The 72,089-nt window shown below is 36.9% G+C and overlaps 5 protein-coding genes across 5 annotated transcripts; 2 read left to right on the plus strand and 3 right to left on the minus strand.

Moving 5' to 3' along the window:
• The first annotated feature begins 352 nt into the window (after positions 1-352).
• LOC123241093 (putative olfactory receptor 52P1) lies at positions 353-7,003 on the plus strand. Its single transcript, XM_044668798.1, has 2 exons — positions 353-419; positions 6,000-7,003. Exon 2 carries the CDS (start codon positions 6,047-6,049, stop codon positions 7,001-7,003), a length of 957 nt encoding a protein of 318 aa, XP_044524733.1. The 5' UTR covers positions 353-419; positions 6,000-6,046.
• Positions 7,004-20,562: 13,559 nt separating this feature from the next.
• On the plus strand, positions 20,563-23,474 carry LOC123238646 (olfactory receptor 56A4-like). Its single transcript, XM_044665852.1, has 2 exons — positions 20,563-20,817; positions 22,779-23,474. Exons 1-2 carry the CDS (start codon positions 20,569-20,571, stop codon positions 23,472-23,474), a joined length of 945 nt encoding a protein of 314 aa, XP_044521787.1. The 5' UTR covers positions 20,563-20,568.
• Positions 23,475-30,970: 7,496 nt separating this feature from the next.
• Positions 30,971-31,918, minus strand: LOC123238647 (olfactory receptor 56A3). Its single transcript, XM_044665853.1, has one exon. It carries the CDS (start codon positions 31,916-31,918, stop codon positions 30,971-30,973), a length of 948 nt encoding a protein of 315 aa, XP_044521788.1.
• Positions 31,919-52,084: 20,166 nt separating this feature from the next.
• LOC123238648 (olfactory receptor 56A3-like) lies at positions 52,085-53,032 on the minus strand. The gene has a single exon (XM_044665854.1). The coding sequence runs from the start codon at positions 53,030-53,032 to the stop codon at positions 52,085-52,087; it is 948 nt and encodes a 315-aa protein (XP_044521789.1).
• Positions 53,033-68,989: 15,957 nt separating this feature from the next.
• Positions 68,990-69,934, minus strand: LOC123238650 (olfactory receptor 56A3-like). The gene has a single exon (XM_044665855.1). The coding sequence runs from the start codon at positions 69,932-69,934 to the stop codon at positions 68,990-68,992; it is 945 nt and encodes a 314-aa protein (XP_044521790.1).
• Between the last annotated feature and the right edge of the window lie 2,155 nt (positions 69,935-72,089).

The raw sequence follows: 72,089 nt of genomic DNA on the forward strand, positions 1-72,089 counted from the left end.
GGCTCTCTATTCTTGAAGAATTTTCAGAAAGATACACAGTGGTTTCTTTTGTAAGAGCCAGAGGAGTAGAAGAGCCATCCTTTCTTGAGGTAGAAGACTTGATTAAATGAATGAAGGGGAAAGGACTATTCCTGTCTGATATATTAGTATTGAAGAAAGAGAAACCTCTCTGGTATATCTAGTCCTAGAATACCTGGCCACTTCTCTCCATTCTTTTCTTTTCAGTACAAGACTGGTACATTCCAACAGAAGTCCAGGGATCAGGATGATGGCATGGTCCCCAGAGAATTCAGAACCTGCCTGCTCCCCTGGAAACATTAACCTTGAGGGAATAAGCTTCATCATAAAGAAACTTTTTCAGCCACTCTAGCTCAGAGAGGACTGCTTTGTTGACTCAAGAATCAGCCACTGTTAATTTGGTGAGTAACTGTTCAGGAGAAGACATCTAACTTGTCAGGGCTTATGTGTTCCTAGATGAGAATACAATGGAACCAACAGGAGAAAAAACCACAATAGTAAGGGTGTGTATCTAGTGATCAGCATGGAGAAAAAAAAAGTAAGCATATAAGTAAGTATATCAGAGTCAAGGATTGGAATGGAACAGAATGGCTGGGGTTTTAAATCTTGGAAAGAATATTAGAAATCATCCAATATCCCCTTTTTTCAGGTGATAAAGTTGAGGCTTAGAAAAGTGTCTTGACCAGCCTTATATAGTAAATTAGGAGATGCCTTGCAATAGAACTCAAGTTTCTAGATTCCAGTTTAGAGCTTTTTCTTTTGATTCAAGTTTTTTTTTCTCAAGTGAGCCTAGAGCAAGGCTCTGAGTTCAGGAGATTAGATTCTGGACAGAGTATAAGCTGATTCAGAGGTTTGGACTCAAGAAGTTAGCAGTTACTGAGAAGAATGTGAATACTGAAGCTTATCCTTGGTCCTGGGAGTGTGCCCTTTCAAGAATGACAGACTCCAGTGGAAACCCTTCAAAGACAGAGATTTATTTAGGTTAGATGGTTGGGAGGCAGTGTGCAGGACCAACTCCTTCCCTGAACAAAGAAATTTCAGGATTTTTATATGTTAAAGGAATGGGGTCTAAGTGGCTTGGAAGGGAAGGATGGGGAGGAAGATGAACAATGAGAACAAACAAGTGGGGAAATCAAGGGAGAATAAGTAAGAGAATAGATATCTTTGGGTCTGCAGCCTTGAACATAATACATCGTTTATGACATCCTGATCACAGAGGTGAGTTTGGGGGCATAGTACAAGTACACATCGTTTAAGGCATCCTGATCATGTTTCCCATCTTGAGAAAATAGGGGATGTTTGGGATCATAAGTGATGTTGGAGATGTAAGGATCATAAAAGTGGATAAATTATCTGAAGGAAATGAATGTGTTTGAGGTTGTAAACATGAGGTATCCCCTCATGCTCAGACCCTTTTCTTAAGGCTAGTGTAAATACAACCAAAGTTTAGAGGTGGAGGATCCTATGTTTGTTCAGCTGTGTAATAGGTGAATTTGGAGAAAGGTGATTGGTTAAGGGGATTTTGGAAAGGATGTTGTCAGGGACTTGCTAGGTAAATAATATGAGTTGCAGGTAGGATGGAATAGTGAGATTCAGGATATAATATGAGGCTGAAGTCAGGGAGTATAACACTGAAGGTAACAAAGATCTTCAGGGAGAGGAGGAATTAATCTAAACAGGCAAAGAGCAGCAGGGCTTATAGACTAGGATTTAGACTAAAGACAAACTGAGGGAAATAGACTGAATTGAAATTAACTACAGGCTTTAGTTAATTTCACAGGAAGGGACTTGTTTTGAAGTTACACCTTCCTTCAAGCTGGATACCCAGGCTTCCCTTCAAGCCTGAGTATGTTGGTTCTATTCCTCTTCTTCCCTTTTCTTACTAATTAACTGACAAAGTAACTAACAGATCTGTTTAAACACAAAAGGGGTTTGTTGTCTTCTCTGGTTAAATTGTCAAGGAAAAGTGGATTAAGGAAGCCCTAATAGTTGTTTAAAGAAACCTCAGGTGGGGTAAGGGAGGCAGAGATGGGGTTTGAGCAAGGTCCTGCCTTAACTCAGCTCTCAAGGTGATCTTGAAATCAAAAGGGGAATATAATGATAACTACCTAACCTCTCTAGATAAAGTACTGCCAAAGTATAGCTAAACCCTCACAGATTTGAAACTACTCTCTGATTCACTCTCCTTATTCACTCCTCACAGACATTTAGTTAAGGGAAGGAAGGTAGGAAAATGAGGTAGGGTATGGAGATTCAAGAGTTTATCTAAATTAACAAGTCTCAAATAAATTCTCTAAAGATAGGCTAAATTTTCCATCTTCAGAAAGGAGAAGAAGCAGCTGGGCTGGCCCTGACTCTCTCTCCACGAGGTCCCAGGTCCAACTGAAACTTTCTTCCAAGATTCTAAACTCCTAACTGATTTCAGAACTCAGCCAAAGCTTGTAAAAACTGTTCTCACCCCCTCTCTCTGTACTACAGCTGCGAGTCCTGGAAGAGGAATTCCTCATGTAATCTCTGACATGTGGTGTTTCTAGGAATTTGGGGAGTACTGGGGGACCCTGGGGTTCACCACATGACCATTCTGTTCAAAGACTCAGAAGCTTATTTTAAGCACAGTGGACCCTGTATGTGGTTTCAATGCTTTATCTAGAGAGTGTGAGGGAAGGTACTCTTGGGAAATCAGTCAATAATGACAGACTCCACTCAGGATGTTTTATTATTATAATCATCATCATTATTATTGTTATTGTTATAAATAGCTAGCATTTCAGTGGTACCATTGTTAGAGTGCTGGTTTGGGGATTAGAAAGACTTGAGTTCAAATCAAGCCTCAGACACTTACTAGCAGTGTGACCCTGGGCAAGTCAATTAACCCTTTTTGCCTCAGTTTCCTCATCCATAAAGTGAACTGGTGAAAAAAATGGCAAAGCACTCCAAAAAAAAAACCTGAATGAGGCCATGAAGTATCTGACAGCACTAATCAATTAAACAACAAATACAACAGTTTAAGATTCGCAAAGCCCTTTATAGATATTATTTCATTTTATTCTCACAATAACCTTTGGAGATAGGTATATTATTATTTCAATTTTTCAGCTAAGCAAACTTAAACAGAGGTAAAGTGACTTGACTGGGAATACATAGCTAGTAAGCATGTGGGACTAAATTTGAAGTCATTTCTTCTTGCCTCTGGGTCCAGCATTCTATCCATTGGGGCACCTAGCTGCACAAAATAACATTTCTCTATAAGAGACTATATGGAGAGAGTGTATTATTTCTCTTATGTTGTGTGTGTGTGATTTTTCAGAAAAAGAGTATAAGGAAGAGTTGTAAAGAAGTGATATATAGGAAGAGAGATTTGGGAAAGGACTGTGGTCAATATGTGTGAAATAGGAAAAGACTCAGAAAACCACCATATCAAATCAGCCTCATTATGCAAATAGCTCCTGATATGAATGAGATATCCTCTTCTCTTCAAGGAGTTAAATTCTAGTAGGGGAAATAAGACTTAAATATGTCATCAGTCATATAATTTATTATTTTCATAGCAGCCCAAACAAAAGGGGATATGTACTATGGCAACATGTGAACAAGTGTCAAGTGAATTGTACAATTATATAATTATATAAGAATTTTGGAATAAGAACAGATCATTTTTGAGGATGGGATCAGTCAAGGAGGGTTTCATGGACTAGGTGGAATTTTAGCTTGTCCTTGAAGTGTGAGAGGATAGAGATATGAGGAAAAGTACAATTTCCTATTATGTGACTAGCATGAGCAAAAACACAGGAATAGGAAAATAAATGATAGAGACATTCAGAATTTAAAAACCTTTGGATTTCAGAAAATTTAAATAATATAGTTACATAATTTATTTGAAAAAATAAATGTCCTTGCATGCAAATATAAATGCAATTTTAAAAGCAGAAGAGGTAGGGGAGAACACAGACACACTTCAGAAATATTGTGGATTAGGTTCCATCACAACAATAAAGCAAATATCATAATAAAGTATTAGGAGAGTCCTTGATAAACTAGCTAATATACAAATAAATTAGTCCAATAAAGTGAGAGTCTAACAACTCTTCCAGTGGGGAATGGTTAATGTAATTTGGGATGTTTAATTTGGAGCAAAAAAGATCTAAGGTAGCTTTGGCAATCCTCTAAAAGATCACATGCTCAAACTGCACCTTCAAGCTGCCTGTGCTGCCTGCTTTACCTCAGAAAGAAGAGGGAGGAAGTGCTAGCACTGGACTGCTCGGCAGAGGGGTGGAGTATGTGAAAATTATCCTCATGCATAGTTGAGAGAGGGAATGGAGCAGCCTCCTTGCACATGCCAGGGCACCCATGCCACACCTTTGACAATGTGGAAAGGGATGCCATTTATTAATTCATTCAACAATATTTCCCTAGCAACAGCTATGTCGCCAAAGGAACATTATGTTAAATAGGGAGGAGAAAAAGGTGAACAGACACCCCAAAAAAAAGAGGTAATATGATGTGATCTAAGATAGACAAGGTAAATAGGATTTCAGAGGAAGGAGGAGTATCTTCCCTTTTACAGTTGGTTAAGGATAGGATAAATTCCAGAAGACTTGACTGAGGATATGGGGTTTTAGTTGCATCTTGAACAAAAGATAAATTAATATTAATGCTCACAGCACTACTGAATTAAGATTGGTTTTGACTTGAAACTGCCTCAGAATTCCAATTTTAATTCTTTCCTCATCTCTTCCTCATTCTCTTTACTCTAGCCTAATCACATCACCCAGGACTAGAGAAAATACTATTAATTTTTATTTACTCCAAGTTCTTTTTGAACTCGAATTCCAATAAATTACCCACATTTCCTCATCAGAATACATAGAACAGGATAGAAGAAAGAGAAAAAGACAGAGAGAAACAGTCTGACAAAAATAGAGATGAAGAGAATATGAAGGAGAAAGAATGATAGAGAGGAACACAGGAAGACAGAGAGAGGGAGAAAAAGAGATTCTGTTTTATTCAGTAGACAAGTGAAGTCATACTTTTTAGTCTGCATGGAAGGAGAGGGATAGAATAAATCATTAGTAGAGAAAAAAATAATTTAGAAAGTATATCCTAGGGATTTCTCATTAGAGAGAGACAAACTAATGTGATCACACATGCAACTACATGAGGACAGATGGAAAATACAATAGTTAACTGGTCAGTGTTTTTGAGATCTCTCATTTTTATGATGGAGAAACAGACTCCAAGAGGATAAATGACTTACTCAAGGCTACTAAGTGAGGTAAGACTAGCATTAGAACTCTAAACTTCCACAGAAAACTTCAGAACCTTTCAGCATCAAAGTGTGAATAGATCAGGAGGCATTTGTAGGTTTGGAGGCAGTGAGTGTGGTGTAGGAGAAAGCATAATGGACCCGAAGTCATGGATTTACTGCATGTTTAAACATTCTGCCTAACATTTCTAAGTATTAATTTTCTCACCTATAAAAGAGGACAATCAATGCCTACAATATCCACCTCACAAGGTGAGGATTAAATGAATCACATTCATTTATTATAATTATTATCATTTTTATTATTATATCATGTTCTTCTTTGGGGAAGAACATTTCTGAGACATGGTATGATGAATGGGGACAGAATTCTACCATAGAAGTTGGTAGTGCTGCTCTTAGTCCTGCCTTTTGCTACTGTCATTGAACATTATTGAAACACTTACTTGTTTTTTCTGTATTTGTTTCCCCACCATCAAAATAAGGGATTTTGAGTTATAACCTAGCCATTTCATGGGGAAATATAAAGGACATGTCTTTGAAAAAAGGAAAACTCCTAACAAAATGGAAGATAAAATTAGAGTAGGGTTGAGGGGTGGATACGTGTAGTTAAAGGGCATGGAACTTTGGCTCAGTGGGAAAAATAATCAGAGAATTACTAGTCTTTAGACCATTCCATAAATTCATTGCCATTTGACTTCTTTGTTTCTTTTTTCAGCATGGGATCTCTATGAATCATAAAACACGATCCTTCCAGGTGCGACCATGGTGGGCAATGCCACTATCCCCAACTTCTCATCCTTTTTCTTGGTTGGTATTCCTGGTCTTGAAGTCTTCCACTGTTGGTTCAGCATCCCTGTCTGCCTTTTGTATGTCATGACTCTAATGGGGAATGGTCTCATTGTCCTTGTGATAAAAGAAGAACCAAGCCTTCATCAGCCCATGTTCTTTTTCCTTTGTATGCTAGCCTTTAATGATGTAGCTATTTCCTCAGCTATAGCCCCCAGGATGCTTGGCATATTTTGGTTGGATGCTCATCTCATTGGATTTGAGGTTTGCTTGACCCAAATGTACTTAATCCACACTTTTTCCATTATTGAATCAGCTCTTTTGGTTGTCATGGCCTTTGACCGCTATGTTGCCATTTGCCATCCACTGCATTATGCCACCATCCTGACCACTCCTTTGGTCATCAGGTTAGGGCTGGTAAGTGTGGCTCGAGGTGCCATTATGGTCTTGCCCTGTCCACTGCTTATTAAACGACTGATGTATTGTACTCAGAATGTTATACGGCATACCTACTGTGAACACATGGCTGTGGTGAAGCTTGCCTGCACTGATACCTACATAAACCGGAGCTATGGCATCTTTGTGGCTCTCTCAGTCATACTTCTGGACATTGGACTTATTTCTATGTCCTATGTCAAGATCCTTCAGGCTGTCTTCCGACTCTCCTCTAAGGAATCCCGCTCTAAGGCCCTGGGCACTTGTGCTGCCCATATCTGTACTATCCTCTTCACTTATATACCTGCCCTGTTTAGTTTCCTCACCCACCGCATTGGCAAGAGGGTGCCCCCATCCATTCACATTATCTTTGCCAGTATATATCTCCTGGTGCCACCTGCAGTCAATCCATTAGTCTATGGTGTAAAGACCAAGCAGATTCGTGACCAAGTGGTCATGCTTTTCCTCAGGAAAAAGGATAAGGACTCCAAGCATTAGTTCAGGGTTAGGCATGACATTTCTTGAGACTGGAACCACTTACTGTGAAGAAACACCAAGACTGAGCTGAGAGGACAATGCAGTGTATGGGCTACCTTTAGCTGGCTTGTTTGCCAACCATGACCCATTTTATCTACACTCATCTTCCCATCAGTAACTCTAGGGAGTTTGGTTAGAGTGTAATGAGATAATGTCTTGAAGCTTTTCTTGTTTACTTTGAGATGATTTGTCTTCCTCTATACACTAGTCAGTTTGAGGCCTGGGTCAAGTTTTGCTTCTGATCTGGGAGGGATAAGGACTACATAGATGAAATTACCTGAGGAGGAGTAGGAAGAGGCAATCCCTAGCTTGTTTACCAGATCCCCTTGGGCAATCTTGAATCAAACCTGATGATTTGACCTTCCTTTACACAGAAGTCCAAAAAATCCTTAAGATGGAAGAGTACAACAGCTTCAGAATGATTAAGTTCTTTCTAACCTGTTTATAAGTAAAAACAGCTATAAATTAATTGTCAAGAAACCTTCAGAAATCAAGAAGATGTGACCAAATACAGAGGCTAAGGTCTATGAAGATAGAATCCTTCAGCTTGACCTCAGACTTTCTTAAATTTTCTCCCTGTTAAAATCTAACTGTCCCAAGGATAGGATAAATTCAGTAGGAACCATCACTAAGTCATGGTACAGAGTCCAATTCTTCTGAACCTTATACTCTCACTCTGTCATCTACACTCAATTCAAGTACCTTCCAATCTCAACTATTACCTTACAAAATACTATTTTCACCTTTTCCCATCCTGATCATGACCAGCTTCAATGTTAACTCACTACAGTGATTATTTGCTTCCAGATTTTAGTTATTTCTCACAGAGGCTTACTATAGTGGCCTGACCTGAACAAGCCAAGGTGACATGGATCTTTGGCCATATCCAAGAAAAGCAGACATAACTACTTTACATTGATAGAAAATTAATGCCTTCAGAGGGTGATGCTGAGAAGAGACTTTGCTATTTTTGAAAAAGATGCTGGAATATTACCAGGAAGTTAGCCAGAAATCCTAAGGCTTTAGCACCAAATATTTCCAGTCTTTAATGACTAGTGCTGGTAAGGATAAACTTTCTAAACCAACTGGGATGACTTGATAGTCTCAAGAGCTTCAAGAAACATGTGGAACACTGACAAAAAGGATGTAAACAAATCAGTAAGCACAAATTTGATCTGGAGATATAAAAGAATTTGATGGTCAATTTTGACTTCTGAACTAGTTACCATTTGAAATCTATATAGTCACATAAATATGGGGAATTTATTGAGATAATATTTTTTCCTGACATAACCCATTTCTCTCTCACTCCTGTGGTCTGTGACATTTATTGCCTCGGTTGGTCTAATCCATGCATCAAGGGGAACTCTCAGGTCACTGTCTTTCTATCCAGGTAATGCCAAAAAAACCCCAAACAAATCCTATTATTTGGGTAAGTCAGTGTACAGACAGTGACCAATAGTGTAATAAAACAAAGGAATGGATTTGGCTTGCTGAGAAATATTTTCAAGGACTTCTTGTATATATTAAGGGGTAGTAAATATTGTTGCATTCATAGAAACTTTCCTTCAGTTTGAGTGATCCAACAAAGCAATGTGCTTCCTAGAAAACCAGTAGATTCTTTGTCATTGTAATTCTTCATACAGAGATGGAATGATCCCTTTTTAATGGATGTAGTATAGTTTTTCGTTTAGGCACAGTTTCAAAAGCAGGTGACTTTTGAGATCTCCTTTTCAGCCCTGAGTATTTGGTTCTAGAAATAGGTATTCAGCTTATTTAAGTCAAATTTAAAAACAAATTTGGAACTAAGAATTTGGCAGGTACTCTACCAGACAATATTAATGGAGTAGTCCTTGCTTTCTTCAAGAGAGCAATAGAAATGCCCCCCACCCCAGTAATGATGTGTATGTTGGAGAAAAAGGCTTAACCTGTATGGGGGAATGTCCAAAAAGCATCTCAAATGGTGAGATGTGTAGATCTCCCCTAAGTGTGCTATGAGGATAAAACAAAGCTAAGGGGAGAACTTTAGGCCATTTCAAATGAGTCTCAGTGCACAATTTTCCAATCATATTTTTAAGACCTCTATTCATTCCCTCAAGTTGGCCTGAGCTCTGGGGTGTGATAGGGTACATGGAATTGGGGAGTGATCCCCAAACAAGAATGAATCTGAGACAAAACAGGAAAAGCATTAGGAAAGGCTTCTAGCCATCTGGTCAGCTGATCCACTATGACCAAGCAAACTTTATAATAATATCCATCCTTAGGCATGGTAATAAAGTCATTTTGTAAATGCTCAAAAGGTGTGTAAGTCAGAGGATGCCAACCAAAAACCTTGCCTCAAAAAGCATGTTGATTATATGCCTGGCAAGTGGAACAGGCTGCACACACTTTAGAGGCTATGGTCATTATACCAGGACTATACATACTTTTTTGACAGTCTACAATACCCTGAGTGCCAAAGTGACCGTTCTTATGAATGGATAAGCATATTTGTTGATAAAAAACATCTAGGCAGTAGGGTTTTCCTTCAGATGACACCCATACCCCATTGATCTGTTTTGATTTAAACTTTTGTTTCCATTTTTCCACTTCCCGTTCATTATACAAGAGAAATAAATTTGAATTGTTAATAGTTGTTGAAGTTAAAATTAATTCAGGTCCTCCTAAGATAGCAAGCTTTGCTGCTGTATCTGCTTGGTGTTTCCCTCTAAAAACAGGTCTGCCCACCTGTATGGGCAGAGCAATGAACTAGAGCTAGAGCTTCAGGTAACTGGAGAGCAGAAAGCACTTCATTAATGATCTCTTCATTTTTGATACATTTTCCAGCAGAGGTTTAAAATCCTCTTTGGAACCATAGCATACCCACTGCATGACATATTCCAAAGGAATATCTAGAGTCTTCCTTGCCCTTGGCAATTATACAGGTATGTTTTAGAGCTTTCAGTTCTGTACCTTGAGCACTTATATTTGAGGACAGTGAAGCTGACCACACAGTGGAGAATTCTGTGACTACAACAGCAGCAGTATAGTGTATGCCATCCCTCATAAAAGAAGAGCCATCATTAAATAAAAATAAGGCTGTGTTGTCTAGAAGAGTGTTTAAGAGATTATCTTGAAGCTTTTCATCCATGGACACTAAAGATTTATAATTGTGCAATGGTTCTCTTGAGACTGGTAAATCTGGAAGCAAGATAGTAGGATTAAGGACTGTACAGTGTTTCAAGGTGTAAGAAATGAAATGGATGTAAAAGGATAGATTTAAAAATATTATGGTTTTAAAAGATTTATTAACAGCCATTAGAAAAATAAAGCCACGTTCCCTTTTAAGAGTTAGTTTGAAAGTCCCACCATACCTCCACCACTATGCTGCTTCAGCTGGAAAAGAGAGAGTTTTCTTCCAGGCACCTCCCTTTTATTCTTCTCTCTATGTTATTACACTTCCTGTCTATGTGATTACACAAGAGGAATCATGGGAAATGTAGTTTGAAAGAGCCCTAAATATCCACAGGAAGTTTAGCTCAGGGACCTCAAAATTAGTTCAAGGACTCCCCAATTTCCAATATCACATTCCACCTTGAGATGCAGAGGACAGACTGGTCTTCCTGATGGATCTTGTAAAACATAACACATAACTAGCTTATAATTACAGAAATTTGGGGATAAAAAGAAAAGAGGACAAAAACCAATGATTGCGAGGCACATTGACAAAAGCCAATTAGGGGGCAGTCCCCTTCAGCATAAGAGTGTACATTCAAAACAAATGCATTCAACTCCCCATATTTCAATCAACTGTACCCCAAAGTTCATTTTGGATCTTCTTGATTCAGTGTATGTTCATAGTGCCTTCTCCAAACAGGTTTGTTGTCTGGATTCTGGGAAGATGGCAAATTTCTTATCCTGAAATTACTCTCAAAAGAATTTAAACTTTACATTATAGATTATAAAAAATACATTCCCTTCTGAGGAGAATAACACATTCCCTTCTGAAATTACTCTCGAAAGAATTTTACATTATAGATTATAATAAAGACATTCTGATTATAAAATATACATACCCACCCTGAGGAGGGTTAAGGCCAATGCCCAGATCAGCTAAGGATACATGGCTGAGTTATGGGGTTGTGTGAATAATTGGCAAAAGAAATTTAAAAAAAATTTAAAAATCTGAATAAAAGAGAAAAAACTTGTGAATTAAATGTAAAATATCAAAGTTTTATGTGCAAAAATGTAGGAAAAAATAAACTTATAACAGGTCCTTGAATCAAGGTCCAATTAAAGTGATTTAAGTAATTGTGCAATTACCCAATTCAATAGCCAGGACTACAGACAACACTTATAAGAAAAATAAAAGGACCAAATTTGTGTGCAAGGGAAGTGTCTTTGCCCGATTTGATTTGCCTGCACTTCTCAGAAATAGGGTGAGCCAGGATGATGGCCAACCTTTTGCACTTGACTAGGATTAAACTCAGGGAAGTCTGGCCTCTAACATATGTAAGAAAAGCTGCAACCCTGAACCCCAATCGCTAAGTTCAAGTCCTTCAGTTTTGGCATAGAAGTTCAACAATCCTACCTGGATTGATATTGGTCTGTTTTGACCTTGTGCTGCTAGGCACTGTGCAGTTTCTCACCAATCCCATTTGGGACTGGGTGGTCTTCTTGACCTTGTAGATCTTTTGTTCCCTTCTCCTGGCATCTGACAGAATTGTTAATTACAGTGCCTAATATTTGCCAATAATTGGCAGGTTACCATAGACTAAGGCTTTGGGGTATGCATTAATATTATAGTAGTTATATATATATATATTAAACTTATGTTATTGTATATATATTATTGTAAAATCAAAAAGATTAATATTGATTATATGTACTTTAAGTACAAAATGAGAAAAAAGGAAAAAGAGTCAATTATTCTATTAAAAAAACAAAAAGAAAAGAAATAAGAAAATTAAAAATTTATGGAAAAATACAATGTTTTCAAGCAAAAAATGAGAGCAAAAAAACACTTAAATACTGTATTGCACATAGAAGGGAAAAAATAATAAAAGAATGTTTTAAAAATCAAAATACATATAGCTTAGAATTAGTGAAAGGTTTTTCACCCAAAAATGAGATACATTTCTTTCTAAGCTTTTCCATGAACTCCTGTGAGTGTAAATCTTTTTCATAAAATAGCAGAAATTTATAATGCAATTCAAATAAAGTACCCAATTTTCCAAAATTACAATAACATAAAAATTTCCAAAATTACAATAACACAAAGGTAATATTTTCACTACCTAAGAAGGCTACTTCATATCTAGTGAGTCTTTGATCTGAAAATGCCTGTGTTCTATGCCTTAACATCAATGCCTTAACTTCATGTGGGCACATTAGGTTTAATAGGCACCCTAATATTAAATCAGCAGATTTAGTTACTAACAAAGCTGTGGCAGCTATTCCTCACATGGTGGGGCTCCTGAAGTTACTGGGTCCAGCTGGGCTGAATAATAAGCAACTGGATACAGAAAAGGTCCTAAAGTTTGAGTTAAAACACCTGAAGCTACCCATCTCTTTTGTATACATTTAAGGTATATGACTTTTTGTAATCTGGAATGCCTAGAGCGGAGGCAGACAGGATAGTCTGTTTTAGTCTGAAAGGGCTGACAGGTGTTCTGCATCTAATTTAAGTGGTTCAGGTTCATTTTTTGTCAGAGCCATAAGGGGTTTAGTGATTTCCCCTTAGCAAGGGATCCACTGCCTACAAAACCCTGTTGCTCCTAAAACTGCCCTCAACTGTTTCTTAGTGGAGGAGGCAGTCACTTTCTGAATAGCTTCAATGAGCTTAGGCGAAATGGAGTGGGCACCAGTAGTTAGAACAAACCCTAAGTCCTGCATCTGAAATCGTCAAATAGCTGCCTCCTTGAACCTCCAAAACAAGCCCTCTGTCTTAGTGCAGATTCTTATCAATCCCACAGAGATTATTGGTCTCCTTGAACTTGTGCTTCCTGGCTCTGTGCAGTGTCTCTTTTGTGATCTCTTCCTCTGAAATCAGACACATGCCAAAGACATGATGGGGAAATTTCATACTCCATCACAAAAAAGGGCAATCATTAGAATATCATTTATTAAATGACATGAGGCCTACTTTGCTACTATATACATCATATGGTCATAAACTATATATGATGATGGAAAATGCTACTCAAGAACTATATACTCTGAAAATTACTTTGGGCTAGACTGATAAGAATTACTCAAAAGAATAAGAACTATCAAAATAAAACCAAAAATTAAATAACAAACTTAAGAAAAAAATTTTAAAAGGGGCCTATAAGCCAGGTCAGCAAAAGATAATCTAGGAACTCTTGAACTATCTGAAAACTCTGATTTTTAAAAATCATTTAGATACTATATTTCAGGTAATTATAAATAAATATTGCTCCAAATTCTTAGAACCAAAGAACCAAATGAAAATAAGAATAATCTATCTTCCACTTCCTGAAAAAGATTCCAAATGAAAATTCCCAATAATTTCATAGAACAAAATTAGAACCTCTATGTCAAAGAGAATAATATTCATGCATTTTGAGCAAATTTGATATGAGAATAGTTCATGAAAGCTTTTACCAATGATATTTCTACATCTTTCCAGTTTTATATGTAATTGTTTCATTTACAAATATAGGGAGACACAAACTGATAGAGCCACTCTTAGGGGGCAGAATGGGAACCCAGAGTTCCTAGAGTAAGGATGAGGGAAAAGAAGAGAGAAAAGACAAAGTTTGCGGTTGGAAGGGCTCAATTGCTGATGACAATGACTGACAGTTTATTGAATGAATACACAAGTTTATAAAGACAAAAACCACAAGGAAATTTTCTCATGGAAATTCAATCAACTTTCTCATAACAAAGATAGCCTTCAGAGAGAAAGCCTTGAGCAAGGAACTGGGGGCATAAGAGGAACTGAGAAAGGGGAGAAGCAGGTACTGACAAAACATATTTTTCTGTCTGGGGAAAAAAGGTCTGGGGAAGGGAGCCTGGGAAAAGAAGCCTGGGAAAGGATTATTGCCTCATATCAGCAACTTGTAAAGAAAGGTGGAAATTGTAAGTTTTAAATTTAATATTCAATGCCTCCAAAGTATAATATTTATAAGGATTTTATTTAAAGCACAGGTAAAGAGTCTCAACTCAACCTTACCATGCCACCTCCTCTCCAAAAAGCCCCATCACCACGCCCACAACAACCATATCAAAAAACAGCCCGTGAAAAGCCACATGAGGGAATCAGCTATTTTGTTGATGGGAGATGTGGAAGCTGAGGGATCTCAGGCCTTAGTCAGACCCTGGACCTTACCTAACATTAGGGGTCAACAGACCTTTGCCTTTTCAGACCCTGAGACCTCAGTCCCTAACAATAAACATGCTTGCTACTATACTGAAGGATGTTTGATATAGAATCTAAGTGGAAGTAAAATTCCCTTAGAAAGTGAGGTCCTTTAGATGCTTCTGTTTGAAGGTAGTATATTGATTGCATTCAGCCCTGGAATCTTGCAAAGAATCTTAAATGAAATTCTTAATTAAAAAAAAACACCCAATGCTGAACTTAAAAGAACATAAAATAAAGCAAGTATTTCCATATAACTAACAGAACAGTAGAGGATTGTAAATGAAATTGGACTTTTTTAGGATGTTTTTCAAGTGTATAATAATCCTTGAAATGGAGGGAGGGACAGAGACAGAGGCAGACAGAAATTAGAGGAAGAAAATGAGAAAACGACAAGGTAAAAATATATTGTTTAAGAAATGGTGAGCTTATGGGGGATTCAAATTTAATTCCCAACTAATAAAGATATTAAGCATCAGCTATATACTGAGAACCATAACTACTAGTCTACTTATTATTTATCACACATAATTAGTGTCTTTGTGTTCCTAGAATGAGCTCTCTGTTCATTTTGGTTTAGCAGAAAGCCTATTTTCCTTCACAAATTAGCTAAGTTGTTACTTTCTTCATGAAGTTGTTCATAATTTCCCCAATTATTAGTGCCTTCCATCTCACCAAAGTGCCATTTTCCTTTTGAATATATTTTGTACATACTAGTGTATGTGCATGCCGTCTACTCTATTAGAATGTAAGCTCATTGAGGGCTGGGATTATTCTCACTTCTGTCTGTGTAGTCCTACTACCTGCCTGAGACAGAGTAGACAGCTAATGTTCATTAAGTGATTTTCTGGTATTCTTTTAACTGCCTAATGTCCTGCTATCATAACTAAGTAATTCGAAGGTTTGTTGAAGTTTGCCTCATATCAATTCTGGAATTTCCACTGGGCTTAGCATATCTAAAGCTTATGAAATTGAGAACATTCATCAAAATGAGCAATAAATATGGGATGAGCCCAAAATGTGTGTGTTTGTGAGGAATGTGAAGGCTAATATATAAACATTGTCTACTAGGTAGGACTAATTTTTTTTGAGAGGGGTGATTTTTCAAAGGCAATGCATTATTAAAATTATAATCGAAATCAAAGGGAAAATAAAATTCCATATAGAAATGTTTGTTTTATGTATAACAGAATTATTCAATAAAAGCCTGGTCTTGGAAACACATAAATGATTGATGAGCTTGCTTTTGGAACAGTGCCTGACATATTAGGTATATAATAAATGCATATTGAATTGATTTGATATGTTCAATAAATGCATCAGTTGCTACAAGAACAGTCTATTTTTGTTTATTTCTATTAATATTTTTTCTGCTCTAGAAGAACCACCCAAACACACCTACTATAACCCTGTCTCCATCAGAAAACTCTACCTGAGGTTCAGTAACTATTATATCCTCCAGAAGAAACTCAAAGTCTCTTAATTCTTGGTTTTTTGCAATAGGTTCAGGTTCAGAATCTTAGGTCTTTCATCACAGGACACAACTTGTGTGTGTGTATCAGGGAATTGGAAGCCCTTGGGAAATGGGATGCCCCAAATGACTATGTCAACTAAGATCCTCAAGAGGGTGAGTTTAGACTCATAAAGGCTTTTGTACAACTCTATCTGCCAGCCAAAGCCTATGGAACGGACGCAAAGCCAGACAGCCACTAGAGCTGGCCAAGACAACATTTCTGTGAGTGGTATGTGTGTGTGAAATTTCCTTGGTGAGGACTGTGTGAAATGGAGGATGAGTCCTGGGCCATACCACTTTCAATTCACCTACTTGTTAGAAAGAATGATCCCTTCCTCACAAATTTATTTATGTTCTCCCCACATATCAAAGAGGCTGATAATGTTATTATTTTTTGTATTGTTATTTTCATGATTATTGTTTCTTTCTAAAATTAGTTGCAGTGTTAACTAGTCCACAGTAACATCCCTTTGTGAGCTTCAGGTGTAGTACTTGGACTAGAGAGCTTTAGATAGAGAAAACACCTTCTTCTTTTAATTGGGGAAGAGATCAAAATGGAGATATCAGTGAGTATCAGGAAGGCAAAGACAAATGACAAAAAATGGTATATGTGTGTGTTTTTAAAGAGAGAGTTTTGGGCTTCAGAGTTTGAAGTAAGCACCATCCAAGTAATAGCTACCTTGTTATACTTTCAAATGGGACCAGTTGGTAAGAAAGCCTGTGGTGTGTACAAAGGTTACCATCATTTTAATAATGAGCTGAGGCATCTACAAAAACTGTAACCCACTTTGCATGTCCTTCTCTATAAGGGATGCTTGGAGTACCATCCCAGTAATGGCCATGCTGCATCAGGCAATGTTGAGGCACTGGAATCTGGGCAGGAGGAGGTAAGGAATGCAGCAATTCCCAATCTTTCCCTAGCTAGCTTTTATCTAGTCCCCAAAGTGAATCAATCTTGGATCCACATAATCAGCCTGTAGTCATGATTATTTTCACTTCTGCACATTAATCTGTGCACCCCACATCTCCACCATTGATCTTTGTTGTACCTAGGTCTCCCTCAGGGGTTATTGTGGATCAAACCTCTAGTCTTTTGCTTCTAGGGTTATGTGGGCAGATCTCTAGGTGGTGTCCTACTCTTTGCTTGAAAGCAGAAAAGGGGAGAGGCTACCATGCTCTTCTTGAGGGTCTGGAAGAATTCAAGAATTCAAGCTGAAGGAGACTAAAGAGATAATCAGACTGGTTCCTCTCATTTGTAGAACTTGATGCTGAGAGAAATTAAATGACTTGCTCAGAGTCACACAGCTAGTGTCTAAGGAAAAGATCCCAAATCAGGTTTTATTTTTTAAATTCTAAGTCCTGAACTATTTACTGTGCTGTTTCCCTTTAAAGAAAGACTGAAAAGGTCCCATGGTGTTGGAAGTGAAGACAACAAACCACCCTTCTACTTCTCACTTTCAACGTAGACAACCTAGACTTCAGATGCTGGAGATTACTCTCTTTTGGAGAGAACAATTGGCATACATCCATCTATGAGATGAGAGAAAATCCTTACCAACTAAACTTCTCTGACTGTCCCTTTCCTGAGTTTGTCTTAGAGACAATCTCAGGCCCAGAGAGGGAGTGGGATGTAGTGGAATCCTTAGGCAGAATGAAGGCAGTGAGTGTTCCAGGTGGAGAAGGCTTCAACCAATTGTGTAATAATTTACTACTAGGCATTCTCAGTCTATCTTCTAGCCATGGCTTTAGACATTCTTCTTTTTGCTCTCATCCTCTTCTGGCTCTTCTTGTCCTAACTCTGAACCTCAGCAACTGCTTTACCCTTGGCATATGTAATTTTCTCCTTTCTCTCTCTCTTAGAAAGGGTTGTTTTCATACTTTCTCTAAGCTGTGATTCCAAGAAGTGGTAGAAAAATTGGAATGGGAATAGAGTAATTTATTATTTCCTGCCTCTTCCAATTAAAAACTGTTGCCCAAAATTCCATCCTTGAAGAAACTTCTAGTTCAGACATTCTTAATCATTTCTTGTATCATGGATGCCTTGGGTAGTCTGATGAAACCTGCGGATCCCTTTTCAGGATAATATTTTTAAATGAATGAAAGAAATGCTAAATTTCAGTCAGAGGTGAATGAAAACGAATATGTAATTTTTTTCCTATTCAAGTTCACAGATACTTAAATAGGCATTGTTCTAGCTCATTCCTTAAATGGGAAATTAATATTGCATTATGATATGATATCACGTGAAATAATTTTCCCTTTAACACTCTCTCACCCTAGGTCAGGCTGAAACTAAGGGCAAAACTCCAGACCTCTAGTCCCTCCCCACTCAACTATGAGTCAGGATCTTTTGTCTTGGTTAAAATGATTAAGGGCAACCATGGTGAACTCAGGTTGAGGAAAATCAGCAAGCTCTAGAAATTATGTTGGACTCCATGTGGCTGAATGTCTTTCTGTCCTCTGGGTTGCTACTACACTCCCCTCTTGTGATGAAGTAATGAGAGAGCAGCTGAGGTGTTCAAGTCCACTTCTTCAGTGGCTGTTTACCAATCAGTGAAGTCTTGGGATGTCCAGGGGAGGGATTCAATGGTTAGCTCACAAGTGGTATATAAACATGCACCAGAAAAGAGAAGCACTTGTATTTTTAATTTTTATTTTTTTGCTTTGCTAGATTGAAGAGAGAGCCAACTGATCAGATTAGTTTGTCTTGACCAGTCAACTAATAAAGAATTTTAAAATTATGAAATATTGCCTCAAGAATTTTAATCATTACAAGTTTAAAAGTCTATTTCATTTGATTAAGGCATGCTTGGTACATCATCAGTCCTGATTCCTAAATAAGCATGAAGAATTTGAGAGTTAGTTTGGATGGTGAGGAGCAAGGACTAGGAAGGCGCCCAACACCTGAGAGAGAGGGCATTCTTATGGGAGAATAGGAAGATTGGGAATATCTACACTGACTCTACAAAGTTTCTGGAGCTGACTTCACTCTATACTACTTAGCCAGATGACTCTTTTGCTCCTTTATATGGAATTAATTATCTGTTTAATACTAGTCTTCAAATGGGGGATTATGGGAGAACCGAACTATGTTTCAGATCCTAGAGATAGGGAATGAGTGGGGGTGGATCTGTTATTGGGAAAGCCTCATAATGCTCTATACATGTTGTGTTTTTTCCCCATAATCTTTATTTAGAATGGAAACTAAGTTACTAGTTTCAAGGTAGAAAAATATTCAGGACTAGGCAATGGGTTGTTTATTTTTAAGAAATGTGCTTTATTATAATAACTGTACCCACAGTGATGTGATTCCAATTTTAGCTAGCTCTCAGAGCAGAAGTCTTACATCCATCCTTCCAGAGGCATCTGCTTCAATGCCTCACGCATTTCTCTACTGGTGACCACTCACCTGTGATTATAGAAGGGCATCCTTACGGCCTCTAAGTGCACAAGGTCACACAACAAGAAGCATCTGAGGTCATATTTGAACCCAGGATCTCCCATTTCCAGGTCTGACTCTATTCATTGAATGATCTAGCTGCCTCAGCATGTCCTGTTTCTATTAAGCTATCTATGATCCTTCTACTTTTTCTCCTCTCCTCAATCCTTTGTTAATCTAACTTTTGAACTCACCACTCAAAAAATCAGAAACTGCTTTTTCTACAGTTGTCAATGATCAGATGTAGTAATTACCAAATCCAAAGACTATTTCTCAGTTCTTATCCTTCTTGACATTTCTTCAGCATTTGGCGAGATTGACCACCCTCTCTTGGATCTTCCTTGCTCTCTGATTTCATAATACTACTCTGTCTTGGTTCTCTTACCATTTGTCTGTCTATTCTTTCTCAGTATCCTTTGCTGGTCACCATCCATATGGTCTGACTTCTAACTTTGGGTACCCCAATTTTTGACTCTTCTGGCCTTTTCTGTCCTGTCCTCTATACATTCTTACTTATATTAAAGAGGTATTAAAAGAAGAGGAGCAAGGAGCTGGGTATAGGAATCTCTGGAGAATCACAGAATCTTTGAGTTGGAAGGGCTCTTTGACAGCTTCTCATCCAATCTATAACTAAATAGGCAATCCCTCTGATTATATAAATATATCTCTGATAAATAGTTATCCAGATCCTGACTGAATAACACTAGTGATAAAGAACTCGATATCCTCTGAGAAAGCACATTTTTTGTCAATTCTAATTGTTCTATGTGTTCCTTAAGTTGAACAGAAGAAAGGAAAGAGGAATCAAGATTTGTATGCTTGTTCACATTCCCCTATAGCAAGGGAAGGGAAGGGGAATAAGCATTTATATGACACCTACTATATGTTTGTATAACACCCATTATATGTTCATATAAAACCTGACATGACAGCCACTTCACAGATATTAACTCATTTGATTCTCACAACAACCCTGTGTCATGAATACTATTGTTACCCCTATTTTCCATTTGAGGCAATTGAGGCAAACAAAGATTAAGTTATTCACTTATGGCCATACAACTATTAAATGTCTGGGTTTGAATTTGAATTCAGATGTTCCTGCCTCCAGGACCAGCACTCTATATATTGCATCCCTTAGTTGCCTAGAAAGCCAAAGACTGAATTAATTTCCTTTCTCTTTCAGCCAGGCTCCAACCCACTCCCCATCCATGGCTTTGTCACTCAACAGCTCTTCAACCCAGGTGACTGAGTTTCTGATGATCTGCTTTCCAGGCATGCAGGACACACAACACTGGCTGTCAGTGCCCCTGACCCCTCTATTAGTGCTGGCCCTGGGGGCCAATGTGGTGCTATTGCTGGCCATCCATCAGGAAGCTTCTTTGCATGAGCCCATGTATTACCTTTTGGCTATCCTCTCCCTCTTGGATGTCATACTCTGTCTAACTGTCATCCCTAAGGTAAGGTCCTTGATCTATCAACTGCTTCACAGCATGTGGACATAACTGGCCTTACTGACTTTTGTCATCATAAATCTCAGGTCCTGAAATATTTCCAAAATCCCTAAGGCCACTCATTAATCACTTTCCCCAAATTCATTTAGTTATTGCTGTCCCTATGATTCCTTCACCTTGACCTCACAGAGAGTTATCTCATATTAGTAGTATTTTCAAATGACAAAAGGAAAGGGAGAAAAAATCAGATCTAATTATTAGCTCATGGATTTTTAAAAATGTCTTTTGAGTTCTGGTTGTCTTAGACCAATGATGTCAAAATCATTTAGAAATGAGGGTCCCAAACCATACATAAGCATCCCTGCAGGTATATGCTGTCTTAGAAAGCCACATGTTGTCTTATGTTGTCATTACCTATATTTTATGCTACTTTTAATGATTTTGTGAAATATTTTCTAGTTAAATTTTAATGTAGTTTCAGTTGCACTAAAAGTGTTATGAGTAACTATACATCTGACAACTCTGTCTTAAACCATAGAGACACCTGAAGTTGCTTTAACTTTGGTCCATAATTTCTGTTTGGGGAGGTCTGAGAGGTTGTGAGAATCAGAGGAAAAGTCTAATCCTCCATTTGATTGATCACACAACCCAGAAATCTTACCATTACTTATGGAGCTTAGAGCTGAATAAAGAATAGCATCAAAAATAAAGTTATTGCTCTGGGGAACAACAAAAATAATTTGAGAATCACAGAATCAGAGAATTTGAGAGTTGTAAGGGACCTCGATGGTTAGGTAGTCCATTGCATTTGAAATATTTAAAATATTTCAATATTATTTTTAATTTAATTTTTTTTAATTTCAAAAATGTTCTAAAGCATTTTTAAATTACATGTGAAAAAGAATCTCCTTAATAAAATACTTGCTAAATGACCATACTCTCATTTGTTTGAACACCTCCACTAATGTAGAACCTACAACATTCCAAAGCAGGTCATTACACTTTGGTTCCTGCTTGACAGGAACTTTTCACTTACTTCAAGTCTTAATTTGCCTCTTTTGAATTGATATTGTTCCTATTTATGCCAAGGAAAAAGCTTCTTTTCCTATTCAGCCATTCTAATGTTTAAAGACCTGTATTGTATTCTCCTGCCCTCCCTCCCAACCAGGTGATCCTCATCCCCAGATCACTCTTTTCTAGGAGAAAAATAGAAGTAATTATCACCAAGTAGATGAATATTAGGGTAGTAGAAAGAGTAAATGAGATCAAATCCTTAAAGCATTTTCTGTGCAACGTATAGTCTCCTAGAACTGTACTTAAAGGATGTAACTTGACTAAAGACAAATAACCAATACACATTAGAGATGAGACTTGGACCCATGGCTGGTCTGACTTTGAGATCAGCTCTCTATCCACTATACCATACTGCCTCTCATGTTATCCTAACTCTTCTCACAATACCATTGTGTCCTTGAATAAGTCCCCTAACTGGTCAGGTTTAGAGTTAGAGTTGTTAGTTGTTAGAGTTGGACTAGATAATATTGAATATTTCTCGCAGCCTCCAAAATTATGATACCATGAATGTAGCTCAAACTAAGGTCATAAAGCCTAGAAAAGTTCAGGACAATGGAAATGTTCAGATTGGGAACATCTCCCAGTGTGGGCAAGTTGGGATTTGAATATTGAAAAGGATGATGGATATAGATAGGAATAGGAAATTGGGAAGGGAATATTGGAAGGACCATAATTAATGTCAGAAGGATAGGCATTGGCAAGCCACATAAAAGATAGAGAGGGGAGAGTTGGGGTTAAGGAGATACATCAGGGAGAAAAGTGAGATAAAATTTGAATGTATTTTAGTGCAAAATTGGATTAATCTAATGGAAATTTGGAAGCTGCTATGGCTTCCTAACCTACTGTTGATGTTAAAATATAAGAACAATATTTGAGAATGATGATTCTGGCAGGTCCTGCTCATCTTCTGGTTCAACATGAAGCCCATTAGCTTTACAGGCTGCTTCCTACAGATGTTTGTCATGAATACCTTCTTGCCCATGGAGTCATCCACCTTTCTGATTATGGCTTATGATCGCTATGTTGCTATCTGTCATCCCCTGCACTACCCATCCATCATCACCGAGCAGTTTGTAGTCAAGGCTGCCATATTCATTATCTTCCGCAACTTACTGGCCACATTGCCCACTCCAATCTTGGCTGCCCGACTGGACTACTGTGCAGGAAATGTCATAGAAAACTGTATATGTGCCAACATCTCTGTGGCTCGGCTCTCCTGTGGGGATATCCGTCTCAACAAACTCTACCAGTTTGTGAGTGTCTGGTGCCTCCTGGGTTCTGACTTGGTGCTCATTTTGCTTTCCTACTGCTTTATCTTGAGGGCTGTGCTGAGGCTACAATCTGGAGGAGCAGCCACAAAGGCTCTAAGCACCTGCGGCTCTCACCTGATCCTCATCCTCTTCTTTTATACACTTTTACTGGTCTTCATCTTTACCAATAAGGCTGGCAAAAAGGTACCTGCTGAAGTGCCCATCCTTCTCAATGTCCTGCACCACCTCATCCCACCAGCCCTCAATCCCATTGTCTATGGAGTTCGCACTCAAGAGATCAAGCATGGCATCTTGAAATTACTGAAGTATCAAAAGTGAAGGGCTGGTCTGGAGTTCATGTTACTTAGAGGTCAGGGACATCTTGGAATAATTCAGAGACAGTCTAATATACAGTACCTCACCTTCTATTACATCTCACTATGGTTCTTCCACATCACTTCCACTCAGACTTTCATCATTACTCTCAAAATGACTTCTCGCTTGTTCTGACCCCTCTTCATTCTCAGTCACCTATTCAACCAGTATTGAGCAATAACCATGTTTCGCCATGTGCTAAAACTTCAAACCCATAGAGATCCTGTGATTGATTTTCTTTGTCTCATTTTTGGCATCTTATGAAAAAGTGATTTGTATATAATTATATCTACATAAATATTCATCAAAAATAGAGAAACAGGCAGGAAATGGAAAGAAAGCTTAATAGGTATCCCTTTGAAGTAGAAGGTGATATAGGGGTCAGTGGTTTTAGTTTCTATCTCCCTTGAAGTTCTTTGCTTCTTCTCAGGGGAACAGTAGGTATTTCCATGTTATTTCAACTTAAAGAATAAATAATAAAAGATAAATGAGAGAAAGAGTGGAAGGCACAGGGTAACATTTTTTTTGATGATGATGTAGATTGACAATGTAGATCAGAGTAAAGAGCACTGATTCTGGCTTCATATGCTATCATGCTACTTCTTCTATGATGAGGAAATCCTATAAAAATAATATTTCCCCCAATTACATGTAAAAATAATTTTAGCATTCTTTTAAAAATCTTTTGAATTCCAAATTCCCTTCCTCTCTCCCTCATTCCTGACGTAAGCAATATGATATAGGTTTTACATGTGCAATCATGTAAAACTTTTTTCTATATTAGTCATTGTGTGGAAGAGAACATCAAAAACTTAAGAAAGAAAGAAAAGAAAACATAGTATATTTTGATCTGCATTCAGCCTCTGTAAGTTCTTTCTCTGGAGGTAGATGGTATTTTTTAATATGAGTCTTAAGGATTATCTTGGATCATTGTATTGCTGAGAATATCTAGGCCATTCACAGTTGTTGATCAAAAATATTGCATTAATGTATACAATGTTCATCTGGTTCTACTCACTTCACTTTGCTTCAATTCATGTAAATCTTTCCAGGTTTTTCTGAAATCATTCTAGTCAAGAGACAAGGAAATCTTAAGGAAAAGTTCTGAGTAGAAGAGAAATAGCAATACAAAGAGGAAAAAATACTTGATGGCATGAGGAATGTGGAACCAGAAAAGGCCTGGGGAGGGATATTTAGAGTCAAGAATTCTCCAATTAAGCTGCAACCTAAGGGAGAAAAAAAGCTGGATTTTGTAAGCATACTTTGTACTGGTAATTTGCTAACCAGAACATAATTTGTCCTGTAATTCCTTTCACCATAGCAATATGGTTTCTTGCATGTTCAAATCAAATATATTAGTAATTTCTTAAATATCTTTTAGTTGCATGACACTGTTCTAGAAGCACAGGAATACAAAGGAAAATTAAAAAATACTCCTAGGTCTTATTTCATATAATTAGCTGAGTATTAAGTCATTATTAATTCATGTCTGAGGAATATTCAGTTCAAAGAGGAATAGAAGAAACGTGGGGAAAACTTTGAGGTCCTCTGTTTGTAGCATAAGATCTCCCAGAGGGCTACTGTGTCTGTTCTAGTTGACCAGTAGCTTTGTCCAGCTGTAATGAGGAACCAGATGTCATTGGGTGACAAATTTCTAATCTATACAGAGGATATTTCTTTGCCTCATTGCACTAAATACATCTTAATAGTGTTATATCACCTAGATCTATCCACCAGTTCTAAGATGTCCCAAAGAATTGGTAACCTTGGGTCAAAGTACTTAGTGAGCCTGTATCCTCAATACATCACAAACTGCCACCAATGCGTTCCCCACTTATGGTTAAAGCCATGGAACATAATAAGTTCTAACCAAAGACATTTCATTAGATTGTATAATAATAAGAGTAGCAAGAAAATTTTCTCTCACAATCCAAGACTGCATTACGTGCTTTATTGAATTAGCCTTCAAATCTGTGGGAAAACTGGACACTCATGGAAACACTTGTGGATGGGCTTGTACACAATGATAATTTCCACAAGAAGCACTTCTGACCACATGGCTCTTCTGTGGAGAAGCAACTCGTGTTCCTCACATTGCAGTGCTGTTGATTTCAACCAGTGATGTCACAGTGTCATAGATAAACAGCTCACAGGACAAGGGCATCATTATCTCTACCTGTGTAAACATCATCTTGACATTTCATATGCAGATACAGCTATTGGAAAGCCAGGGAGAACCTTTGCAGCACTCCCTTGCTGGTAGTAATAGTCTATTGGCCAAGGTTTTGCATGAATTGCCACGGAAGAGTTAGGAATATTGTTTATAATGCCTCTGACATTTCAGTCTTCTACAAGGCTCATAAAATGTCTGAATGATGAAGTAATAGCCAACTGATGCTCTCTCTACAGGGAGAAGAGATAACGTCTATTTAGGTCAGCAATTTCATTATTCTTCCACTCAGAAGCAGAGAAATTTTGATCTCTTGGGTCACCAGTTCAGGCCAAAATGAATAACAATTGATTGCTTTGACTGCTGCCAGAACAGCACTACCTTTCTTCAGTTCCATCTCTGTACCCCGACATGACACTAGTCTTAGGCTTGCTCCCTCATGAGTCAGCCAATATTAGTGAAGCTGTAGCCTCCACCATATGGTCAGTGGTCCAAGGTAGAGCCTCACAGTTCTAACAACCCAATTTCCCTACCACTCATGAAAAGTCTGAGAATGGAGAATGAGGAAAAAAAAAACATTCATCCTCACTCAACGTTTACTGAACGTACATTCCAGAAAAGAACTACTAATGAAAAAATTACTAGAATGGAAACTAACCAGGTTTGATATGAATCAGAGGGACTGAAAAGTCTTTTGAAATGATAGTTTGAACATTTTGGGGTCAAGGAGGTGAAAAAGAAAGAGGAAGTAGGTAGGGAAGAACCCTGTTTGTCAAAACCTCTGATTACTACATTTCTATAAAAACTAAAAGAATGTTACTCTGTTCCACAAATATTTTCTCATGAGTTCCTGGACATATTCACATGTTCTGAAATCTCATTAAAACAATGATCTCCAAACCTTTTTGAGGGACAACCCTATCAGTTAAAAAAAAAAAAAGGACAATCCTATATATATGCTTATTTGTTTATAACTATTATTTATAAACTATTCACATATACTAATATATTGTGTGATTATGAAACTCACCAAATGACAAGATAAGAAAATAAAAATATTTTAAATAAATGTCATCATATTTGGTTTATTTATCATGCAAAATCTCTTGCTCTTACTAAAACAGTGTCAGTGCAATGTAGTTGGGAATGCTTCGTTATTTTTAAATATTTTTCATTTAACATTTATGATGAAGCAATTTGAGTACAGAATTGCAAGCACATTTTATTTAATACATTTTTCCAGCTCATTTTTTAATTTTTTAATTTTAATTTTGAATATTTTCCCCTAGTTACATGTTTCATGTTCATTCCTTGTCCCCAACCCCTCAACCCCACTTAGCCTATGCGCAATTCCACTGGAATTGTATCATTGATCAAGACCTAATTCCATATTATTGATAGTTGGACTTGAGTTATCATTTAGTGTCTACATCCCCAATAATATCCCCATCAGCCCATGTGTTTAAGCAGTTGTTTTTCTTCTGTGTTTCTCCTCCCACAGTTCTTCCTCTGAATGTGGCTAGTTTTCTTTCTCATAAGTCCCTCAGCATTGCTCTGGATCCTTGCATTGCTGCTAGTAGAGAAGTCCTTTGTGTTCAATTGTACCACAGTGAATTTAATACATTTTTAAACAATTCTCATACTTAAAAATATGTCTTACGAAGGTTCATAGATCAATGTAGAAAATGCATCAATGGCTATGCTTCTACGTTATGATATTAATTTTTAAAAATCCCTTCTACCAGACATGAATAGTATTTTTTCTTGTTGTTTTGAAATTTGGCTAGAAAATTTGTGTTTTCCTGATTTCAATATCATCTGATCTGATGCAATATCAGAAGATAATGCATATTTAGTATTTTAATGAATATTTCAATATCCACTGAAACACTTCATTTGGAATATTTTCCTTAATAGGTCAGAGCAAAGATTCTTTACCTTTTCCGTGTGTCATGGACCCCCTTTTCAATCTGATGAAACTGATGGATCCCTTCTCAGAATACTTTTTTTTAATATGTTAAGTAAAATCTGAGGGATTATAAAAGAACCAGTTATATTTAGTACAATTAAGTATCTATCTATTAGTAACCTATCCATTGATATGTCTATTTATCATGTATCAACCATTCATCCAACCATCTATGCATCAATTAACCTGTTATATATTATCTATCATCTATCATCTATCCACCATCCATTATCTAGTGATTTGCCAATCTATCATCTTTCCATCATTTATTGATTTATCAATTTATAATTCATTTATTAATCTATCACCTATATATATGATATACAGATGATAGATTAATATATATACATACCTCTATCTCTATCTCTATATGTAAATATGCATTTCTTTCTCCCTCTTGCTCTCTCTCTCCTTCCTCTTCTCTTTCTTGCTGAAATAAATTCTCATCCTATGCTAAGGACCAATCCTTAGATCATAAAATTCAATTTCCAAAATATGTGTTGCATAACAGCATTGGTATAACCATATATCAGATTACTTATCTCAGATAAAGAGGAGGAGATGGAGAGAATAAGCATTGCAAAATGTTAGAAAACAATTGTTGAAAATCGTTTCTATGTGTAATGGGGGAAAAAGGAATAGACAGAAAAAATTATGTTTCCATGCTCTTTTAAATTTATCAATATGTGCATATTGATACATTTCTCATTTGCCTTGTTTTGGACCAATCAAACACCTCCAATTATGATGGTTTCATGCTCTCCTTCATTCAGAGCTCCAAGTACAGTATATACTGAGGTAAGGCTTATTGTTAACAATAGTGGATAGAAAGTCATAGTTCATAGGATTATAGACTTAGAATTGCTTTCCAATAATTTTGGAAATTTCCATTTTGGAGGGAGGAACCCTTCATGATTATGAGCTATTTTAGAATCTGAAATAAGCATGGGAAAAGTGTTAGCCCTAACACTTTCTTGTTTTCTTGGGCTTCAAATAGTACTAATATCTTCTAGCCTCAGTTTCTTAGCAAGAATCTGTTTAAGTTGCTTGGCTATTTTAAGAATTAGTTTTATTAACCCTGTAAAACTTAATCTGTAAATCCTATAATAAAGGGGCTGATGAAGTTTAACTGGCTCTGGGAATGTCCTCTGAAATACAGATTTAAACATATTGTGAATAACCATGAAGGAACAATGATGTGTGTGTGTGTGTGTGTGTGTGTGTGTGTGTAATTTTAAATAGCTTAGCAACATATTGCCCTGTTTCCTTCTTTAACTGATGCCATAAGTAACAAAACAAACACAATTCTTCAAGCACTTTTGTAAAAAAATTTTTTTAAGGATATTCATTTAGGAATTTTTAAAAACAGGTCTTCATGTTCTTCCAGACTGCAAGGCTTTTCCCAACATTCAACATTCTATCTCCTATCTTTGTGCATTTTCAGTGACTGAAATGACCTCTTTTCTCATTACTTTTTTAATATCCCCCAGTCTTTGTTCCCCACCAGTCCCAACTCTGCTTTACCTCATGCCACTTGTTTTTTGTGTATATGTTGTAAAGACTCTATCATTGCAGGGACTTTTTCCTTTATCCCCTCTGTATCCCTAAAGCCTTGCACAATGCCTTACAAAAACTAGGCAATTAATAAATGCTTGTTGAAATAAACTGTGATTTGGGTGGTGAATTATTGTCCTTTTTATAATTATAATAAAGGCACGAGATAGGATCATTTCTTCATCTGTGATCTTTCATTCATAGTGAGTTTTTCATTCTCAGCAGCTCATTAAGAGAAGTCAGAATGCTTTTTCTTTTTAATTGCATAGCACATATTTTTCTCGTTTTAATTTCTCTTTTATCTTCGTATTAGAATGACAATGACTTACTTATAACAAAGACTTACTCTCTTATTATCTGATTTAAAATGTGAAACATTTCAGTACATACAGAGATCTAGGAACCTATATGTTTTTAAACATTATAAATACCTGCAATTATTGATCTCTGATTTTCATTTTTAGGCTTAATGAGTTATACTTATGCAGAATCTTTTCTGAAAATCAGAAGCTATTTAGGAAACCTGCATAGATGCCTACTCTGGTTTCAACCTTGGAGAGCTCTGTCTTGTACTTCATGCTCACTGATCTGAATTTTTTAATCCTTACTTTCTGTCTTAGAATCAACACTGTGTATTGGTTCTAATGCAGAAGAGCAGTAAAGGCAAGGCAATGGGGGTTAAGTGACTTACCCAGGGTTATACAGCTAGTGTCTGGATCAAATTTGAACCCAGCACTTTCCATCTCTGGGCCTGACCCTCAATCCACTGAGCCACACAGTTGCCCTCTTTATTTTATGTTTTTTTAATCACTGCTCTGATTTGGAGCTAAGTACTGATACAAAATACACATCTGTATCAATTCTCAGACATCCAATAGAATGATTTAAGAGACTGGTTTTTTTGCCTGCTTCTACTTTAAAAATATTTTTATAACACCACTTTGATTTCATATTTATAATTTATATGATTTATAATATCATTTGATTTGAGAATCAAATATAGGAAACATTTTCAGATTAAGATGACATCTAAAATCCGTGAAGAACCGAAATACATATGCAAATAATTCCCACCCTTATATATATATATATGCATATATATATATATTGCATATGTGTATATATGGATACTGTGTAAGGGGAGTGATCAGGTTAGTCATCATACCCTAAATCAATAGGGACACAAAATAGAACTGAGTACCCTAAAACTTGACTGATGGAGATAGAAAGACAGAGAGAGAGAACAAGAGGAGAGAGATGACAATATGAGAGTACAGCACATCAGTAACAAAAATGATTATATCTTTTGACTTTGTGAAATCATCGATAGTGATCCAATCCAAAAATATTAAACAGAAAAGAGGAAAATTTACATAAAATGATTCATGTAAATAGGGTAAATAATACTGTATAAAAATACTTTTATAAAATAATAACTGTACAAATCTATTACAAATAGATTTTCAGTAGCAAAACAATTAGAAATAACTTAAATATTCAGCAATTGGAAAATGACCAAATAAATTATGATGCTTAATCATTATTTTTATCATTAATTCAAGTAATGGCATATTGTGTTACCCCCAAAACAATAAATATGAAGCATACAAGCAAAAATGAAAGATGTTCAGGAAGTGATACAAAGTCAAATTAGAAAAACTAGAACATCATGATCATGATTATTAAGAAAGAGATGAAGTAGAAGGAGATAAAAGAGGAGGAAGAGAGGGAGGAGGACCCATTGTATATAGAACTTTCAATCTCACTTCACAGACCCTTCCTCAGTAACTTCAGAATGCCCTGCTTGATCTCTTGGGTCCGGACACCATAAACAATGGGATTGAGAGCTGCAGGGATGACATGGTGCAAGACATTGAGCAGGATGGGCACATCAGGAGACACCATCTTCTTAGCCACATGAGTGAGAACAAAGACCAGCAGGATGGTGCTGAAGAAGAGGATGAGGATGAAGTGGGAACCACATGTACTCAGGGCCTTGGCTGCAGCCCCCTTGGCCTTAAGCCTCAGCACAGCTCGAAGAATGAAGGAATAGGAGAGGAAGATGAGGACGAGGTCAGAACCCAGCAGTGTCCATCCCCCTGCAAACTGGTAGAGGCGGTTGATTGTAACATCATTACAAGACAGTTTTGATACAGATAAGTTGGCACAGATGCAATTCTCTATGACATTGGAATGGCAGTAGTTCAGCCTAGCTGAGAGAATGGGTATAGGCACTGTGAAGAAGACATTTCGGGCCAGTATAAAGAGGGCAGCCTTGGCAACAAATTCATCTGTGATAATGGCTGGATATCGAAGTGGGTGGCAAATGGCTACATATCTATCATATGCCATTATTAAAAAGGTACAAGACTCCATGGCCAAGAAACAATTCATGATATACATCTGGAGGAAACAGGCAGGGAAGCTTATAGGTCTGAGGTCAAACCAGAAGATGAGCAGGACTTTAGGGATGACCGTGAGGCAGAGCACAATGTCCAGCAGGGAGAGCAGGCTGAGCAGGTAGTACATGGGTTCATGAAGAGAGGCCTCCAGCCGAATGGTGATCAGAAGGGTGGCATTGGCTCCCATAGCCAAGAGGAAGAGCAGGCTCAGGGGCAGGGAAAGCCAGCGCTGCCAGCTTGGAGATCTGACAAAACAATTCAGGAGGAATTCAGAGACTTCAGTTGGAGAGGAGCTATTGCTGGACAATATCATGGCGTGGGATCTCAGGGTTGAGCTTTTTCTTGAATCTTAACATCTGAGCCTGGAAATAGGAATGTACAACATTCTGATGGAATACAGAACACACTCAATTCCTTTCTCTTCATTTTATAAGCATCATCAATTTTTTTCTTCTCCACTGTCAGAGGAAGATTTGATTTTCTTTATTGCTTAAGCTATCTTTTCCATCTCTACTTTTGAAGTATCCCAACCCCAAACTCCTCCATACCTTGCTCAAATTATCATCCTATTTCTTATATATTATTTTTAATATGTTCTGCTGTATAAGTTCCTTAGGTTTAACTATAATTATGTTTACTATCCCCAAAAGAGCAAAACCTTTTATCTTGTTCTGGTTGCTCCCACAAATTTTCAGCCTCTTTCTCCTTCCTTCCCTTAATTTCTTTTCTTAGGGAAAAGAAAGGTTTTTGGAAAGAGTAGTTTAGTTTAGGACACTATAAGCTTGGGGTGCTGGTAAGCTATCTACTTGTAGATATCCAAAAAGAAGTTATAAATATGGAAGGCGAGTATCTGGGAGATATTTCTCTGTAAAGGTGATGGTTGATGCTACAAACTTGAATACAAGATCACCAGTGGAAAATAAAGAGAAAGAAAAGAGGGCCAAGACTAGGATATATCCACTTTTAAGTCATGGGACAATGTGGAATGAGAAAAGAGACAGAAGAATGATCAGAAAAGCAGCAGGATACAAATGAGAGGGTGTTTTTCTGGAAGTTGAGAGGATAAAACTATAATAAGAAAGCATAGTCCACAGTAGTAATTGTAGAAGTGTACATAGAAGAAAAGAGGAAAAAGATCTTCCACTGTTGTAATTAAGGAGAGCATTTTTAACATGCAAGTGAGTGGTTTCTGTATTATAGTTCAGGCCCCAGACATTCAGAAAGCGAAGAATTAAGAAGTCTACTGATAAAGGCTAAAAAGAGAGTGTAAATCTGGCTTGATGCTTAACATTAAACAACTAAAATCATAGCAGTGGTCCTATAATTTCCTGGTAAATAGAGAGAAAAGAAATGGAAGCAGTGTTAGATTTTATATTCTTTGGCTGAGAGATCATTACAGATGGTAATGGCCAAGCATCATTACTCCTTGGAAAGAAAACTATGGCAAATTTGTACAGTATACTAAAAAGGAAAAGACATCAACTTGCCAACAAGAGTTTGAATATTTAAACCTATGGTTTTTCCAGTAGTAATATAAGGATGTGAGAGTTGGACTATAAGGAAAGCTGAATGCTTAGAATTGAAACTTTTGATTTGGGATGCTAGAGAAGATTTTTGAGAATACCTTCCCTTAGAAAACAAGGATACTGAATTATTAATACTTCAAGAAATTAATTCAAACTATTTATTGGAAATACATGTAGAAAAGCAGAAGCTTAAATACTTTGGCCACATAATGAGAAGACAAGACTCACTGGAAAATATCCCAATGCTGGGGAAGACTGAAAGCAAAAAGAGAAGGGAATGTCAGGGGATGAGCTGGATAGTGTCATGAAAGCAATGACCATGAGGTTGGACAGACTTTGGGAAATAGTGAAGTATACAAGGGACTGGCATACTATGATCCATGAAGTTACAAGAGTAGAACATAACTACAACTGAATGACTGAATAATAATAATAATAGACGTGCAGACACATCAGATTGCAATATTTTAATAAATAAATGGGTAGTAAGGAAATGAGGTAGCAGGTGTAGACTACTCTTACAAATTTTATAGTAAGTGGTGAAAGGGATAAAGGTAATTCCTTGACTAGGAAGTAGATAATTAATTTTTTTAATGGAAATGTGAAGCCTGATTAGAAGGAACTAGTACAGTGTGAAAAAAAGTTAAGGATGTATGAAAAAAGATGGTGGATGGAGCAATGTCTTAGAAAAGGGAGTAGAAGGATGGCATTTAATGGATGAGTTGATTAGTGTTCAAAAGGGAAGAGCCTCCTCCTCACTATCAGAAAGGATGAGTGAGGGTATTAAAAAGTGTAAGGGATCAGAAGAGTTTATAGCACATGGCCTACAATTCAGTAAGGCCATCTTTGGTGAGTGGAAAGTTTGATGCTGCAGTAAAGACATTTTGAAATAGTTATTTTTCAGATGTGATAAAGTCAATAACAGATAATTATAAAGATTACTGAGCAGCTTTGAGGGTCCAATTGATATTAAATAAATAGCATATATTTGTAATGGATTTAGTGACTAGCATTTGGATGGCAGTTAGGTGGCACAGTGAGATAGTGTTGAATTTGGTGTCAGGAAATTCTCAGTTCAAATATTGTTTCAGATACTTATTACCTCAAGCTACTTATGTGAATCTTCTTTTCTTTCCCAACAAATCCATCCTTTCTCAGCTGCTCCCTGTTCCTGCTAAGGATACCACTATTCTTTTTTTTTTTTTTTTACATCTCAAAATGAATACTTTGTTTGCATTTCAAACTCAAGTCCAAAACAGACCTCATCTTCTCTTGGATACTATTAACTCCTTACTCTCATTCATCCTACATATCCAATCTGTTGTCACATTTTATTATTTCTAACTTCACAAAATCTCTCCTATGTGTCCTCTTTGCTCCATTCACAAAGTCAGCACCCTAGGACAAATCTTTGTCACTTCTCAAATGGGTTATATAGTACAACCTTCTAATTGTTTTCCCTGAATCAAGTGTCTCCCAAATCCAATTTATTCTTTATTTGGCTGCTAATGTGATTTTCCTAAAGAGAAGGACTGACCATGTCACTTCCCTACTCAAAAAATTCCAGGGACTCCTTATTACTATCTCTCTAGATCAAATATAAAATTCTTTGTTTGGAAGTTAAAGTTATTTACCATCTTCCCTATTAACGTTTTTCTTTTTTTGGTCAAGATATTTTATTTTACCAATTAGTTACATGTAATAATGATTTTCCACATAAGTTTTCAAAAGTTATAAGATCCAAATTGTCCCCCTCCTTCCATTCCCTCTCCCTTTCCAGAGACAGTAAGCAATTTTATCAGGGATATATATGTGTTATCATGCAAAATGTTTCCAAACCATTCATTGTTGTTAAGAAAATACTCATATAAAACTAAAATCCCCAAATAAAAACCCAAATAAATTAAAGTGAGAAATAATATGCTTTGATCTGCATTCCAACTCCATTCCAATTTTTCTTTGGATACGGATAGCATTCTTTGTCATAAGTCCTTCAGAATTGTCCTGAATCATTGAATTGCTGAGAGTAGCTAAGCCTTTCACGGTTGATCATTCCACAATATTACTGTTACTGTGAACAATGTTCTCCTGGTTCTACTTATTTCACTCTGCATCAATTCATGTTGACCTTCCCAGCTATTTCTAAAATCATTCTGTTCATCATTTATCATATGCCACAATTTGTTTAGTTATTCCACAATTGATGGACAAACCTTCGATGACCAATTTTTTGCCACCACAAAAAAGTGCTGCTCTAATATTTTGATACAAGTAGATCCTTTCCCCTTTTTTATTACAATTTTCCATTCTTAAACTTTGCTTCCCTCTATGAACTCTATAATCCAGTTTCACTAGACTATTTACTATTTCCCACAGTCTACATTATCAGTGCCTTTCTACTGGCTTTCCCTTATGCCTGGAATATACTCCCTCTTTATCTTTACTTTTGTTCCTTATTTCCTTCAAAACTCAGCTCAGTTACCATCTTCTATATAAGACCTTTACATGTCCCTCTCCTTCAGTTACTAGTTTCTCTCCTCCTCCCAAACATTTGTATTATCTCATGTATGTAAATGGTCATCTACAAAATTTTGTATATGCAAATGGCCCTTTATTACTACTCCAGTGTCTTGGCATGTCATGTAAGTGCAATCCTTAGTTCCAAAGGCTATTCCTGGAGAGCACAAGCTCTGGGATAGTCTATTATTCTGAAAAGGTAGCTTGGTTGGTACAGTGGACAGAGAACTAGACCCAGAGTGAGCATGACCTGAATTAAAATCTATTCTGAAATATATGTGTGATCTTGGGCAAGTACTTCACCTCTCTCTCTGTTTCAGTTTTCTCACGTGTAAAATAAGGATAATAATAGCAACTACCTTCAAGTGTTGTTGTAAGGATCAAATGAGATAACATCTGAAAAGGGCTTAGCACTATGCCTGGTATATAGTAGGCACATAATAAATGCTAGTTGATTGGCTGACTAATGAAAGAGTAGGAATGAATCAAGTTCAAATTAAGTGTCAAAGCAGTAGCATTTATTATAAAATTATTATATTATGGAATTAGTTATTATAGTATGCAGAGTTCTCAGGAATCATGAAGTGATAGCAATGGGGTAGGCCAGTGGAATGGAGCAGGAATACACAGATAAATGTACATATTCCATGGTCTAGATATAGCTAGACATTCTTTATCTTTATGACATCCAACAAATGGAGTCCTTATGCCTGGAGAGAAGGAATTCCACTTTTTCCAGACAGCCCAAGAATGTGTAGCTTTCACTATGAACTACACAAAGGGGGTTTAGAGATAAAGAAGGTATAATTAAAAACAATAACAATAATGTTAACAATAATAATAGCAACACAAATGACAACTAATAAAATAGTGGAGTAAGACCTAAATCTCTAAAGCCAAAGGCATAGAGAAGAAGAGTCATAGGTAAAAAAAAGAATCCACCCCTCTGACTCTACCAGGATGTTTCAGTGTCCCTTAGAATTAGCCCTGAACTAAATATAAAAGAAAATGTTGTTAAAAGAATGAATTCTTCTCAGAGAAACAGAGTAAAAAAGTTAGAGGTTCTGAGTCACCACCACAATCTATTGTGAGAGTATAAGAAGGATATGAACACACTATATATATTTGCCTCTTTTCATTCTCCTTTCCCTCCCTCTTTAATGCCTAGAATTAAAGCCAGGAAACCTGGGTTTGAGTTTATGCCATTCCTTACTCTTATTAGCTGTGTAATCTTGAGTGAATCACTTAATATTTCTTGGCTCCATTTTCATTTATTTTATAAAAATTTTAACCATCTGTCTTAGAATGAATAAAAGTGTCAGTTGCAAGGTGGAAGAAAAATAAGGGGTAGCAGTTGGGGTTATGTAACTCACCCAGGGTCACACAGCTAGGAAAGTCTAATATTCCATCCACTGGGTCCCTTCTTCAATTATTTTTTTAAATGATGACCATACAATTGTTAAAGAAATCGAAACTATCTTTAGTCATATAAAAATGCTCGAAATGACTATTAATTATAGAAATGCTAATTAAAATAAACTCACACCCACCAGACTGGCTAACATGACAAAAATGGAAAATGATAGATGTTGGAAGGGATGTGGAAAAATTGGGACACTAATACACTATTGGTGGAGCAGTGAACTGATAACAACCATTTTGGAGAGCCATCTGCAACCCAAAGGGCCATAAAACTGAGCATACCCTCTAATCCAGCAATACCACTGCTAGGTCTATATCCCAAAGAGATTAAAAATAGGGAAAAAGAACCTACTTGTTTAAAAATATTTATAGTGGCTCTTTTGGTGGTGGCAAAGTACTGGAAATGGAAGGAATGTCCATCATTTGGAGTATGGCTGAACAACTTGTGGTATATGCTTGTTATGGAATTCTATTGTACCAAAAGAAGGACAAACAAGATGATCACCAAAAAGCTATAAAGACTTATATGAAGTGATACCAAGCAAGTAAGCATTACCAGGAGAATGTTGTACACAGTAACAATAATGTGTAAAGATCAACTGTAAATAACTTTATTATCAGCAAGGCAAGGATCCAGGACAACTCTAAAGGACTCATGATGAAAAATGATATCTACCACCATAGAAGAAACAGTCTGAATACAGTTTGAAACGTACCATTCTTCACCTTATTTCCTCTGAATTTTTCTCTAGTGTAAGCAATATGCGACTTATTTCACAACATGAACATGTATATATGTATTATATGATAATATATGTACAAACAATAGCATATTATCTGCCTTCTTGAGGAGGAGGGACAGAGGAAGAGGAAAGGGGAGGAAACTCGAACATGGATTGCAAAATGTCAGAAAACTAATATCAAGGATAGTATTGATAAGTAATCTGGAAAAAATAAAATGTTTTAAATAAGATGACCATAGCATACGAATTACCTAGTAGGTTTATTGTAAAAAATGTTCCATTTTAAATGATAAAATATAGAAAAGAATAGAAATAGAAAAATAACTACATTTATTATTTATTATTATTCTATTTTCTCTTTTCCTCGAACTTAGATCTTCCTGATTCCAGGCCTGGTGCTCTATTCACTGTACCACCGAGCTGCCATATTATATTATTACTAAGAGATAATTAGACTCTGTGTGAATTCTTGTGTTGTATAATGGTGTTGGAAATTCTTACTTGTACTGGGTGAAAATTTGTCTCGTAATTTTCCAGTGGAAACCATCTTTGACCTCATTTGCTTTCAGTAATATTCATCTGGTATAGAGAGATGAGGTAGCAGAGTCAGGTATCAATCTCTTAGATTCTGGAGACCTGGGTTTAGTACCTTATTTCTGGAACTTAAAAGTTTTGTGGTTTCTGACAAGTCACAACAGTTCTCTCCTCTGTAAAACAGGGAATATTTACATAACTTACCTTAGAGAGTTGTTGGGAAGTGCTTTGACGTCCTTAAATATAGGAATGGGAGCTATATTGTTCTTTAAAAGATTCTGGTTGACACTAGTAATAAAAAACAGTCAAGATTCTAAGTGAAAAAAGCCTCAGCAAAACCATCCCCCATCTTTACTAGTCTTGCCTCAAATCTATGAGGTGTTTCTACGTGAGACTCATGGTAATGGCTATTCTGATTGGTCTTCTTTATGATCCTTTCAGTCCTTTGAAACAAGGAACCAGGCCTCAGGATGGTCTCTGCACTTTTTGGTTTATTATATATTTCTCAATTGATTTTTATTTCCCCAATCTCTCCAAATTGCAAAGGGAATTTGCGTAGTCTGGGCTAGAATTTCAGGGACAGAGTCCCTCGGCATCCTCCCATCCTGATCCCCATGGAAGGACTATAGAGACAAAGAATCATTTAGGCCTTAGAAGCCTAAATCAGAATAAGGAAGGATCCCAAGAGATCTTACTGGCACAGACTAAAAATAAGTCCTTGGCTCTCGGGTTAATCTGTTCTATTAGAGTAAATGTACATGTTTTATAAGTCAGGGACAGAGTGAGGACTTTATCATTATCTACCATGCTCACGTATATCCACATAATTTTATTTTTATTGATTTGTTGTTTTGTTGATTGTCTAGCCCAGTGATGGGCAAACTTTTTAAAGAAGGGGCCAAAGGACAAGAAAATGCTTATTTTTCGGTCTGTTTCTAAGGCAACTCTTTCAAAGTTTCATTGTATTGTTTATTACTCATTGTATTCGTCAGATTAGGAATAATGTTGTGCAGCTGGATAGAAATTTCAGGGCCCCCCACCCCTGCATCTGACCTACAGGCTGTAGTTTGCCTATTACTTGTCTAGACTAAAAAAAGTGATGGAGAAAATGTTAATAATGAAGGTTATTTTTTTTCAATATAAATAGTTTTAATTTTTTAAAATTAAGTTTATTTGTTTAATTAATTTAGAATATTTTCCCATGGTTAGATAATTCATGTTCTTTTCCTCCCTTCCTCCAAACTCCATCCCATAGTCAAAGAACAATTCCATTGGGTTTTACATGTGTCATTGATCAAGACCTATTTCCATATTATTAATATTTGCAATATAGTGATTGTTTAGAGTCTATATCCCCAATCATATCCCCATCAAACCATGTGATCAAGCAGTTGTTTTTCTTCTGTGTTTCTACTCCCACAGTTCTTTCTCTGGATGTAAATAGCATTCTTTCTCCTAAGTCCCTCAGAATTGTCCTGGATCATTGCATTGCTACTAGTAAAGAAGTCTATTACATTTGATTGTGCCAAAGTGTATCAGTCTCTGTGTACAATGTTCCCCTGGTTCTGCTCCTTTCACTCTGCATCACTTCCTGGAGGTCTTTCCAGTTCACATGGAATTCCTCCAGTTCATTATTCCTTTCAGCACAATAGTATTCCAAAACCAACAGATACCACAATTTCTTCAGCCATTCCCCAATCAATGGACACACCCTCATTTTCCAATTTTTTGCCACCACAAAGAATGCTGCTATAAATATTTTTGTACAAGTCTTTTTCCTTATTATCTCTTTCAGGTATAAACCCAACAGTGGTATTGCTGGATCAAAGGCAAGCAGTCTTTTAAAGCCCTTTGGGCATAGTTCCAAATTGACTTCCAGAATGATTGGATCAATTCACAAGTCTACCAGCAATGCATTAATGCCTCAATTTTGTCACATTCCTTCCAACATTTATTACTTTCCTTTGCTGTCATATTAGCAAATCTGCTAGGTATGAAGTGGTACCTTGGAGTTGTTTTGATTTGAATTTTTCTAATTATAAGAGATTTAGAACACTTTTTCATGTACATATTGATAGTTTTCATTTCTTTATCTGAAAATTGCCTATTCATGTCCCTTACCAATTTATTAATTGGGAATGGCTTGATTTTTTTATGCAATTGATGTAGCTCCTTATAAATTTGAATAATTAGACTTTTGTCAGAGGTTTTTGTTATAAAGATTTTTTCCCAATTTGTTGCTTCCCTTCTAATTTTGGTTGCATTACAAAACCTTTTAAATTTAATGTAATCAAAATTATTCATCTTACATTTTGTAATTATTCTCTGTCTCTTGCTTGGTCTTAAAATCTTTCCTTTTCCATAGATCTGAAAGTAAACTATTCTATGTTCACTTAATTTACTTATAGTTTCCTTCTTTATATTTAAGTCATTCACACATTCTGAATTTATCTTGGTGTAGGGTGTGAGATGTTGATCTAAACCTAATCCTTCCCATACTGTTTTCCAAGTTCCCCAGTAATTTTTGTCAAATAGTGGGTTTTTGTCCCAAAAGCTGAGATAGTTGGGTTTATAGTACACTACATTGCTGAGGTAATTTACCCCAAGTCTATTCCATTTATACTTCCTTCTGTCTCAGCCAGGACTATATTGTTTTTTTTTTTTGTTTTGTTTTGTTTTGTTTTGTTTTGTTTTTTAAATTTTAAACCCTTAACTTCTGTGCATTGACTTATAGGTGGAAGATTGGTAAGAGTAGGCAATGGGGGTCAAGTGACTTGCCCAGGGTCACACAGCTGGGAAGTGTCTGAGGCCGGATTTGAACCTAGGACCTCCTGTCTCTAGGCCTGGCTCTCAATCCACTGAGCTACCCAGCTGACCCCCAGTACTATATTGTTTTGATGATCACTGCTTTATAGTAAGAACTATATTATATAGACTATATATAATATATAAACTACATATTAAGAACTGTTACTGCTAGGTCCCCATTATTCACATTTATTTTTCATTATTTAACTTGATATTCTTGATCTTTTGTTCTTCCAAATGAATATTGTTATAATTTTTTTTAATTCAGTAAAAAAGTTTCATGGTAGTTTGATAGGTTTAGCATTGAATAAGTAAATTAATTTAGATAGGATTGTCATTTTTATTATGTTAGCTCATCCTACCCAGGAGCATTTAATGTTTTTTCCAATTGTTTAGATCTAGGTTTAATTGTGTGGAAAGTGTTTTATAGTTGTGTTCGTATAATTCCTGTTTTTGTCTTGGCAAATAGATTCCTAAATATTTTATATTGTCTAGGGTGATTTTAAATGGAGTTTCTCTTTCTTACTCTTGCTGCTGATATGTGTTGGAAATGTACAGAAATGCTAATGATTTATGTGAGTTTATTTTGTATCCTGAAACTTTGCTAAAGTTGTTGATTATTTCCACTAGCTTTTTAGTTGATTCTCTAGGATTCTTTAAGTAGACCATCATATCATCTGCACAGAGTGATAGTTCAGTCTCCTCATTGCCTATTTTAATAGAAGGTTAAATTTTAAAATGTATTGAGTGTAACTGTTTTCTTCTGTAGAGATGATTGTTAAAAATTTGCCAGAACAACTCTGGTCTTGAGTCTCCCACATCTATTTCAGGAAAACTAAGAAAAGGAGAGAACCATTCTGCATGTGTTTCTTAGTATCTGGGGCCTTTCAGACTCTACAGGGTGGTAGATTTCTTCCTAAATTTTTTTATTGATGATGGTGCTTTGCCTGCAAATGATTGTAAAAATCAGAATCTCCTACATCCCTTGAGTGGGACCTAGCTTTCTCCCATACATTTTGGGATAGGTTGTGATAACCTCCTATGTCAGTGATGGGCAAACTTTTTAAAGAGGAGGCCAAAGGAAAGGAAATGCTCATCTGTCAGTCTGTTTCTAAGGCAACTCTTTTGAAGTTTTATTGTATCCTATTCATTGTATTCATCGATTGGGAATAATGTTGCACAGCCAGATATAACATTTCAGGGGGCTGTATCTTTCCTGCAGGCCGTAGTTTGCCCATCACTGTCCTATATCATGTTAATGGAAACCATACCCTTCAATCCCATACTCAATGAGGATGGAATCTAAGGCACAGGCAGATTTGTGTGTGTGTGTGTGTGTGTGTGTGTGTGTGTGTGTGTGTGTGTGTGTCTATTTGTTCCTTACCTTACCTTATATTGTTGATGTAAATGACTCCTTAAGAGAAAACTCTCTTTATCAAACCAGATCAGCAGATCAGTTTCTGTGTAATGCAGAAATCTAGAAAGTTGTGTCATATATTCAGAGGTTAAGGAACTTGCCCAGAATCAAACATCCAGTATGTATCAGAGGTGGGACTTGAAATTAAGTCTTTCATAGTTCCCAAGTCAGCTCTCTATCCCATTCTACCATGCTGTTTTATAAAGTTAAATAAATGTAACTAAAGGTCCCCAATTACATCTGCTCTATTCAAGACTCTGTCAGGCTTTTGCTTCTTTCTGAGTCTTGTGACTACCCAAGGCATAACCAGAGTGATAGGTTGCCCTACTCCCCACATAACTTAATTTCATTGTATAAATATTTGAGCTATCTTCATCCAGGGTGTGTTGGAGCTAGCTTGAACCATCTGGAGAACCAATGATTAAATTTTCAATTTGAGTATTTTATATTTCAGAAATTGGCAAAATGTTACTAATTTAGTCTTTATTTATTGTTTTATTGATTGTTGAGATAAGAAAGTGATTGAGAAAATGTACATAATGTATAATAAACTTTAAATGGTGTTGTTTATATGGAGTTGGTGGTTATATAATTTCCACATACCCTTGTCCCCCCCCATCCTTACATTAAAATCATTGCCCATTTTCATTTGAAGTTAGAAAATACTTATTAAGGGCCAACTATATGCAGAGCTGTAACTCAACAGCTAGGCAGACAGAGAGAATTCTTATGTAGTTCATATGTAGTTGCTTTCATGGAGCTTATAATTAAATAGGTGAATGAAACACATCCATAAATAATAGTCAATGACTCTGGGACTTCATTAAAAGGACTTTTCTCTAATTCCTATTTATTTTTCTCCACATATTTATTAACTCTAATTTTTCTAGGATTTCATTCACCTCTCTTATCTCTTTCTTATTTATTTTTTTGTTTGATTTATCTAGGTCTGATAGGGGAAGGTTCAGGTCTCCTACTAGTACTATTTTACTATCTATTTCCTTCTTGAGCTCTGCCAGTTTATCCTTCATAAATTTAGATGCTATACCATTTGGTGCATACATGTTGTATGCACCAAACTGCTATTTCTTCATTGTCAATACTGCCTTTTATCAGGATGTAATTACCTTCCCTATCTCTTTTAACCAGATCTATTTTTACTTTGGCTTTGTCAGATATCATTATTGCAACTCCTGCCTTCTTTTTCTCAGTTGAAACAATAGATTTTCCCCCAGCATTTTATTTTTACTGTATGTCTACCTGCCTCATGTGTGTTTCTTGTGGACAACATATGGTAGGATTTGGTTTCTAATCCACTCCCCTTTTATGGGCAAGGTCATCCCATTCACATTAAGAGTTATAATTATCAACTGTGTATTCACCAACATTTTGATTCCCTCTCCTTGTTCTGCCTTTTCTTCTTTAGCTATTTCCTTTTATACCAGTGTTTTGTTTTTAATCAGTCCCCCTATTCCCCTCCCTTATTGGACTTTCCTTTCTCCCCCTTCTCTTCTTATTTCCCTCTTATTCTTCTTTAGGGTCTTTTTAAAACTACCCCCTCCTCTCTCCCTAGTATTGTTTCCCTCCTAACCAGGCTGTTTGTTACACTTCTACTTCTCTATAGGGCACAAATCAATTCTCTGTCCCCAATAGATCTGATTATTTTTTCCCTCTTTAAGTTAATTTCAGTGCACTTAGGAATTAAGTATTTCCTCTCTCCAACTTCTTTACTCTTTCAGTGTTTTTGGTCCTCTCCCCTGTTCCCCCCATATGCTTCTTTATGGAGTATAAATTTACTCCACTTTGTCTCTTTTCCCATTTCCCTGAATATTATCTTCTTTTTTTACCTCTAGTTTTATATATATTTATACATACATACATATATATATCTTGACATTTCATCTCATACAGTTTGTCACTATTCCCTCTAGGTATACTTCTTCCAGCTACCCTGATGATAATAACAATTTTTAAGAGTTACCAATATCATCTTTTCTTATAAGGGATACAAATAATTTGAACTTACTGGGTTCCTTAAAAGAAAAAAAAATTGTTTGTCTTTTGTTTTTTGTTTTTTTTTTTTTCTCTCTCTTAATTACCTTTTGGGGATTCTCTTGAGCTCTGTGTTTGAACATCAATTCTTTTAAGTCTGTTTTTTTTCTTTATGAATGCTTGGAAGTCTTCAATTTTATTAGATGACCATACTTTCCCCTGCAAGAATATAGTCAGTTTTGCTGAGTAGTTGATTCTTGGTTGTAGACCCAGTTCCGTTGCTTTCCGGAAGATCATATTCCATGCCTTCTGGTCCTTCAGTATAGATGCCTCAAGATCCTGTGTCATCCTAACTCTGGTTCCCTGGTATCTGAATGANTATATATATATATATTGACATTTCATCCTATATAGTTTGTCACTGTTCCATCTAAGTATACTTCTTCTAACTACCCTGATGATAATAACAATTTTTAAGAGTTACCAATATCATCTTTTTTATAAGGATACAAATCATTTGAACTTATTGGGTCCCTTAAAGAAAAAGTTATGGTATTTTGTTTTTTCCCCTCTCTTAATTACCTTTTGGTGATTCTCTTGAGTTCTGTGTTTGGGCAGCAAATTTTCTAAATCCAGTTTTTTCTTTATGAATGCTTGGAAGTCTTCAATTTTATTAAGTGACCACACTTTCTCCTGCAAGAATATAGTCAGTTTTGCTTGATAGTTTTGGTTGTAGACCCAGTTCCCTTGCTTTCCGGAATATTATATTCATGCTTTCCAGTCCTTCAATGTAGATGCAGCCAGATTCTGTGTTATCCTACCTGTGGTTCCTTGGTATCTGAATGACTTCTTCTTAGCATCTTGTAATATTTTTTCCTTGGTCTGGTAATTTTTTAATTTGGCTATAATATTCCTGGGAGTTGTTAGTTGTGGATTAAATGTAGGTGGTGATCTGTGGATTCTTTCAATTTCCACTTTTCCCTCTTGTTTGAGAATATCAGGGCAGTTTTCTTGGATAATTTCCTATAGGATGATGACCATGTTTTTCCTTTTGTCATGTCTTTTGGTAGACCAATAATTCTCAAACTGTCTATCCTGGATCTATTTTTAAGATCTGTGGTTGTGTCAATAAGGTGTTCCATATTTTCTTCAATTCTTTCATTCTTTTGATTTTGTTTTATATATTCTTGCTGCCTTGTGAAGTCATTTGGTTTTAGTTGTTGGATTCTGATTTTTAAAGACTGAATTTTATCCCTGACTTTTTGATCATCCTTCTCCTTCTGGTCTGATTTTCTTTCTAGATCATCTTTAATCTTCTTAGTTTCATTTTAAAGCTGGTCAATTTGGGCTTTTAAGAAACTATTTTCTTGTTTTAGTTCATGTATTCACTTTTTCCAATTGTCTTCAGCCTCTCTTGATTGTTTTTTGAGTTCTTATGTTAATTGAATTTTGAGATCTTCCAAAGCTTGTGTCCAATTTGCTGGAGTTTCTTTGGTTTTGCTTGGAATTCCTTGATCTTTTTTCTATTTCATTTGCTCTTAGTTCACTTCCTGGAAAGAAACTGTCAAATGTAATTTCTTTTTTCTTTTTCTGTTGTTTACTCATATTTTTTCCTTCTTTCCCTCCTGCTCTTGCTCTGCTTTGCTGGCTGATTAGGTTAAGCACATGGTTTTAATGTGCTTTGATGTAAGATCTTCCTCAGTTGACAATAGAACTTTGTAGCCTCTTTCTCTGCAGTCTATGAGGGAGGGGTGTTGGAGTTTCCCTGCCCTCTGAAGACTTCTTATCTGTCTTATTGATAGGATTAAGCCAGGGCAGGATTGATCTGTAGAGTTTGATGTACCCTGAGGCTAAAACCTTGAGAGTGGTGGTAAGATGGAGCATTTTCACTGTCTAGGGTGCCCTCTCTGCATTTCTCCTCTAGAAGCCTCCCTGTCTCTGTGTTTAATGCCCTGAGCCTAGCACCAGCAAGGCTTTCTCTCTGGACTAGTGCATTTGCTTGCCCAGAGATTCCAGGAGCCACTGGAGACTCCGCACAGCACGTGGGGTAGGGGTCCTGGGATTCTTCTTCTTCCTTACCTTCAAACCCAACAGTTCAGGAATTCAGGTCTTTTTTTCTTGGTGTTCCTCTTGAGCTGTCCAGCAGTAGGACCCCCCAGCTCTGTCCTGTTGCTAGATTTGGTTTTCTTTCCCCTTGAAGCTCTTTGTTTTTTATCTCAGTGTGGAAGGGTATGGAGGTCTGAAGTTTTGCTCCATCTAAGCCGCCGTCTACTCAGAATCCCTAAAGACTTCTCTCTAATGATATAGATCCTGACTCATTACAAAGCTTTCTCATTCTGGGAAACTGTTGTCTCTGTCTTCCTATAGAACCTCCATAGGAGTCCACTTGCTGTTTTGGTGGCCTCCTGCCCATAATGCTTGCCTTATATTAAATGAATAATAATAATGACGATGATGATGATAATAGCTACCATTTATATAGCTTATACTATGTGTCAGACATTGTTATAAACATTTTACAATCCCATTTGATTCTTATTATAACACTGAGAGGTAAGTTTTATTATTACATGATTTTACAGATGAAGAGACTGGATCAAATAGGAATTAAGCAATTTGCCTAGGGACATACCATTAGAGTAAATGTCTGAGGTCACGTTTGTACCCAGATCTTCTCCAGTGCAGATCTGGCATTCTATCTATTGCACCACCAGAATACCAATGAAACACGCAGGATATCTACTCATTATCCCTCTTTCTCAACTGGCCTCAATCTTTTCCCATTACATACATCATTGATATCTTTTATACCACTCTGTGCATATATTTCCTATTTGGTTATATTTATGGTGTGGCTAAATGAACATTAGACTTTGTTGGTCACATGGTACTGTAGAAAAATCACTAGTTCTACAGTCAGAGGACCTGTGTTTAAATCTCACTTCTGATGCATACTATTCATCTAAAACTGGACAACTCACTTAACCTTTTTGGGCCTCAGTTTTCTCATCAATAAAATGTCGGTGTCACACTAATTGGCCTCTGAGATCCCTTTCAGTTCCAGGTCTATGATAATATGACTTACATTCTCTGTTACCTCTGTGACTTTCAGACAATCACCACCTTTCCCTGACACAATGTTTTCTCAGCAGAAAAATGATGATATTGGACTAAATGACCATCAAGACTCTTTCAGTTTTAAAACTATTATCCTATGATAACTAATGTATGCAGTGATAACCTTCAAGCTGCTTGCTAAAGTGCCATTCCTATTTTTTCTTGAACCATCTCATCTCTCCAGTCTATGGTCTTTGCATTCAAGAGATCAAACATGCAAATTTTACTAAAAAAAAGTGTATTTTATTTTCATTGATTGTATTTGTTTTTATATCATCTTATATCCTAATATATACTTTTTTCTTCTGTAAAGTGAGTAATCCTTAGTAATGATTAAAAAAAGATAAACTTGTAATTTCATATTTGTGTTTGAGAGTGCATGAAATATTCTCCATTCCATAATCTCCCACTTTGCAAAGAAGGTATGGAAATATATTTTCTCAGATCGTCTCTTGGGCCAAATTTGTTCATTACTAGAATGCAACACCCGTTGTCATTTTTAAGTTCTTTAACTTGTGAAATATTTTCTCTCCATTAAAATATTATGTTTCTATATCTAAGATGTTATTTTGTCATTTTTCATGCCTTCTAATTCTTTTTTTTAAACCCTTGTACTTCAGTGTATTGTCTCATAGGTGGAAGATTGGTAAGGGTGGGCAATGGGGGTCAAGTGACTTGCCCAGGGTCACACAGCTGGGAAGTGGCTGAGGCCGGGTTTGAATCTAGGACCTCCTGTCTCTAGGCCTGACTCTCACTCCACTGAGCTACCCAGCTGCCCCCTTTTTTTTGGAGAAAGTATTCATAGTATATAGCTTTGAAGCTTCTGTGCACTCCATAAGTTTTGTTTAGAATAATGTGTAATCATTTTGAAAACAATTTTTGTTGATATGAATATTTGCATTATCAATGTCTTCCTTTCTCCTCATTCTCCAGAGCAGTATCCCTGGTAAAGAAGAATAAAAACCTAACAAATCTATTGAAGAAGTAAAACAAAGAAATATTCCACCCTGATGCTCCCTGATCTCTTCAAATAGTAGATGCCCTCTAAATCTCTTCTTTGGGGTCAAGTCTGGTCATTATAATTTTGCAGCATTCAATTTTCATTATTTTGTTGTCATTTTTATTTCAATGGTTAAAATGAATAAGTATATTATTTTTAACTAGTTTCTGTAATTTCATTGTCTATCAGTTCATATATTTCTTCTCATGCTCCTTCATATTAATCAAATTTCTCAGTTTTTGCTGCATGTTTTTATACCATTATATTCACATACCCTTATGTATTTAGTCACTTCCCAGTTGATAGGTATCTACTTTGTCTCTAGTTCCTTACTAGTAAAAAAAAATACCTCTATACATATTTTGGAGTACATAAGGCCTTTTTTTCTATCTTCAACCTCCTTAGGGTATGTCGTTAGCAGTGAAAATCTCAGAATCAAAGAGTATGAACATTTTTCTTTTTTCTCTTGGCTTAATACTGATGTTTCCTATAAGCGTTGGATAAATGTATATCTCTTATAACAGTAGATTAATATGTCCATGTTTCCATAACCCTTCAATATTCATTACTCCTCTCTTTTGTCCTTGCCAATTTATTATATATGAAATGGAATTTCAATGTTATTTTCATTTGTATTTCTCTTATTAGTAGTGATTTGAAGCATTTCTTTCATGTGCTTGTAAATAGAAATTCTTCTTTTAAGAAGTTCTCGTTTATATTCTTTGACCACTTCTTTATTGGTGTATGGCTTTTGGTTTTATATTTCTTTGGAGAGATTGCCACAATGGTCAAGTTTTTCTCTTATGTGAAGTATTTCTGCTGTGAATTTCATAAAATCTGCCATTTGTCCCCAAAGAAGTTTTTTCAAGATCCTGTCTTTCATGAAATATTTAGGAACAGTCTCCAATGGTCCATGATGGGTCTTTGGGAATCCACTGGAGTCTTCTTGTATCAGATGCTGGTAAAATTTCCTTTGTTTTGCAATATGTATTTAGAGATACTTGTCACCTTTTAAATTTCTTGTTGTCATCTCTTCTAATTTTTATCTTCCATATTGATCTATTGGCTTGTTCTCTAGTTATGTTCTCCCTCTTGAGAAATATGTTATTTATTCCTGCCTTTGCTTCTCCACCCCTCCTCCTCTGCCTATGCCTCTGTCTTTGTGTTTTGGTCTCTGTTTCTATCTTACCTTCTCTCAAACTGTTTCACTACTCCTATCCTTTTGTAAAAAATTACATTTTTTTTCAGTTAGCAAAAGTCTTTCTTTCCTGCTCACCTCCATATTGAAAAAGAAAGAAAATGAGACTCCTGTTATGAACCATGTATAATCAAGCAAAACAAATTTCTGCATTGGCCCCCTCCAAAAACACCCAAAAAACTGACTCTACCCTCTGAATTCTTGACCTTTCTATCAGAAGATGAGGAGCATATTTCATTAGCCCTCTAGAATCATGTGTCACTAAGGTAGTCAGAGTCTTGAGTATTTCAAAATTGTTTGTCTTTATAATATTGTTATTATTGTATAAATTGTTCTCTTGGTTCTGCTCACTTCACTCTGCATCAGTTCACATAAAACCATCACCTCTATCATTTCTTATAGCAGAATAGTATTCTATTACATTTATAAACCATAACTTGTTTGGTCATTTCCCAATTGATGACCATTGCTTTAGTACCAATTTTTACCACCACAAAATAAAGCTTCAATAAATATTTTTGTACATACTTAGTTTCCTCTGCTTAGGCCCAATCTCTCCTAAATCTACTCTCTCCCTTTCTCCATTATTTCCCTCTCTCCCTTCTTTCCTTTCTCTGTTGTTTAGTGAAATATATTCCTGTACTCACCTCTGTGTATTTATGTGTAAGTGTTCATATATGTATTCTTCCAAGTGATTGTTATAAAATTCTTTTTTCCAAACAATTTTCAAACAATTCCTTAAAGGCCCCCATACATCTTTTAAAATCACATGTGAGAAAATATTTGTAGTAAATATATCACATAAACAGTTGGCATATGATATCTATAAGGAATTGAAATACCTAGACTAATAATACAGACTAAATAAAAGAATAATGGTCAAAAAACATAAATAGAAAATTTGCAGTGGAGAAAATATAAATGGCTAACGACAACTTTTTAAAAATGTTTCTGTAAAATGAAGGGAATGGACAAATTGGCCTCTAAAGAACTTGAAGCTCTAAATCCATCTGACCCCCCTAGAAGGCTACATTCAAATTTCTTAATGATGAAAAAAGTGGAAATCGGGACAGCATTCAGATGCTGTTTATACCCTCTAGAATATTTTTTTTAAAACTGTCAGGGGACAGCTGGGTAGCTCAGTGGAGTGAGAGTCGGGTCTAGAGACAGGAGGTCCTGGGTTCAAACCCGGCCTCAGCCTCTTCCCAGCTGTGTGACCCTGGGCAAGTCACTTGACCCCCATTGCCCACCCTTACCAATCTTCCACCTATGAGACAATACACCGAAGTACAAGGGTTAAAAAAAACTGTCAGGGCTGTGGGTAAACAAGCTCTCTAATGTATTGTTGGTGGAATTGTAGATGTACTTTAATATTATAGACAATAACCTAGCAATACACAATAAGGATTAAAAAAAAGGCTATACATTTCAATGCAAGAAGTCCACTAATAGGACTATATTAAAAAAAAAAAGGAAAAAGAACTCACATGTCAAAAAAAGCATTCAAATCTACTCTTATGATGAGAACAAAAAACAGGAAAATTTTTATTTAACCAGTGATAAATTGATGATAGGAATAAGAGATATGAAATATACAAAGAAATAAAGTCTTACAGAGGTGATGCAGGGGGAAATAAAAAAAACCTTTTACCTTCTGTCTTAAAATCAATACTGTTCTAATCTAGATCCCAGGGACAATAAAGTCACATTTCACTGAAGTAAAAGGGAAAAAAATGCTAATAGGAATGAATTACCCTTTGAGTCCCTGAAGGACTGTAGGCTTTGTATAGACCAGTGGTTCCAAAATGTTTTTGGCCTACCACCCCCTTTCCAGAAAAAATATTATTTAGCATCTCCTGTCACATACTATCACCGCCCCCTTACAGTTATTCACCGCCCCCAAATGCACCTGTGGCCATCACTGCTTCCCTGGATCACTGTAGCACCGCCAGGGGGCAGTGGCGTCCACTTTGGGAATCACTGGTATAGACCATAGTGTTCAGTTGGACAGGTGTTATGGAAGGATATAAAGGAGTAAGGAGGAAAGGCTAAAAGAACTATGAAAAAGGTTATGGGAAAAATAAGGCCTCTCAATCATATTCTACTTTGGACAAGTTTGGGGATTTGGGTTCTTAGCTTTGAAGTTTTCCCTATTGTTGAGCCATCTAACTCCAAGAAAGCAGAAAGTCCCCCCTCAATCCTACTTCACAGACCCTTCCTCAGTAACTTCAGAATGCCCTGCTTGATCTCTTGGGTCCGGACACCATAAACAATGGGATTGAGAGCTGCAGGGATGACATGGTGCAAGACATTGAGCAGGATGGGCACATCAGGAGACACCATCTTCTTAGCCACATGAGTGAGAACAAAGACCAGCAGGATGGTGCTGAAGAAGAGGATGAGGATGAAGTGGGAACCACATGTACTCAGGGCCTTGGCTGCAGCCCCCTTGGCCTTAAGCCTCAGCACAGCTCGAAGAATGAAGGAATAGGAGAGGAAGATGAGGACGAGGTCAGAACCCAGCACTGTCCATCCCCCAGCAAACTGAAGAAGGCGATTCACTGTTATATCATCAGAGGAAAGCTTTGATACAGATAAGTTGGCACAGATACAGTTTTCAATGACATTGGAATGGCAGTAGTGCAGCCTAGCTGAGAGGATAGGGACCAGAATAGTGAGAAGAGCATTCCGGCCCACTATGAAAATGGCAGCTTTCACAACAAATTGGTCAGTAATGATAGATGGGTAACGAAGGGGATGGCAAATGGCCACATAACGGTCATATGCCATGACCAGGAAAGTACATGACTCCATGGCCAGGAAGCAGTTCATGACATACATCTGGAGGAAGCAAGCAGCAAAGCTAACAGATCTGAGGTCAAACCAGAAGATGAGCAGGACCTTAGGGATGACTGTGAGGCAGAGCACAATGTCCAGCAGGGAGAGCAGGCTGAGCAAATAGTACATGGGCTCATGCAGAGATGCCTCCAGACGGATGGTGGTTAGAAGTATGGCATTTGCCCCCATGGCAAGGAGGAAGAGCAGACTTAGGGGTAGGGATAGCCAGCGTTGCCAGTTTGGAGATCTGACAAAGCAATTCAAGAAGAATTCAGACACCTCTGTCAAAGAAGAGCAATTGCTGGTCAGCGCCATGATATATGTTCTGAGATTGTAAATTCCCCCTGGATCTTAGCATTTGAGACTGGAATGGAAAAACACATACATTTTAGTGTTACAGGAAACCCTTTCCTCTCTCCTCTTCTACTCCTTTCATTTCTTCATTCATTCTGTCCTTTACTTTATTCTTAGAGGATGATGATTTTCCTGAGAGTCAAAGCTAACTCTTCCATCTCTGCTCTTAAGGCATTTGATCCCATCTTTTGAATGACTTTGCTCAATCATTCTCTCTATTTCTTTGTCTGTCTCTCTGACTCTGTCTCTGTCTCTGTCTCTGTCTCTGTCTCTGTCTCTGTCTCTCTCTCTCTCTCTCTCTCTCTCTCTCACTCACTCACTCACACAGACACTGTTTTTATCTCTCTCCTTTATTTCCCATAAAAACAAATCAAAACAAAGCAAGCAATTGAAAAACATTTTCTTTCACTGTATTAAGCCCATGAATCTTTTAATTTCTTTCTTCCCTTCATTGCTTCTATTAGAATTTAAACAGTCAGGTTTCAGGAGAAAGAAGGTGGGTTCAATTAAGGACATGCTGAATTTGGGGAGCTAGTAGGACTCCACCTGGAACTATTAGAAAGTTGGAAATATTGAATGTAGACACTTGAGAGAGATTCAGGGTGAACATAGATTTGGGAACCATCTGCATAAAGGTGGTGGTTGATGCAAGTTAAGTGAAAGAGATCATTGGGAAAATATAGGGAACGATGAGAAAGGATCAAGACTGGGGCATACTCATATTTAAATGGTAAGAGGATACTGTAGATGATAAGAGTAAAAAAAAGGAAAGATAGTCAACAATGGCAAATGTAAAGAATACTCATAGAAGAGTGGAGGAAAAAGGGACATGGGCTATAAACACTCATTTAACACATAGAAGATAAGTTTCAAAGGAATGGTGGGGACACACTAGATATTAAGGTACAAAGAATGAATGAAGTGAAGAGATAGAAGCAGCAAGTATAGAGTGCTCTTGTGAAAAAAAATTGACTCTAGGTGGGGAAGGAAAAGATAAAATAATACCTTGGAGGCATTGGGCAGTCAAAGAAGGGTTTGCTTTTGAGGGGAGGAGATTCTTTAGAATGTGGAAAGGCTGATCAAAAGGAAACAGTAAAGATGAACTGAAATTGTATGAGAGAGAGAGATGATGATGAATGGAGTAAAGGAAAAAGATAATGCATGACTGAAAAAGATTACATTAAATATAGAGGTGGATTAGTTAATCTTTGAGAAGAGAAGGTATACCTCCTACTCTGACCTTGAGGAAAAGGCAGAGAGGATCAATGAAAATACTCAGGGGTAAGTGAGAAGGGAAAAGATTGAGGCTACTTAGTATGAACTCCATCATCTGGATGGGGAGAGCTGAGACTGGGGATAAAAGGAACTAAAAGTTAGGAATGATTTTTTTTGAGATTTGGAATGACATTTTTTGGCATGTGATAGAGTAATAAAAGATAAATTAAAAAGATCACTGTGTAATAATAGGAATGAGGTCCCAGTTGACGTAAGATGAATTGCAACAATTTGCCATATACTCAGTTTTTTTTAATAATTTGTCATTTTATAAAATGATATCAGCTTGGGATATAAGAAAAAGGTAGTATATGGTAGCAATCACTCCAGAGCAAGAATTATCAGAGTAGTAATTCTGAAAAGAGGAGGAGACAAAGAATTAATTATTCAATTTTGTTGGGCCTTTTGTATTACAGTGCTAGGAACTTGAGCCTTCCCACAGGATTTTTCTCCTTCTGAATCTTGCCCAGAGGACCTTTTCCTTTGGTCCTAGAACTTTCATCTTTTTACTACTTTCTAGAATTGTCCATATCACTTAATCAAGACTAACCCTGGGGGAGGGGAATGGCAGTGAGTCCCAAGTAGAATTGAGAGACAGAAAACTGGGGAGAAAGTGGAAGGTTAAAAGCCCAGAATGTTGGAGCTAAAGGACCCTTAGATGTATATTTTAGTTCAACAGTTTTACTTTACAGATAAAGGCACTGAGGTCCAAGGTTGTTCAGAGACCTGCTCAAACAAGCAGATAATAGTGAGATGGAGAATATAACCTAAGTTTCCAGGCTTTTAGTCTACTTCTATTTTCCCCATACCACCAAGATTAGTGAGGATAAATTATAGATGAAGGAGAAATATTGGAAATGAAAATAAAAGGAATAGGAATTTGCATTCAGAGAAGAAAATTTCCATCTTCATCCAAAGTGGTATTTTCCTAGGCTCTTTAAAGAAATATTGATAGATCTTGGGTCTGGCTTGCTGATTTCCCCTTTCTTTGCCCTGGCCAGTGGACCTTTGCATATAGTACTGGGGCTTTATTTTTTCCTACTTCTTAAACTTTTCCCATTCTTCATATGAAGCCAGGTAACCTCTTAGACCTTCCTGGATGCTCTGTGGGTATAGCTACTTGGGTTCAAAGGTTCACAAGCCCAACCCCTTATTTTCTCTGTCTCTCTCTGTCTCTCTGTCTCCATCTCTCTTTCTGTCTCTGTCTCTCTGTTTCTCTGTGTCTCTGTCTCTGTCTCTGTCTCTCTGTCTCTCTGTCTCTCTGTCTCTGTCTGTCTGTCTGTCTGTCTGTCTGTCTGTCTGTCTGTCTCTCTCTCTCTCTCTCTCTCTCTCTCTCTTTTTCTCTCCTGCTCATCAAATAAGCATCTCTCTTGATTTTGTATCTCCTCAGCCTTTCCTTCTTCCATTCCCCATGTCTCCACATTCTAAAATACAAAATTGTTTCAGAGAAGAAACAATAACAAAATAAAACAAATAGAAAGTGACACCAAAATATTCTAGGAAATACATATAAAATAAGTTTACATAGTCCCAAATTACTTGTCCCTCAACTCTTTAAGATATCATATCTTGTAGCATACCTCTTTGCCTACCCTGTTCCAGTAGAGTCTTGGAATTCCTTCATTTGGAAACAACATAGTAAGCTTAGTCATTGTGCTTTCCACCTCATATTTATAAAAACACTATCCCCTTTCCTTACATAGCCACTCCTGTCCCTCTAATTTAACCAGTCAATTATAAATTCTGTCTTTGTGTAAGACCCTAAAAATGTTTTATCTCCCAAGACTGAATGAAGCTCTAGTTGCTTTCTCAACTCTGATTATTACTCTTTTGGGCTGGTTTTGGATATTACAGTGTGACAGGAAATCAGTTCTTGAGGGGACTTCTATGTAGTCCAATCCCTAAAGTAAACTCATTTGAATTTGTGGGTAGAGTATATACTTGATATAGTGCTTGGTACATAGTAAGCTTTTGTTTTTTTTTAAACCCTTACCTTCCATCTTGGAGTCAATACTGAGTATTGGCTCCAAGGCAGAAAAGTGGTAAGGGTAGGCAATGGGGGTCAAGTGACTTGCCCAGGGTCACACAGCTGAGAAGTGTCTGAGGCCAGATCTGAACCTAGGACCTCCCGTCTCTAGGCCTGGCTCTCAATGCACTGAGCTACCCAGCTGCCCCCCATAGTAAGCTTTTAATAAATTCTTCTTGACTTGACTTCCCTTTGGAAAATAAGAGAATGATATATGTGCAAAAAAACCCCAAAATCATGATGCACTAGGAGACAGAGAATTTTATGTCAAATCTTGACTCTGTCACTCTGTGACTTTGAGGAAGTAACTGCATTTTTCTGGGTCTCAGTTTTCTTATCTGAAAAAAAAATGGACTTCTTAGAGTAAGCTAAGTGTTGCAGTGGTTAGAGTGCCAGGGTTGGAATTAGAAAGACTCATCTTCATTAATTCAAATCCAACCTCCAATACTTACTAGCTATGTAAGCCTGGACAAGTCACTTAACCCCATTTGCCTCAGTTTCCTCATTTATAAAATGAGCTAGAGAAGGAAATGGCAAACCACTCCAGCATCTTTGCTAAGAAAACCCCAAACAGAGTCACCAAGAGTCAGACACAATTGAAGAACAACAAGGTTCCCTCAGGCTCAAAAATCCTTAAAATGTTTTCTATTACATCTAACAAGTGGCAGCTTATTCCCTGCTTGTCCAATGATTGGAAACATATTACTTCCTTCTAATTTTGAGGAAGCTTTTCTATTCATCCATTTGAAACGTGTTTCTCTATAAATTTTACTCGTGGTTCCTACTTTTTCCCTCTGTGGTGAAGCAAAACAAGTTTAGGTCCTTTTCTTGAGAACAATACTTCAAATATTCCAAAAGAATTACCACATCCTTTCTAAGTCTCTATCTCATAAAATGCAGGCTTCTCAAGAGCAAGGACTTGATTTTGTCTTTGTATCCCTCCAGAGTTTAGTACAGTGTCTGTCACATGGTCCTTAATGAATTAATGTTGATTAAATCTTACCCCCCAAAAGGGAGAAGGACTCAATGTCTCAGGATACCTCCCAGGCCTCAAATTCTGTGTTGTTATGACCCAATTGATGATGAGTCAGACAAATTTCTGGCTCTGGAGGGGAAAAAAAAAAGAAACGAATATGGTACCTTCTGCAGTGTTCCGAAGTGTCTGTTATAAGAGAAAAGAAAAACTGAATTCAAGGGCTTTAACTAAGTCATTCACTGCCTCTAAAAATGAACCTAGCTCTGAGGAAGACAATATAAAGGTATTCAGGTAGCTGAATATTAAAACCACTCTAGTAGGGGAGTGCCACAAGGCAATTTAACACTCATCTAACTTTGAATGTACTTGTGGTGAACTTGGCCCCGTAGACTTTTTGCCAGGAACTAACAGGGAAAACATGTACTAGTTTATTAAGCTCTAAACCAAACCAAATTCAAACTTATTTTTTAAAAATGAATTTTCTTTATTCATAGCCCTCTCCTGTTTTAGCAAAGACATCAATAAACCCACCTAGTGAAATACTTTGAAATGAAACTGGATCTTTGTGCTTAGAAAAGTATCAATTCTCACCCCAATATTCCTGAACAAGCCAGTAGTTTAGATTCTGGATTATCCTTATCTGGCATTCAGTTAATATACTTATATGTGATTATGCCCTTCAGCCCTATTACTTAATCTTGGTGGAACCCCTAATGTGGAAATTCTCTTCACTGTTACAGATAGGCAAGTGACCTACAATATATAAACTTAGAATTCATTTACAAAATTAGAAATTCCCTCTACTTATATCAATAGGCAAATCATCTATAATTCGTAGGATTAGAGAGTTGCCTAGGCTGGAGAGGTTAAGTGACTTGTTCATGGTCACACATCTAATGTGACTAAGGGACAAGACTTGAATCCAGCTTTTCCTGATTTCAAGGATAGCCGTCCATCCACTATTAAAAGCTTCTTTTTACTTCCCTGTTAAAGGAATGAATTGTTCATAAGTAAATGAGAGCTTCCCATTTGACTCTAACAGGAGGGTTGTAGGTTTCGCCCAAGAACAAAAGCCAGAGGAAGTCCAAAAGCCAGGAGAATGAGAGAAAAAGAAAGGAAAAAAAAAACAATTGCAAGAGGGCAGCTAGGTGAACTGAGAGCCAGGCCCAGGGACAGCATGTCCTGGGTTCAAATCTGACCTCAGACACTCCCTAGATGTTTGACTCTGGGCAAGCCATTTAACCTCCATTGCCTCACCCTTACCACTTTTCTGTCTTGGAACAAATAAACAGTATTGATTCTAAGATGGAAGGTAAGGGTTTAAAAAAATCAATGACAAGACATTTAGAAGAATTGAAAAAGAGATCTAGATATAGGTAATAGTGACAGGGCAATAAGAAAGTCTCAATATAACTGGAGTGTGAAAACAGATGAAATTAGAAAGACAATGAATATTTCTCAGGATTCAGAGAGGAGAAGAGAACCAGCAATGAGCTGGGCATGGGGGAAGGGGACCTGTCAGTGAAACATACCTTCTGAGCTGTACTGTTTCTGTGACACTCCCTGAAGAGAGACAGAATAGAGCTGACCTGTATCTGTGACACCCCCTAAGTAGAGACAGTACTTTGCTTGAGTCCTCATGTCAGGAGGGAAGGACTGTTTCTCCAGCACAGACAGCCTGAAAATGTGTTGCTGATGCTGTTGACAAATATGTTGTTTGAACATAAGGCGGAAGCAAGTAGTTGAGATCCCAGTGCCATAATCATAGGAAAGAAGAAGCCATGGGTAAATGAAAGAAGCCCTTTTGCCTCTACCAACATGTCTCTGTATTTCTTAGAGAATATAATCTGACCTGAATAGCAAAGCTAGTAGCTGAAAGGAGGATATAAAAGATGAAAGCTCTGGGTTATACCCATAATCTCTAGTATTCTCCAAGAACATAAAAATCCATTGTGTTCTCCTGCCTCTTTTTTCCCTCCTTCTCTTTCCTTTCCCAGCACTGGAATTAGAGTCAGAAGACCAAGGTTTAAGTCTGTGCCCTGCCACTTACTAGCTACCTAAACTTTGAGCAGATCATCTAACCTTTCTGAAATTCATCTTCCCCAGTAAAAGTGGGATTATAATACTCTCATGGCATAGTTTTTTTGCTTTTTATTTTACTTTTGTGAACAAGGCATTTTTGTAAACTCTACAGCACTATAGAAATGCAAGTTTCTATTATGACTATTATTTTATTTTCTTCTATTTCTATTCCACTTAATTCTGATTTGAGAGTCAGAAGACACACAACCAATCCCCTATAGCTATATATTTTTTGGTTTTAAAACATGGGCAGTCTTGTTCTTCCAGGATTCTTCCAGCCTCATTATGTTGCTAGACTTAGAATACCGAAGAAGAAAACTAGCCTCGTTAATCTCTACTCTCTATTGTAAAAACACAGTATTTTAGAGTTGGAAAAAACCCAACAGCTGCTAAACCAACTTCCCTCTCCTCAATTATAGAAATCCCCTCTACAATATCCCAAACGAATATTTGGCTTTTGCTTGAATACTTTCAGTAGTAGGATACTCATTACCTTATGAGGAAGCCCATTTCATTGTTGAATAACGATGGTAGAAATTTTCTACTTTTTTTAAGCCAGAATTTGTCTACACAAAATTTCTGCTATTTTGTCTTATCCTACCATTTGGAACTCTATAAAATGAGTATAATCCTTCTATGTGATAGTCCTTCAAATATTTTAAAGTTGTTTTTTCTTCTCTTCATAGATCTCTTCTTTACTAGAGTACAACATCTCTAGTTTCTCCAATGTCCCATCTAAACACCATTTTACAAAAATGAACATAGTGCTTCACAGCGAATTTTCTATCTAGCTCCAGCAGACACAGTGAAACCATCTTTCATATTAGTATCTATATACTACATCTAAACATTTCTGTAAGAAAAAAGGGAGGCTGATGCAGACCAAAAAGTCCTGTCACTGAAGTCAAAAGTCCTGGGTTTAGTGTCCCCTAACACTGGCCATATGGTCTTGGGTATCAGTTTCCTCCTGTGTAAAAGATATGCTTACAGAATTTGTTTTTAGAGGTCATTATAATGAAAATTCTTAACAAAGCTTAATAAAGTGATAAAGCTGTGAAGCTATATTTTGACTAGTATTTTGACCAGAGTGGTTCTTTGAGTGACTGAATGGCTAGAAGAAAAGACAGATCCAAGAAGTAAATGAATTAAGCTCTACTAAACCCCTTCCACCTCCTCATTAAACTTGCTGCAAACCTGGGACTCTTTTCTCCATGAGATTCTTAGCAGGGGCTCTTCTATCTGAGATTCTTCCTAGCTTCCCTGTTACTTGCAGTGGTAAAGCAGCTGCGATGATGCTCTCTTATTGTTGGTTTGTGGTCCAGTTCTTTTATTTACTTACTCCTTTTCTCAGGAGCAGAAAGCAAAAACAGTTTGTACAGCTGAGGAATGAAGCCTGAGAGACAGAGTCCCATGAGCATTCTTATATTCCAATGCCTAGGGCAGGGATGGAGAATCAGAGAATCCCTCAAATCCCAAGAGGTGAAATTGGAACAATTAGAGTCTTCCCGAGGCATCCTCTTGAAGATGCTAGGAAAAAGGAATGTGACTCTCAAAGAAAGTAGACTTTTAAGACATTGTCCACCTGAGTGCATGGCAGGAACTGTGTTTACGCATCTTCAATATATGTCAATTAATCAGGAAATATTTATTAAAAACTGCCCACATACACATCTATATATACCTCGGCATACACAAGCGATAGCCTATCATTCCTGGGCTAATTCTCAGTCTTATTGGCTTTCATATTTATGCTTACAGCAAAGTGAGTCCCACCTATGCACGCTTAATGGGTGCTGGATTTTCCACATAACTATACATGACTGGGCAATAGAGAAAGAGAGGAAGGTGTGCCTTGCAGGATCCAAGACCTTCCAAGCTGTTCAAAGCCCTTACATTCCTCTTACATTTTCTCAATGTTACCTTGGTTTCCCCCACATATATTCTGAGAATCAAGTGTTTCTCAACAATACTCATAGAGAGACTGAGCTTCTCTAACATATATGCAGCAGGGCTCATAGTTTGTTAATATTAGAGATATGAGTTTCCTGTAGTTTAACAGTCTTAGGACATGCTCCGTGGGAATAAAATCTATATACTTTACAATCCATTACATGAATTTACAAATCCATTGTTTTGTTAGTTTTATTATTCATGTAGATTTTCACACATAGATACACATATAAGCATTTATCTAAATCTGGATGTTTAGTTTCCTTGCTAAAGGGCACTACTGGTAATTAAATTTCCACTGCAAATGCATAGCAGTAAGTCCTTTCCAGTTTACCGTCTGTGAGAATTATCTGAGACATTAAGGCTTTAATTAAATTGTATCTAGGTATGCCTTTCTTTGAGGTCGGCTCTCTGACCATTATGTTAAATTGAGTCTGGAGAAGTGAAATAGATAACTAAAGTTCAGCAGGACCTTGAAGGGTCTCTGCCCCATTAGAGGTACAAGATAGGTTGTACACTATGTGTGCCCCGAGTACAAACCCCATCCTAGACCAACCCAACTTCATATTCTTTTCGTAGCACACCTCAGCTTCCCTGGGGAAATATCTGCACCATCTCCAGCTCTATGTGGTTCTTACTGCCCACCTCTGCTTCAATTCAGAAAATGGGTATTTAGTTCCCATTGTATGCAAAGCACTTTGTTCAGCAACTGGAGAGATACAAAGTACCCTGAATATCTTGCCTATATATATTTGCTCATTTTATCTCTCTTATTAGAATGTCAGTTCATTGAAGGCAAGGACTATGTTTTGTCTTTGTATCCCCAGTTCTTAGCACAATACCTGAGCCCTACTAAGTGCTTAATAATTGATTATTGACTTGATTTGCCTCCTCTGTGGCCTGTTTGATTAAGCATTCTCTCTCTTGTCATTGCTTGAAAGATATATAATTCTCTTTTCTTTTTTCCTCTAATTATATAAATTTGTCTTCATCTCCCTAAATACTCAATTAAAGTTGTATTTATATAACTCCTGTACACATATTGGTATGTAGACTTCTGTATATTTTATACATTTTGTAGTTATTTTAAGTGATTTTTTAAAAATTTAGCTCTTCTCACTGACTTTGTTAGTAATACACAGATTTGTATGGATCTATTTCACATCTCAACTCTCAATTCACTCCTAAGCTAACTCTGACTTAGGGGTTAGGTGAAGGGAGGTGGGTGTGTTTGGATCTGGAATGAATCTGGCTCCTCTGTACCCCTATATTTGAGTTTATTTGGAGATCACAACTGCCAACATCATTTCAACAAGCTTCAATTTACCATTTAAGAGACTTTAACACAGCAGTACTTCATTTTGGCTGAAGACCTCGGATTCCCAGGGGGAGTGGGCTTAAAGGGGGGGGGGCTTCCCTGATCCTACTTGATTCATTTATCCCTGTTACTCCTCTTTTATATTAGGTTATTGAATAGTGATTAGAAGATTATAGGGGGTGAGGGACAAGTACTTAGATCAAGTCTTGAAAGGGATCCAGTGCTGCCTACTTCAGGGGGAAGTTCATAGTTGTTAGTGAAGTCTATTCCATTTACCCTCATTCCTGATTTCCCATATCCTTCCCCTTCCTTGAACCCCAAATACTTTATCTTCACAATAAATCCCTATTCAGCTATATTACATTGATTAGAGTTTGGAGTAGGGACCTTGAGGGGGGAAGTTTTTGTTGGGTGCCTGAAGGGAGGTTTTAGAACACTCGATTCCATCTTGAGGAAAAAATGTTTGGGAAGTGCTGGGGAAGATATGTCTAGATTTTGGTGGCTCTGAACATTGGACAGAAGTCATTTAGGATTCAAACTAATCCTAACATCTTCCTCCATCATCTCCTCTACCACTCATCCAATTTGGGGAGCCCCATCCGAATTATACCCTCAAAGTCTTCCTAGTAGGGAGGTGGAGTAAGCAACTATGGCCCAGGTGTTCTAGACAAGTGGGGTCATTAGATCACACCCCCACTATCTGAAAACCCCCTTCCTACAGGTTTTGTTAGCACATAACTGGGCAAAAAATTTCTAATAATGTTCTTATTAGTTCTTCATTTGATGTGAATTCTTTCACATTTTTGATAATGGCAAATTTTCTCATTTAAAAAAACATATTAGCTAATGATTAGTCTACATTTAAAAATAGCTACTAGATATATTAATTCAGTTTTTATTTTAACTTTTATTAATCTCTTCCTTAATTTTCAATAAATCTATCTTTGTCTTAATTGGAGATTTATTGGTTTTCTTGGGATTTTTTAGTTGAATGATCAATTTATTGATATGTTCTTTCTCTTTTTTTTAATAGATGAAAACATTTAGAGACATATTTTCCCTTTTAGTACTGCTTTTTTTTTTGAAAACCCCAAATTTTGCCATGTTGTCATGTTGTTGTCATTATCTTTAATGAGGTTATCTACTATTTCTACTATTGTTCTTTGACCATAGGTTCTTTAAGATTAAGTTATATAGTCTCCAGTCAAAACTTTATCCTTAATTTTTTTATTAAACTTAATTTTTATTGCATTGGGGTAGTAAATGAAGTGTCTAGTATTACTAGTTTTATGCATTTGTATGTTAAGTTTTTACACCCTCTTTGGACAATTTTATATGATTGTCATGTGCATCTTAGAAATCTATATATTTTTTGTTCCAGTTCAATAATTGCTAGAGATTTATCATATCTAGCTTTCCTAAAGTTTTATTCAAATTCCTAAATTCTTTCTTGTTTATAGCTTTTGTTTTGATCTAACTTTGAAATCACATTGTTTTCTAACTATTACAGTTTTGTTGTTCTTGTCTACATATAACTTATTAAACTTTCGTTTAACTATTTTAGTGCTATACCATTCAGTGTATATATGCTGCTTGGAGTGGGAGCAAGCCCCAAGAGTATCCCTTGCACTTCCACCCTGGGAGAGATGAGGACACTCAGTGTTTTTTTAAGTAAAAAATTGATTGAATTTGTAGAAGAAGTAAAAAATGAATGGCCATAGAAATTGAAGGAAGGAAAGTTTACTTAATATTTTTCAGAATCAGGAAAGGTGTTAAAGCAGAGGTGAAACCTCACCAGTTGAAAGGAGAACATAAAGAATTGGGAGACAGAAAGAGAGGCAATTCTAGACGTAGGTTACATTGTGCTTTTTATATAAAAGCAGAAGGCTGGGAGTTAACAAAGTTCAGTGCTATAGTAACTAGAACATGTAAGGGAAATGCCAAGAAGTAAGGGTAAAGGAGTTCGTATTTCATTTTTTAGACAGTTGGGAGGTACTGTAGGTTTTTGAGCAGATGAGTAATGAGATTAATTATGAAAGATGAAGACTTTCCAGAGAATTCCCAACAAATCATCATCCAACTTTTTACTTAAGCCGTTGATTGATTCAAATTTCATTACATCCTGGAATAATCTGTTCCCTTTTTGGATTGCTCTAATTGCTAGGAAGATTTTACTTAGGCTTGACTACAATTTTCTGCCTCATAACTTCTGCCTGGTCAGTATTAGTTTTGTTACTGAGGAACAAGCATGATGATCCTTTTTTTCTTGAAGATAATTATTTTCCTTCCCCTCCCTTTTAGGTGTACTTTCCCCCAAGGTAAATACTGTAAGTCTCTTTGATTATCTTATGGCCTCATTATTTTGATCATTTTCCCCAAGACTTATCACTGCTTGTTAATGACTTGCTTAAAATGCAGCGTCCCACACTAAGCACAACACATCTGGGTGGATGATTTCTTTGACAAAAATGTTAGAGGCATAGGCAGTCATGGTCATTATGCTAGGAATGGAATTCTGAAATTTTGGGTCTTCTACATCTGCCTTTGTATACCTACTTCATAGAGCCCTCTATTGGAACAGAAAATAAATCCCAAGAAGGCAAAGATAGAGAGAGGGGAACAGGTGAAATGGATGTCTTATTTTGCATTGATTCATCTTTTAACTTCAACTTTTTCACCTGTTCCCCTCTCTATCTCTGCCTCTGCAGATATAGAAGACCCAAAATTTCAGAATTCCATTCCTAGCATAATGACCATGACTGCCTATACATGTGCAGTTATGCAAAACCTATTTCCATATTAGTCATGTTGTGAAAGAAAACACAAATCACTCCTCAAAAAAAAACAAGAAAAATAGAGACTTTTAAAAAAAGTATTCTGTATTCTGCATTCAGACTCCATCAGTTCTTCCTGTGGCAGTGGATAGCATTTTTCATTGTAAGAAGGACCTAGATTCTGATCCTGGCTCTGCTATTCATTTCTTCCCAGACTTCAATCTCTTCCTAGTTTCTTCATTGGTAAAATAAGGAGATTGTGACAGATGATCATTTAGGCCTCTTCTATGTCTCAATCCTATGATTAAAAGCCAAGAGTTAATTTATTTACTTATTTTTAATTTTTATTTTGAATATTTTCCCATAGTTACATGTTTCATGTTCTTTCCCTCTCCTCCAAACCCCCTTAGCCGATGTATGATTCCACTGGGTTTTACATGTATCATTGATTAAGACCTAATTCCATATTATTGATAGTTGGACTGGAGTTAGCATTTAGTGTCTACATCCCCAATAATATCCCCATCAGCCCATGTGTTCAAGCAATTGTTTTTCTTCTGTGTTTCTCCTCCCACAGTTCTTCCTCTGAATGTGACTGGTTTTCTTTCTCATAAGCCCCTCATCATTGCTCAGGATCCTTGCATTGCTGCTAGTAGAGAAGTCTGTTATGTTTGATTGTACCATTGTATCAGTGTCTGTGTATAATGTTCTCCTGGATTTGCTCCTTTCACTCTGCATCAATTCCTAGAGGTCATTCCAGTTCACATGGAATTCCTCCAGTTCTTTATTCCTTTGAACACAATAGTATTCCATCACCAACAGATAACACAATTTGTTCAGCCATTCTCCAATCAAAGGACATTCTCTCATTTTCCAATTTTTTGTCACCACAAAGAGCATGGCTATAAATATTTTTTACAAGTCTTTTTCCTTATTATCTCTTTGGGGTATAAACCAAGAAGTGCTATGGCTGGATTAAAAGGCAGATAGTCTTTTAAAGCCCTTTGGGCATAGTTCCAAATTGCCATCCAGAATGGTTGGATCAATTCACAATTCTGCCAGCAGTGCATTAATGTCCCAATTTTGCCACATGTGTAAATAGAAATTAGCTCTATCCCATTAATAGTCAAAAATCTACCCAACCCAGGCGTGCTAATGATGTCACTCCCACCTCCCTTAGTGGGGAGGGGAGACGAGTTACCCACACGTGACAATAAGTAACAAATCAAGAATAAGGGACTGCCCTTTGGGCAGTCCAAATCAATGTAGAAACTGCCATTTGTCCATTTGAATTAGAGGTGGACCACAGGAAGTGATGAAAGACACTATCTCTTTAAGTAAGTTAGTGAACTTCCTGTGAAGAGAGTTGGCGTCTGGAACTGGAAGAAGAAGCATCTCCTGAGACCACAGACAGATTACACTCTGTATTGTCACGTGGGTAAGTTAGGCTGGCTTCCTTGGCCTAGTTGGCCAATTCTAAACTCTGCCTATCCGGCTGTTGGGCCTTGCGGCTTACAGCTTCATTTATTTAGACTTCTAACCTCCCTCTTCTCTTTATCCCTACTCACCTTCCTGATTGTAAATAAACTCCTCAACCCGATTCTGACTTGGGTCTGATTTAATTACGGAATCAACCTGAATTGTTGATTCCTGGCGGCCACATAATTTTAATATATAGCTAATAACTAAATTTTAATTCTTACACACATCCCCTCCAGCATTCATTACTCTTCCCTGCTGTCATTTTAGCCAATCTGCTATGTGTGAGGTGATACCTCAGAGTTGTTTTGGTTTGCATTTCTCTAATTATTAGAGATTTAGAACACTTTCTCATGTGTTTATTGATAGTTTTGATTTCTTTATCTGAAAATTGCCTATTCATGTCTCTTGCCCATTTATCGATTCAGGGATAAAAGCCAGGAGTTTATTAACTTATTCTTCAAAGTCTCTTTGCAGGATTAAAACATATTGGATGTCATGAATTGTATCTCTCCTACCTATCCAGGTCCTAGGAGAGAATTTCTTCTTCTATTAATGGATCTTAAATGCTCTTATAAACACCTTTTCACTATATGTATAGAATCTACAATTACCCCCAAGAGAGCAAAAATATTTTGCTCTTGATTTTGAAAGTCTTTATTTTCTGGGGATAAATATGAAGGATTATACTTCACAGAATTACAGAATTAGAGATCTTGAAGAGACCTTGGAAAAACAATATTCCTGATGAATAATCATCCAACTTCAACTGGAAGTCATCCAATGATGCTCCTCTTCCCACCCCCTGTAGTCCGGGACAGTTACCAAATTTCAAACTGAGACTTCGAGGCAAGATCACTATTTTAGAAGCCACCAGCTTCTTAAAGGCAATATAGCTTTTAACTGACATTTTTTCCTGTCTATTTTTTTATTTGCTGAGCATTTTTTCTGGGTAGCTTAAAAATTCATACATTTAAAAAATTACTACATTGATGTTATTCCTACCTCAGAGACACATAACTGTGATTTGATATACCTAGTGGATATAGGCAACAGAACTATCCTATAATGAAAGGCTTGTGGGTTAGACATAATGGATTAGACTTCCTCAGAGATCCAGAGATCCAGATATCCACACTGATAGGAAAAGAGGAAGTAGAATCAGTGGTACCCATTCATTTTTCATTAATTAATTCAACAAATATGTTAAGTATAAGCATAAAGTACTGTGATGGTACCTAGGAAAGATAACAACACAACAACAACAACAAAAAGAGTTCCTGCCCACATGGAGCCTACCGTCAAGGAGGACAATAAAGTACAAAACAGTTAACTCTAATGCAAGATGCTTGAAAATCTTGACCTTGTTTGGACTTCTCAGGTCCTATCTTTGGGCAGGATGCTCTAAAACAACACATACAAATATAAATTTTTCCGTGGTTTTTAAAAAAGCAACATCAAGTTTTTGGAATAATATATATATAATTTATAACCAGCTTTGAATCCATTCTACTGTATATCTTTTTTTCCTCTGGTGAAATGTGTCTACTACCAGATAGGTCTGGTGAATTGTAACCAGGTGAATTGATTTCTAACTGCTACGATTTTTTCAGAGATATTACCATAGCATATAGCTTTGTCTAGCTAGACTTAGGACTTTTTGTAGTCATGACAAAACCTTTTCTCACCTTCAAAAATCTCATGAACTAAGTCTTTAGGAGAAATGAAAGCATTAGACATAAGACAGGACCTTGAAGTACCTACAGTGTAGATAGCGATTGGGGAGAGGAAAATGGGATTTTCCTTTGTATGGGTAATGGCAGGAACCAATGCAGCCAATGCCTTCAACTTGGAGAGCTGACAAAACAGTTCAGAAGAAACTCAGAGACCTCAGTAGAGGATTTTAGTGAGAGGAGTTCTGTCACTCCCTGTTGCCATTTACAGAGCTTAGGTAAAACAGACATCAATCTAGATTTCCCACTTCACCTTCAAGCCCTCAGGTACTCAACTGTGAAACAAGTTTTCCATTGGATGCATCTCACTGCCCCTTCCTCATCAACCTCCAGATTCCTTGTTTAATTTCTTGGGTTCTTACCCCATAAACAATTGGGTTGAGAGCAGCAGGGATTACATGATGCAAGACATTGAGTAGGACAGGGACATCATGAGAAACTTTTTTTTTGGCCATGTGAGTAAAGATGAAAACCAGGAGTATGGTGCTAAAAAAGAGAATGAGGATAAAATGGGAACCACATGTGCTCAGGGCCTTTGCAGCAGCCCCTTTAGCCTTAAGTCTCATCACAGCCCTCAGAATGAAGGTATAAGAGACAAAGATGAGAATAAGATCAGATCCAAGCAGGGTCCAGGCCACAATTAACTGGTAGATCTTATTGAGAGTAACGTTATCACAGGAGAGCTTGGACACTGACAGGTTGGCACAAATACAATTCTCAACGATGTTATTCCCACAATAATGGAGTCGTGCAGAGAGGATAGGAATTGGAGCAGTGAAAAGAGTATTCCGCATCACAACAAAGATAGCAGCTTTGATCACAAATTGTTCAGTGATGATGGATGGGTAGCGTAGGGGGTGGCATATGGCCACGTAGCGGTCATATGCCATGACCAAGAAGGTGCAAGATTCCATGGGGAGAAAGTTGTTCATGATGAACATTTGGAGGAAGCAAGCAGAGAAGCTGATGGGTCTGAGGTCAAACCAAAAGACAAGCAGGACTTTGGGGATGACAGTCAGGCAGAGAACGATGTCCAAAATAGAGAGGAGGCTGAGCAAGTAGTACATGGGCTCATGCAAGGATGCTTCCAGCCTAATAGTGATCAGAAGAGTGGCATTGGCACCCATGGCCAGGAGGAAGAGCAGGCTAAGGGGCGCAGAGAGCCAATGCCTCCAACTTGGAGAGCTGACAAAACAGTTCAGGAGAAACTCAGAGACCTCAGTAGAGGAAGACCCATTGGAAGGTATCATAGCATTAACTCTGGTAGGGTAGAGCTTTGTCCTTAGAGGAAATAAAAGAAGAAAGAAATTTAAAATTCTGATATAGGTACTCATGATCATGAATTAAAATTTTTTATTCTCAAGACCCTCTTCTGTTGCAATGGCTAACACTTCCCACGACTGAGAAATCTTTCTGAGCCTACACATATCCAAGATGTTAGACCAAAAGCGGCAAAAGCTCAAGCAGTTTTAGTTTAGTTTGACAGGCTGGAGAGATAAAGGCTATTAGGACCAGATGACACCAGTTCAAAAATTTTAAAGTTAGCTTGACATATAATTATTAGTGTTGTTTCCTACCATGGATAGAACTGATTCCTATGATTCCAAGTGTGTCAAAACATAAATACATTTATAATGGAACTTCATCTATACAAATGTCCATTGTTAGATATCTATTATAAGGATTGCTTACAAGGAAGAAAACTCTATATGCAGAATAGTGGAGCTGGTGCTAATTGTCATCAAATGTAAAAAATAGTTTCCAAATTAGAAAATGAATATTCCACCATGCAGTTTATAATGAATAATGGAGTTATGTTGCAGAATCAGAGAGGCAGATTTAGGTTCTACATAAAGAAGACTTTTCTAACAATTGGAAAATGCTAAAAAGTAGACTGAGTTGATTTGAGAGTGGTGGAACAAGGACAAGTTCTTCATTATTGGATACTGATTATAGGGCTGATTCCTACTTAAGCAAAAATTGAACTAGATTACCTCTGAGACTTCCTCCACTTCTGCGAATCTGTGAGTCTGTAGTTCTGTAGTAATATCCAATATAGTCTGACATGTTCTAGAGATTTTGGGGAAATACATTTCAAAGAATATCAGTACTATTCTTTTCAAGGTCATGAATTCTATAGATTATGTCTAATTGATTATAAGGGGAATAGAAAACCCTTAGTAAAGATATTTTGATCATAAAAATAGAACATTAAAATGAGGGGAAAAGTCAAGGGGTTATATCTAAAAAGATCAGTATAGATACTGAAATATTTGTGGGTTTTAGGGGATGTGTTAGATGTTTATTTAGACCAATAACAGAAGAGTAAACAGTTTTGGGAAGGACACCTAAGCCCAGTGCAGGCAGAGTCAGACACTGAGATGAGACACACATAGAACCCTAAGTTATGAAATAACAGTTTTTAAATATAGTAGGGATAGGTTAGAAGAGATTTGAATATAACTTACTCTAATGATAACTATCTACACCTCCCCAGATCTACAAATCTCTTAACAGAGATTGCTTCTGAGTGTTTCCCTACTCTACTCCTGTATTCTCTATATAAACCCAAATTACTATACTCAGCTAAGCTAACACTAAACCCCCCTTTTGATGATCTAAGGAAAGGGTCTGTGTGTAAGTCTGAATGGGCCCAAAGATGGACCAAGATCCAAGGATCCAGGCTGGGTCTCATGCTCAGCTATCAGTTGTCACAGGATCAGCACAGGAATTTAGCAGATGTCAAATAGTCAATAGGGTAACAGAATAATCCAAGCAGTAGGTAGAATGGGAAGATCAGGCAGTAAAATACCACAGGGAAATAGCTAGTCTCCTTAAGTCCACCCCCAAAAAAGCAAAGCCACAAGCCCCAGGCACAACTGTCTCTCTCCAACAGCAGCTGCTCTTCCTCGGAATTCCAGAATCCTGCCCTATGCTGTCCATCTGCAAACTCACACACCTTACTTAACTTTTCCTATAATGATATACAAGGAAATCATTTACCACATTATATATAACATACAAATGTATACATATACATAGCTATGTAATCTACTAAAGATAGAAACAAGATTAAAAAAGAGATAGGGGTACAGCTCAGATTCTATGTATTGATTGACATATGGCAGAGAGAAGGCAGAAATGCTCAAATCTTGTATCTCTTTTTTCTCCCAAAGAATACAAGTTTTAGATGAGAAAAAATGGAATAAAAAATTAACTAAATGATCCCCGAGGCCCTTTCTAACTCTGAGATTTTATGATTCTATATTAAGGGATAAAATCAGTGGACACATGAAATAGAATGCTATGGATGAAAAAATGTCAAGAGTGGAGAGCCTTTGTAATTGGTGTCACATCAATTTTACTAAACATTTTATTAGTGATCAGAGAGTTGATGCACAATGA

Source organism: Gracilinanus agilis, chromosome 3 (genome assembly GCF_016433145.1).
Source record: "Gracilinanus agilis isolate LMUSP501 chromosome 3, AgileGrace, whole genome shotgun sequence".
Taxonomy (NCBI): Eukaryota; Metazoa; Chordata; class Mammalia; order Didelphimorphia; family Didelphidae; genus Gracilinanus; species Gracilinanus agilis.

What these genes read in the sequence shown, in the direction of transcription:
- LOC123238647 (XM_044665853.1), bottom strand. Translation starts at nt 31,918, where the DNA reads ATGATATTGTCCAGCAATAGCTCCTCTCCAACTGAAGTCTCTGAATTC.
- LOC123241093 (XM_044668798.1), top strand. Translation starts at nt 6,047, where the DNA reads ATGGTGGGCAATGCCACTATCCCCAACTTCTCATCCTTTTTCTTGGTT.
- LOC123238646 (XM_044665852.1), top strand. Translation starts at nt 20,569, where the DNA reads ATGGCTTTGTCACTCAACAGCTCTTCAACCCAGGTGACTGAGTTTCTG. An exon ending in GTCTAACTGTCATCCCTAAG is followed by an intron (nt 20,818 to 22,778) that starts GTAAGGTCCTTG and finishes TGATTCTGGCAG; the next exon opens with GTCCTGCTCATCTTCTGGTT.
- LOC123238648 (XM_044665854.1), bottom strand. Translation starts at nt 53,032, where the DNA reads ATGGCGCTGACCAGCAATTGCTCTTCTTTGACAGAGGTGTCTGAATTC.
- LOC123238650 (XM_044665855.1), bottom strand. Translation starts at nt 69,934, where the DNA reads ATGATACCTTCCAATGGGTCTTCCTCTACTGAGGTCTCTGAGTTTCTC.